The sequence below is a fragment of the Ursus maritimus genome, unplaced genomic scaffold (assembly GCF_017311325.1).
Source record: "Ursus maritimus isolate PB19 unplaced genomic scaffold, ASM1731132v1 scaffold_24, whole genome shotgun sequence".
Lineage (NCBI taxonomy): Eukaryota > Metazoa > Chordata > Mammalia > Carnivora > Ursidae > Ursus > Ursus maritimus.
The window spans coordinates 20552413-20617945 of NW_024424897.1; the positions used below are offsets into that span (position 1 = coordinate 20552413).

A 65533-nucleotide genomic window follows, 5' to 3' on the forward strand; every position below is an offset into this window, starting at 1 on the left:
GATAAATTGTCTATGGAAGCCCTTTATCTTGTTCTTATAAGCAGCTCTTACTGGGGCTTGCCCAGCAGGGTGGGCTGGTGTTGGTATCAAACAGTGTTTCTGCTTTTCTAATTCTCCAGTGGGTAACTCTTCATCTCTTTTAGGCAAATGTCAGTATCTTGGTCTGTGTGTGTCCAATGATAGCACTCCTGGCCTCTCCTTGCCATTCATCTACATTAAAATAGAATAAATCTGTAAGTGGCCCAATATGATACTTTGTATTTCCCAAAGAATGCAGTTTACATTTCTCATGATGAGAATTTTAAGTGCCAGTACCTGGCCATCAGAGAAGATGGTTTTGGGAAGGAGTGGGAGGCTTCCTAAGACCTTTAAAGTTCTGCCATGGGAGGATGGTCTCAGCAGATCTGCCCTGATTCCACTCTGAGGTTAAGTGCCCCTGGTGAGTTTGCATGTGATCTCTCCCACAGAAATAGCTTTGGCTTCCATAATAAATAGTATCTTTAAACCTCAACTGCAATTTTCTCACATCTGGTGACCAGAAGCCTTACCACGGCGTCTGGCACAATTACATGGGCAGGTATAAAACCTTCTTGTTAGGATTTGATTTGTTCATCATGTTTATTGAAGGGTCATTGACTAGAGACAATGGCATTGCTTCTGTAAAGGTAAGGATTCACAGCACACAGTAAGTGCAATAAACAAAAAACAACTGCCTTCCAGAATTCCTGGGAAATGACTTGAAACTTGGCTCTTTTCTCAATAAACCCAAACCCTCTCAGCTATTATAATCTAATGACCAAGCAGCTATGCAGCAATCATGGTTATTTCTACTCAAGTGGTGGGAGGAGTCCTGTTTTCTAAACTCTGCCCTCTACTTTTGAAGATACAGGGATACTTACCTCTGGGTCATTTGGCTTGGAGGTACCAGCTGCTGTAATGGTTTAGGGATCCCCATGGACATTTTTGCCAATCTACAGCACAGCATTCCTTTCTAATTCTTTAAAAAAGTGCCACTGTCTAGATTTTTCTCTTTTGAAGCCTGGGGCATCGAAGAAGGGGGGAGGGGAACAGAAAAGCTAATGAATCCAACTATTTGCTTTATGTTATTTGATCTGATCCAATAGGGCTTCAATCAGTTTGGTACTGATTTTAAAGCAGCACATCCATGCCATATCTCTCTAAAGGTAGAGATTCAGGCAGGAGGGGCAGAGAGTTGCGGATTGTGAATGTGGTTAAGGATGGCAGCGCCTTCAAAGCATTATGCTCTGGGAGGCCACACATTTACTCCAAATCTGCTGTCCTTTAGGAAAGCACATTTGAAGCTCCACATTGGAAATGACTTTCAGAATCACCCAAGAAAATGCACATTATTATTTTACACTCACAATGTGTTTCTGACCCATTAAAGAGGCTACTAAGTTTAGTTGTTTATCCCATTCACTAGGCTTGGTTCCAAATGATATCTGGCTGGTCTCAAAAATAAACACACCCTGAGAAGATGAAGATTTGCCTTCAGGAGGATAACCAATAGAAGGTGTCCCAGACTGTGAGGTCAGCTTTGTAGAAGGGGTGATCTGAGTGGTGCCTGTAGAGGAGGAGTTAGTACGTAGCTTCCAAAAGGAGCTGCTTTAAGGGGTATCTGCCCTGTTTTGAGCACTGATAGATTAAACATAAAATCCTCATAGTTTGTGTCTCCATCTGGAATAGCGTGAGGACAGAACATCTGAGGGCAGAACATCTGTTTGCCAAAATGTATTGATGGTCACGAGATGCTATTAAGCATGTCATGAGGTGGTGGCTTTTCATGATCACATCCTTTGGAGAACTGGGCTTAGATGTTTCTCCTTCAAATAAACCAAGGGTTTCCTTTTTTCAAGATTTTAGCAGGTATTACACTTACTTTGTAGACTTCCTTCTATTAGAATAGAAATGACCTTTGGTTTTTTGATAGAGAACAGGCTTTTGTTTCCTGGCCCAGTCTAATTTGGGAGGGGATACTGTCTAGTAGTGGTTGAGCTTCGTTGAACTCAATCCATTTGTGCATTATTTCATCTCAGGAGTGAGGAGATTGGAAGAGAGACAGTTGGTGTGATGGAGAGAGCATGGCTGTTGGAGTTAGAGAAGTTTGGGTTTGAATGCTGGCTTACCATGTAGGAGCTCTGGGACCGTAGGCAACCTCTCGGAGGCTTGGTGTCCTCATCTACAAACCCCACAGGGTTTTGTGAGGTCTGAAGGAGACAATGCATATGAGGTGCTTTGAACAGTGGATGCTCAGTAAGCAGGAGCCATTGCGATGACACTCATGTTGTGTGTAAGGGTAGGTACTCCCATGTTGTTCATTTCCTTAACGTTCTGTGAACATTGAGTAATAGTAGAAATGGGCCTGGGGGACTTCTTACAGCCCCCTAAGGAGAGGGGAGAATTGCCTCCATCTTGCCTGGATGGAAGGGCAAAGGGCTGTTTAACAGGATGGCCTTGTAGGTCCGCTCTGATCTCAGCTTCCAGGATTCCCTACCGAACAGTCTAGTCTCCAGGTGGGTTTCCTTAAGTAGCTGTTCTCACAGAGTCCTCAATGAATAGGAGCTGGATGAGCCACCGATGTTTCCTCCTTTAGGAGTAAGAGGCATAGATGTGCCCCTCTCTGGGGGACAGGGTATAGCTGTCACCCCAAATCAACGCCCTGTGAACAAGTGCTGTTGTTGGCAAGGAAATGGGTTGGTCACTTTGAAGGTCTTACTTAACCAACCAGCATAATCGGTGAGGAGTTCTGACTTAGCAGGAAGCCAGGGTAGAGCATTTTATGAGGTAAAGGACTCGCGTGAGGTGGCTAAATAACAAATGGAAAAATGGGTAAATAGGGTAAAAGGGGATAATGGTGCGTGTGGACACCACACCCATTGCTGACAGAATATAAAGCCCTGGAAAGGACCAGGGCTTACACCAGAGAGAGCAATCAGCCTTCGAAACTGACCTTCAGAGCTCCACTCCCTCCAGCACCATGTCTTACAACTGCTGCCTGCCCAACCTGACCTGCCGCTCCACCTGCTCCTCCCGGCCCTGCGTGCCCCCCAGCTGCCACACCTGCACCCTGCCCGGGGCCTGCAACATCCCCGCCAACGTGGGCAACTGCGGCTGGTTCTGCGAGGGCTCCTTCAATGGCAGCGAGAAGGAGACCATGCAGTTCCTGAACGACCGCCTGGCCAGCTACCTGGAGAAGGTGCGCCAGCTGGAGCGCGAGAACGCGGAGCTGGAGAGCCGCATCCGGGAGTGGTGCCAGCAGCAGGTGCCCTTCGTGTGTCCCAGCTACCAGTCCTACTTCCGGACCATCGAGGAGCTCCAGCAGAAGGTGAGGGGGTGGCCACCATGCTGCTGATTTAGTTAACTATTTATTTAAATTTAACGTACCAAGGTCTGAGTGGATCTAAGACTATTCAAAGCGACGATGATAAAGGCATTGACTTCATTGGCTTAGGTAGGACACATCAAATTATCTTAGAAGATCTATTTGGGAAGCCCCATGGGGGAGGATAGGGACTGGGATAGGGTAAGACATTAGACTACGATCAGTCCTAGCAAACTTACATTGCTTCTTACCTAAAACCAGAGTATCTGAGTTTTTAGTTCTATTATGATTTTTTTTTAGGCTTATAGCATTAAAAAAATGCACCTGAATTATTTCTTGGAGCTAGTGATTTCCTAAGTGGATCCTCAAATACTTAAAGCCTTTCAAAGCTGTAGCCAGAGGCTGTGCCAGTGGCAAAGTAAAAGAGCTGTTGGCCCCATAAGCCCCATTAATATACACAGACCCTGTACGATCTACTAGAGCAAGCATGCGGGTGAGAGTTCAGGGCCAGAAATGAAGGAGGAGAAGTGAAGATAAGTAAAGAATCAGCATAGAGGTGGGGCTTAATACATGGTATAGGTCAGGGAGGGCTTCCCAGGAGAGGAATATATGAGCAGGGTGGACGGATGAGAAGGAGTTTATATTCGATGGCACAAGCCTTTGATTCTCTGAGGAGATTAACTGTCCACTGCTCAGTACTGCTAGCAAAGTGAATGCCAGAAAGGGCCATGCAATTTGAAGAACATGCATTCATTTGCCCATATTTACTGAATACACAGCACGGTGCGTGAGCGAGGGAAAAAGTACAGAGTGAGACAGTGTCTTTCCTTCAGGAGCTCGTGGTCTAACAGGGGAGACAGACATGGCTGGAGTGAAGGGGAGAAGCATAACTGGCTAAGTGCTAAGTACTGTTCAGGGTGCATGGAGGAAGTGACCCCCTGCAAGAGCTGGGGGGCAGACGGGGAATGTGGGTCATGCAGGTGGTCTTGCTAGGTGGGTGAAGACATCCCAGGGCATTCCAGATGGAGGGAGAAGCTCTATGCAAAAGCATGGATAAGGACAATATGAAGGAGAGTAGAAAGAGGTCAGCAGGACTGGAATAAGGGGATGGGAGGGTAGGAAAATCAGCCTGTTCTGGTTTGGCTGGGATTTTTCTGGGTTTAGCATCCTAGGAGCCCCCTATTTCTAAGCAAACTGGGACAGAGGTCACTCTAAGGAAGGCCCAATATCCAGTATGCTCAATTCCTGCAGGAAGCCAGAAGCAGACCAAAGAGAGAATTCACGACAAAGGACACATTTCTCCTTGACTGTTTTAGTTTTGAAATGAACAGTGCTATTAATTAATCCTCCTTTTATCCCCAAACTGAAAATCTGGGAAGACTCAAAGCTATTTGGAAGGAACGTGTATTTGAAAAAAAAAACACCAGCTTGTCACTTTGAGCTATAAGGCATTCCTTCTTAGTATAACTCATTTCATAATGAATCCTGTCCCCAGATTCTGTGCAGCAAGTCTGAGAACGCCAGGCTGGTGGTGCAGATCGACAATGCCAAACTGGCTGCAGACGACTTCAGAACCAAGTAAGATTTTTCTAACCATCAGGGCAATCGAGTAATGGGGCGCTCAGTTGCAATGTGATGAACTCTGTCCCGGGTGTGTCTAAGCAGAAGTGGGCTGGCGTGGCATTGGGAGGATTCTGGCATCGGGTAGTTAGGTTAAAGGTCAGTTTCCTCACTGAATGCAAGAATGCTGCCTTTTAAGCTTATTTTTAAGGAGGCAAAGAAGTGACCCATTCTCTCTCTTTTTCAACTTAATACGCGGACCAAGTTTAAAAGTGAATTTCACACCTGTTTCTTAGTATATGTGCGTCACTATCAGCCCATCAGAAAAAAAGTTATTAAATCACCAAAATAGGAGGCAAAATCCATTTCGGAATATCATTTTTTCTAGGTGTGATCATTACAGTCATAGGAATCCTTTGCATTTTTTGTGGGACTTTATAGTTTACAAGTATTTGTGATTACTATGTCATTTCTTCATCTTCAGACCAACCCTGTGAAATGTTAGTTTGGTTTCCATTTTGTAGATGAAGAAGTCAAGGCCCAGAGACATGAAGGAATTTATCCATGGTCATAACTGCAAGGCTGAACCTAACTGATGTCTAATTCAGTGTGTTTTGTTTTTTTTTTAATCACAAGACCAGGTTGCTTTCAAGGTGGTTGGAAAGGATGGGGGGACAAGCTGTATAATAGGCATATGGAGTTCACCAACTCAAAGAGGCAAGACAGGGCTTAATCCATAGCAGCCTGTGCAAATCCTTAGAACAAATGCAGTTAATATTAGATTAAAACTGCACATAGGCCCCCCACCAATACCTTCTTTATGGATCTCAGGGATCTCAGGGAGAAAACAGGTCTTTTTACTCAGCATGGTGGTATTTTTTCCCCTTCCAAAGAGGGAATTTTTTAAAAAATTCAAAAAATGTCAAAATGTAATGAATTTGACTAGGTCAGCCAAGTAAAGCCCTAGGAAAAGTCTTCTTTTTTGACTCCCTTTGACCTTCCACTGTGTGTGCAGGTATGAGACGGAGCTGGGCTTGCGGCAGCTGGTGGAGTCAGACATCAATGCCCTGCGTAGGATCCTGGATGAGCTGACCCTGTGCAAGTCTGACCTGGAGGCCCAGGTGGAGTCCCTGAAGGAGGAGCTGCTGAGCCTCAAGCAGAACCACGAGCAGGTGAGGGAGTCCCAGCCCCCATCATCCTATATGGAGAGTCCCATACCTCCCTTGAGCAGGATAAGGTTGGTGTTTGCTAAGCACTCTAGAGCTAACACAACATTTTGCTCCTTGCTCAAAACACACTTGGTGGATTTTGGGGGAATGAGTCATAAGTTTACCTAAAAGAATGTGGTCAGCTGACTTATTTCTACTTGGGGCCAATATATGGCCAAAAGTCCACACGAAGATCTTTAGTGTACTTCCTACTGCTTGACAAGATCTATTACCTTTTGAAGGTGCCAAATTAAGAACCAAGACTATAAGGAGACAGCAGACTTCCTAGTATTATACATCATCTAGATACTGGAACCCAGTGGATGGATGGATGGATGGGAAAACTGAGAGAGATGAAGGAATTTAAATAATGGTTGGCTCGGACTTCACGGTTGAATGTAATAGTAGGATGTCAGATGCCTATATCAAAGATTAGATGTTTTGAAGAAAAGGAGACTACTCTAAGTAGACAGTATATAAAGGGAGAAGGCCATGAAATAAATGGGAGGAGTTATACCTCTGTATTTCTCTGTATTTAAGTAGCAATAATTACAAACCAGATACCATGCCAGACTTATCACTGAGCAAAGGGAAAATCAGAAAGAAATGATAGAATCTTGGATTGGAAAGAAACATTAGCAATCACCTATTCAAGCAGCCTCATCATGATGATGAGGAGACACTCAAACAGGAGGCCTGAATCACACAGAGGTAACTTCGCTGGGTTCTATGTCAACTGGGCTTCAACTCATATTTCCTAATTCCATTGCAATCTTCTCCCCACCATACTGGACTCCCTCAAAGAGAGTTTATTTATAGACTTTTTTCCTGTGGGTTCATTCCTCTCCCTTCCGCCCCCAGGAAGTCAACACCCTGCGCTGCCAGATCGGAGACCGCCTCAACGTGGAGGTGGACGCAGCTCCCACCGTGGACCTGAACCGCGTGCTCAACGAGACCAGGAGTCAGTATGAGGCCCTGGTGGAGACCAACCGCAGGGACGTGGAGGAATGGTTCACCACCCAGGTGGGCATCTCAGCACGTGGCCGCTCGAGACCCTTGGCCCCGCGGGGCCCCTGAGGCAGGGTCTGACCCTGTCTTCTCCCCTGTGCTGTTTCAGACCGAGGAGCTGAACAAGCAGGTGGTGTCCAGCTCGGAGCAGCTGCAGACCTGCCAGGCGGAGATCATCGAGCTGAGACGTACGGTCAACGCCCTGGAGATCGAGCTGCAGGCCCAGCACAACCTGGTGGGTGTTGTTCAGGGTACTGGCCACACTCTCCTGACCTCGGGGAGCCTGGGACTTCTCTGGAACCCCCTGGAGAAGCTCCCTGAGGAGCAGCTCTGTGACATTCCTTACCTTCTCCGCGCAGAGGGACTCCCTGGAGAACACGCTGACGGAGACCGAGGCGCGCTACAGCTCCCAGCTGGCCCAGGTGCAGTGCCTGATCAGCAACGTGGAGTCCCAGCTGGCCGAGATCAGGTGTGACCTGGAGCGGCAGAACCAGGAGTACCAGGTGCTGCTGGACGTCAAGGCCCGGCTGGAGTGCGAGATCAACACGTACCGGGGCCTGCTGGAGAGCGAGGACTGCAAGTGAGTGGCCAGCAGGACATACCCCTGCAAGGCACACACACAGCTTTACTCAAGAACAAAACAGAGACTTTGCAGGTCAAGCTTCAGAAGCCAATGTGTCTGCAGAGACCAGAGATTTCTGTTGCAGTAGTGTACCATGGAGGGTATTTTTTGCTATCATTACCTGGCGGGAAGGTATATTCTGTTCCAAAAGATACTCATGAGACTAGATTATTTTCTCCAACTGATGAGCCTTTGGAGGCTGATGCATAAATGAAGCTTTGTGCCTTCACGGTTGGCCTGTCTCAGCAGAAGGGAAAACAAAACTATAACAATCATCACATATATTTGAATAGCTTTTGGATTTAACCCGCATTTTCAAATCCACTGTCCCATTGGTCCTTGTTGGAATCATGTGAAGCAGGCAGAATGGGGACAGTATAACCGTCTTATAGATGAGCATTTGAATGCTGAAGGAGAACACAATTCGTTAGCTCACGGAGTACAGCTCTCGTCACCCGACAGTATTTTCATGAACACATTCTGTGTGCTATGTGTTACCAATCCCGTCTTACAGGCGAGGAGGCTGAGGCTCAGAGGGGAGAAGGGACTTCCCCATGTCTCCAGGGTTATAGAATGAGGGCTGGAATTCCACCTTCAGTCTTCTTTGCTCTTTTCTGCCACTGTCTCAGAGTTCTGTAAAAGGAGCAATCCAAACAAGGCTTTGGCTTCCTAAGATGCCAGAGAAAGGTTTCTGCTTTTTCTGTCTCCTTGGGTTGAGCTCTTTCTTTTTAAAAATTATCCCTCCCATGCTGACCAACTATCAATTCTGTGTCCCAGGCTGCCCTGCAACCCCTGTGCCACGACCAACGCATGTGACAAGCCCATCGGACCCTGCGTCACCAATCCCTGCACCCCATGTGGCCCACGCTCCCGCTGTGGGCCCTGCAGCACCTTTCGGTGCTAGATATCCTGGGGCCAGCAAGAGGACTGCATGAAGACAGAAGGACCATCAATGGACCAGCCCTGATTACCTGCCAAGTATCAGCCACAGAAGCCAGCCCCAGGCCTCCTCGTAAATCACGGTCTGGAAGGAGAGCAAATGCCCAGGTGTGGCCTGACTCTGAGCCGAGCCCACCAGATTCCCTTCATTCAACACTGCTCTCTTATAGTTGTTCTGTGACCTGATGATCTGATAGGTCTGGGCTGCGAAGGTGTCCTACCGGGTGTGTTGTGGTTCTTTCTGTTGCTTTGACCTTCCTCGCAGGTCCCTAAATCCCTTTGGAAATCTAATAAACTTTCCTCTTGCAAAGCAGTGACGGTTCTCATTTGTATTCATTCTTTCCAAAGTGTTCACTCTGTATGTGCTTCTTATAAAGCCACTTGAAAGCACAGGAGGACTGTGTCATTAATCCTCTCCCCAGAGTGCTTCATCACCATTAATTAACATTCATTAGGTGCAGTGAGTCTGGCGTCCACTCGGGCCAGCCAGGAACCAGTGGGGCCACTAAAGGCAAGAGGCCTCATCCAAATATGGTGAATATTCACTATGGGAGCTGACTCAGTACTGCACCACGGTTAACATTTCTAGAAAGTTCCACTTTTTCTTTCCGAGTGCCTGCAAGAAGAGGGACAGAAGCTAACATTTACCGAACACCAACCAAGTACCAAGAGCTGTATGACTGATTTTCTTTCTAATTCACACGGTGAGGAGCTCAGAGCTCATTGTCAATCGCACATGAGGTATGACTGTGAGGGAATGAAACCCACCCCTAAAAGCACCCGGATCTTATGCATCCTTCAACACTATCACAAGGGGGAGGGATGATTTTCTTGGTACCTCAGACATCTCTGAGACTCTCCTTTGGGAAATACTGAAGGATTTATAATAGTAAAAAGGGCATCTCTTCTATCTGATATTACCCAACAGATTTTTATAAAGTGTTTCTCTTCTTGCTTGGCTTTTGTAACCACGAGGACTACAACTGGATTTTGGGAACAGCTCCCTTCCCTACCCAAAAAGAAGTTCTTCAGAATCAAACTAGGATATTAAGTCTCTGGTCTCTGCCACTATTAAAGTGACAGTTATGCTGGTGCCCTGCCCCCACTGGTGTCTACTGATGTCTGGCCATGCTCGATGGCTCCCACAGCTGTGCACGCTGTGGCCCGCGCAGGGCCACTGTCCTGTCTTGGGCTAAACTGCTAGTTAAGTCTTCTCTCCTTGAGATGAAGCTGGCTGGCACTCTGTCCCCCTGCTATGACAATGGCCCTCCAACGCTGGTCATAAATCCTTGTCTTAACACAAGGTTAAGGTTCCCTTAGTGTCCGCTCTTCTGTCGTGGATATTTCTGGTGCTGCTGGACCTCCCTTACCCAGCCACGGCCCTGGAAGATGACAGAGTGACACTATAGGCTGTGCTCAGAATGTCCCAGGCCCAGCTGGCGTACTTTGGCCTCTCTCCCTTTCTTCCCAGGAGCCACCTGCATGTTTCCTATGAATACCTTATGTACTCTATGCCATCCATTCTCTGTACGTGCTGGACTGCTGTCCACCCCCAGGAACCAACAGCCGCCTTTACCAGGGCCATGTGCTTCCCAAACACCCAGTTCTCTGCCTTGTGAGTGAGAGCTCCAATCCATCAGCACAGTAAATACACCTTTCTTATTGTTCAACGTGTAAAGCATCAAACGAAACTTTGCCTCTATGTTAGACAAGACTATGTCAGTGGAACAACTGGGTCTGGGGGAGGCTGTCCTGAGGCTTGGTCTCTGCCATGGTGCTTTCTTTGGTGAAGAAGAGAGAGGAGTGCCAGGGAAATCACTTTGTCCCAGAACACAAACTGATTTCTGAGATGTCTGGGTGGGGTTCAGTGTTATGACTCACCTCACACATGGGGCAAGACACACGGCGCTGAAGCCCGCCGCCAAGGATCTGCGATTCGCCACTTGGTGTAACAAGGCGCTGCTGCTATTTCTCACTGTAAATCGCGAATTATGAAATATTTCAAACATCTGAAAGTACAAAAAAATAACAAGACACTTATAAACCCACAACGAAGATTTAAAGGATGCCAACCTTGTACTGTGTTTACGCCATTGCTGTGGGGTTTTTTGTTTGGTTGGTTTGGTTTCTGGAAATAAAATGTTACGAGTTGACACAAAACTCCACCTTTATCCATCCTTCTCCCCCTCCTTTCCCCTAGAGGTAATTGCTATTCTGAACTTGGTGGTGCGTCCTTCTCCAAAGAAAACATTTCTAAAAATTATACATGGTTACATCCATGCACAGTGCGTGAGTGTGTCACGTTAGCAGTTTCAGCTAGAAAATATAAGTGGTATAAATCTTACCATTAATTTTCTCCATTCAGCATTATGTTTCTGAGATTTATCTGTGTTAATACACATTATTCTTGTCATTTATTTTAACTCTTTTGTAGTATTTCAGAATGAAAACACATCACGTTTTTATTTACTTACTCCACTGCTGAGGGACAGTTAGGGTCTTCCTCCCTTCCTCCCTCCCTTTCTCCCTCCCTCCCATCCTCCCTCCCTCCCCTCCTTCTTTCCTTCCTTCCTATGTCCCTCCCTCCCTCTCTTTCTTTCCTCCCTCCCTCTTTTTCTTTCTTCCTTCCTTTCTCTTCCATTCTTCCTTTTTCTTTCTTTCTCCCCTTCCTCCCTTCCTCCCTTCCTTCCTTCCTTCCTCCCTTCCTTCCTTTCTCCCCTTCCTTCCTTTCTCCCTTCCTTCCTCCCTTCCTCCCTTCCTTCCTCCCTTCCTTCCTCCCTCCCTCCCTCCCTCCCTCCTTCCATCATTATAAACAGTGTTGCAAGAACATCCTTGCCCATGTCTCTTTATGTACCTGTGTGAGTGAGTCTCCAGAGCAGTGGTTCTCAAAGTGTGTCCTGGGAACCTGGGAAGCTGTTAGAAATGCAAATTCTTCAATCCTTCCCCCGACTTACTAATTCCAAAACTCTGGGGGTGGGGCCCAACAAATTTGTTTTTTGCTTTGTTTTATTTCGTTTTACAACTTTGTAAAAAAGTTCTGGGTATATAGCCAAAGGAAATGAAGTCACTGCCTCAAAGAGATTATCTGCACTTCCATGTTCAATACAGCATTATTCACAATGGCCATGATATGGAAACAGATGTCTGTAGATACGGATAACTGAACAAAGAAAAAAAAACATATACAACAGAAGGGCAAAAAAAGAAAGTGATCTTTTCTAACTTATTTCACGTAAATTCAATTAGTTAACATATAGTGTATCTTTAGTTTCAGAGGCAGAGTTCACTAATTCATCAGTTGCATGTAACGCCCAGTGCTCATTACATCACGTGCCCTCCTTAATGACCGTCACCCAGTCCCCGCATCCCTCATCCACCTCCCCTCCAGCAACCCTGTTTGTTTCCTATGATTAAGAGTCTCTTATGGTTTGTCTCCCTCTCTCATTTCGTCTTATTTTATTTTTCCCTCCCTTCCCCTATGATCCTCTGTTTCGTTTCTTAAATTTCACATATGAGCGAAACCATAATTGTTCTTTTCTGATTGACTTATTTCTTTCAGCATAGTATCCTCCAGGTTCCACCCACGTCAATATAAATGGTAAGATTTCACCAAAAAGAAGGCAATCTTGTCATTTGTGATAATGTGGACAAACTTGGAGGACATTGTGTTAAGTGAAATAAGCCAGACACAGAAAGACAAATATTGCATGGTCTTTCTATGTTTTAAACATTTTTTTAAAGATTTTATTTATTTATTTGACAGAGATAGACAGCCAGCGAGAGAGGGAACACAAGCAGGGGGAGTAGGAGAGGAAGAAGCAGGCTCCCAGCAGCGGAGCCTGATGCGGGGCTTGATACCACAATGCTGGGATCACCCCTGAGCCGAAGGCACATGCTTAACGACTGAGCCACCCAGGCGCCCCTAAACATTTTTTTAATTAAAAATATTTTTTTGAGTATAGTTGACACATGATGTTACATACAACTTCTGCATGATCTCTCTTACATGAGAAACCTAAAAAAGTTAAACTCATAAAAGCCAGAGAGGGACTGGGGGTGAGGAAGATGGAGCAATGTTGGTCAAAGGGTGAAGTTTCGGTTATAGAGGATGAATACGTTTTGGAGCGCTAATATATAGTGGGGTGATGACAATTAACAATACTGCATTGTATTTTTTGGAAATTTTCTAAGAAGATAAATCTTAAATCCAGCACACACACACACACACACACACACACACACACACACACGTAACCAAGTGGAGGTGATGAAGAAGTTATTTAGCTTGATCGTGGTGCTCCTTCCAGAATGTATGCACATGCATATGAAAGCATCAAGTTGTACACCCAGCAATCTGTTTTCACTTTCAAATTTGAGAAGCGCCCTCGGACTTAGCAAATACTGCCAATACATGCGGGCAGGATGCATCTTGTTTTAGTCTGCAGTTTTCTTGTTCCTAGTGAAATTAAGCATTTAAGAAACATTTTGATTGGTCATTCAGGCTTCTTTTCTATAAATTCAATAATCATGGAATGCCTACAATGTCCTAAAACTGTCCTAGGTGTTGGGTCAGGGTAGTGAAAGAAACGAAGACCTGCTCTCAAGGAGCTTGCTTTCAGGTGGGGAGACAGGCAGTAAAAAGAGTCAGACAAATATGATTGTGTCAAGGGGTAGGTGCTAAGAAGAAAAATAAAGCTGGGTGCTACAGACTGTGTCCCCCAGATTTTCCTGTTGAAATCCTTGTCCCCGGGGTGATGGTATTGGGAAATGGGCCTTTGGGAGCTGATTAGTTCTGAGGGTGGAGTCTTCATGAAAGGGTTAGAACCATTATAAACAGAGACTCCAAGAGCTCCCTCACCTGTTCTGCCATGAGAAGACTTAGTGAGAATACTGCTGCCTATGAACAAGGAAGTGGGCCCTCACTAAACACTGAATGCTGAATGTGCAGGAGCCCTGATCTTGGACTTCCCAGCCTCTAGATTATGGCTGATAGATTTCTATTGTTTATAACCATCCAGTCTATGGTATTTTGCCACAGTAGCCGGAATGGCCTAAGACACTGGGCAACAACGGGACAGAGAGGGATGGAGGATGAAGCCTTTTAGATAGGCTGGTCAAGGCACTGAATGTCTGATGAAGAAAAGTAGGGTGTAGTCTATTTCTATTTAATTTCACTACTGACACATATGGATTTATTTTTAAAATCTTATTTTGTGCTTTCTATTAATCATGATTTTTTTTTCTTTGCTTACTGCTTTCTCCTTTCCTGACAGCTATTGGAATGATCTTGTTTTCTTTGTGGATATTTATTCTTAACTTTTAAACGTGCAGACTTAACACTATCTAATTTTAACTAATCTCTCTTCCTGCATATAAAACAAGATGCAAAGAAGTTTTGATTTATCTTCTTTATTTTTTTAGGTTCTACCTTGTTTTTACACTCCAAAATCTGGTCATTGTTATTATTATTTTTAGAATTTCCTGCATGTTTATGGTTTGTTTGCTTACAAGGCTTCTCGTACTTTCTTGCTCCATTCTGGTTTTAATTTCTTGTTTTCTGACATACATTCTTCGGTAGTTCTTATGGAAACTGTAAGTGATAAGTTCTCTCAGTTATTGTATGAAATATGTCTCCTTAGTGGTTCCTCCTGCAGGATAGTTTAGTTCGGTGTGGAATTCCAATAGGTGGCTATTTTCCTTCAGCATTTTGAAGTTGTCATACCCCTGTTTTTTGGGTTTTGTTGTCGGCTCTGAAAAGCATATTGCCAATCTAAGTGTGGTTCCATTTTGGTAATTCTTTTATTTTTTTTTCTTCCTCTCTTTGTTTCCAAGATTGTCTCTTTGTCTTTAAGTGTTATGTGGCTTCACTATATTATGTCTAGAGGTGGTTTTGTTTTCCTAAGTAGGATCGATGTGCTTCTTGAATTGATTCATGCCTTTCAATACAAGTGGAAAATGCTCAGCCATCGTATTTTTTGATCATCATTTCTGTCCTAGTCTATTTTCCACTTCTGAATTCCTTTTTAAAACATAGCTTTATTGAAGTATAATTCATTTAACATAAATATAATTCATATACCACAAAAATATGAAGTTTATAATTCAATGGTTTTTGATGTACTCATAGAGCTGTATAACCACTACCACAATTTTAGAACATTCCACCACCTCAAATAGACATCTTGTACCCACTGTCCAGTAGTTGCTCCCTAGTACCACCCACCTCTGACCTGGGGAACCATGACGGTGTCTAGATTTGCCTATCTTGGGCATTGCCTATGAATGCAAACATACAATCTGTGTTATTTTTTGACTGGCTTCTTTTACATAGCATGATGTTTTAAATTTAAAGCCCAGTAAGAGACAGTTCAGCCTTAAAAAAAAAAATCTTGCTGTGACAATGAGCATGATTTTTTCTTTTTGTAGTTCACTTTTTCACTAAGGGTACAGTCTTTTGAGAGATATGGGTTTTTCCAGTAGTCTGAGCTCCAGCTCTGTCATATGGACTGAAGGTCTTTTCCCCTGTCCCTCATTTCTAATTTACTCTTTTCTAACCTAGACTCTTTTCACCAACTTCCCCTGTGACCTGGAGCAAGTCACTTCCTCTTCTGGGTCAATGTTTTCCCATTTGCAACATATTTGGGTGAAATGACCACTTGAGCCCTTGGTGGCTCCAACATTCTAAGATTCCAGGTTTCATCTGACTCAGACACAATTTCCAGAAGATAAATTCCATCATCCTTTATTTGTGTGGGAAGTCCATTCTTAGGATGTGGTTCAGTGTGAGGTGATCCTAATATGTGATCTTGGACTATGGGCTGGCAGTCAGTTGGCAGAACATTCTTCCAAGGGTTGCTCCTCTTGGCATTCTCTTTGCCTGAAGCTCCTACCCACACCTCAATCACTTTATGAACTACGGGTTGTTTGATCCCATAGGAAGCTTGGTGCCCCTTCATCACTTCCTAATAGCTCTGCTTCAGAGCTGGCAAGGTCAGCAGTTATCACAAGGGTGTGAATGCCAATCATGACAAAGCCTTTATTTCCAGAACAATAAGCTCAAGTGTAATTCAGTGATTATATAGGAATAGGAGCCTTACTTGGGTCCTATACTTCTTTAGAAGACTTGTAAGAATTTGCTTTTGGACTTCTTAATGTAAATTTTATTTCTTTTGCTTGTGTACAAGGAATAGATATGTTTTCAAAAGATCTGGAGAGAACAAAAAAGTACGGAGAAGGGGGAAAAGCATTCAAAACTCTGCCATTTAAAAGCATCCGGTGTTGGGGCCCCTGGGTGGCTCAGTCAGTTGAGTGTCTGACTCTTGGTTTCAGCTCAGGTCATGATCTCAAGGTCATGAGATCAAGCCCTGCATAGGGCTCCACACTCTGCACGGAGTCTGCCTGAGATTCTTTTCCCTCCCTCCCCTCCCCCTCTGTCCCTCCACCTGCTCTCTCTCTCTCTCTCAAATAAATAAATAAAATCTTTAAAAAAAAACATCCAGTGTCATCATTATAGTGTGATTCTTTTTCTCTCTCAATTGTTCTCATTGTTAAACTCATATAATTTTTAATTTAGTTATGACTATGTATACTTTATTTTGGGTAAAGATACTGTTCTTGAGTAATGTCACTATTGTTTGTGTTCTAAGTCACTCCAGCTGATGGGATATAATTGTATTTAAGTTGTTTTAAACTATTGGAACATAATTATATCATCAGTTAGAAATAGTGATTGAAAAAAATGATGATTGAAATCAGCATGGCAATAAGGAACCTTAGTATCACTGAATTCTAACATTTCCATAATCACCCTTTATTTTTCTTCAACATGACATATCTATGGGTAACAAGTACGCTTTTATGGGTTAACAAGGGAGTTTTTTTCTTTTTTTTCTCTTTTTTTTATTGTCTTTGATTTTTGCCCCTAGGTAGTTGACAGATCATACTGGTTGTGAAATTGTTCAATATTTCTGCACTGTGGTGATGGGAACTGGGAATGCAGTGGGGATTAGCAGATTTGGCTTCTAATTATATGATCCTAAGTAAGCCATTTCTCCATTCTGAGCCTCAGTTTCCTCATTTATAGAATGAAAGGCTTGGATAAGATGGTCATTAAGATCCCTGATATCACACCTGTTCCAAGATTTTCCCTCTCTCTGACAATTCTGGCATTTGGGATCTACATTAGGANGTGGAAGAGCGGAAAGGAAGAGCTGAATGCATGGCAGTCTGGTTTTGGATCTGCAGCTACATCTGAGTGTTGGACTCTTGCTGTGAGCATACTTCTCTGAGTTCTGCTCTGCTCTCTGCTAGAATGACAGTTCATTGTCCCCTCACCAGACAATGCATCAAGGCACACAACTGAATTCTTTCCTCATAGTTTCTCTTTGGGAAATCAAACAAATCTTATCTTATGCCTTGCAACAAAGCAGAAGTGGAGTTATATGCATGGGCATTTCTGATTGCTTATGCTTCTTGGGTAGATGTTCCTAAATCATGAACTATTATGAATCATCAAATCAAAACAAGCTTCACATCTTTAAACTACTTAAAGCACACTCTAATTATTGTAGAAAGTCTGTATTGGTAACACCAAAGCTCACAAGCTTTATAATCAGGTGTACAAACTGATTATGGCAGGACTTCTTTAAACAACAGAATCTCAACTCTGGGTGTTTAAAGTCTTGATGGCTTAAAGTTCAGTGTGGGAGTTACTTGAAGAGCATAGGTACAGTACACAATAAGCACATTGATATGAACCTGGAAAGGTCCTGACAACTTGTTGGTCAATGTATCCAAGAATCTCTCCATGGTTCTGATCTTACAGGGCCCCTTTGCCACACTTGACACTTTTGACCTTTACCTCTCCTTTGAAGCTCTCCTCCCTGGCCTCTCTGATGCCATGAGCTGTCTCTCCTCATTTTCTCTTGCCATTTCTCCATTTCTCTCTGACTCTTTTTCCTTCTCCTGCTCTCTGGTTGGGGGAATTCCCCAAAGTTTGGTCCTTAGGCCCTTGTTGCTCTTCTCCATGTACATTCTCCCTTGGCTCATTTCTCCAGTTCTCACATCTGCACTAGGATCATACCTGTCCTTATCATCGCTGTCAAGACTTCTAGGCTTGCTACTCCAAGGACCTGATGAACATTTCCCTGTATAGATTCCACCATTCCTTCAAACATAGCTGATCAAGAATAAAATTAGACTACTCCTCTCCTTAGAACCTTCAATGGCTCCACACTGACCTTCAGATAAGGCCTAAGCTCCTCAAGGAGGTGTACAAAGTCCTTCATATAAAAGCCCTTCCATGCTATCAGGGAACTCAAGTAGAAAGAGAGAGAGAAGCATGTAAGTCATGACAATGCCATGCTGAAGGTGAGATGAGAGCTCACAGAGGAGGAAGAAATGATCTGTCAGAAGTTAGGGAAGGAGCTAGGTCATTTATATCTAAGCAGCATGAGATGATGGAAAGAGTTTGCTTCTCCTTCACCCTCATCTCTCACTCCCTGGCTTACACGGTGCTTACTGAACTTTTCTTGGTTCCTCTATTGCAGAACTTTCCAACCTTACTGAGGTGAATGGATTAGAGGGGTCCATGGTACTGATGCTCTGAGTCCTTGGAGTGGTTGGCCAAGGCAGCCCAGTCACTTTGCCCCAATGAGCTATAAAGTATTATCATTTCCTATATAAGCTTTTGTGTGAAAAATGGGAAGCATGCTTGAATGCAATGTGTACTTCCTCCAGAAAGCCTTGCTAGACCTCTACTCACTCTGGTTAGGTCCCCTGGTGCATGTTCCCATAGAAGCTGGGGCTTGCCCCATCACAGATGTATCCTGCACCTGGTTGGTGTGCATTCTTCACTAGGTTGTAGGTTTGCCTCTCTTTCTCACCATTGCATCTCCAGTGTGTGGCTCTTTTCCTGGCACATGGGAAGGACTCAATTAAATCTCTGTTAAAGGAAGTGGGCTAGTTTATCCTTGATGAGCAAAACAGTCTATGTTTCTGTGAATGGCAAAGTTTTTCTCCTAAATATTTTGCTTGCCAAATTCTGGTTTCATTCTTGATTCTCTCCCACATCTCACCTTTCTAAATGATTGCTTGTTTTTAAAAAAATTGCTTCTTTGATGTGACGGGATGTGATGAGCACTGAGTGTTATACACAACTAATGAATCACTGAGCACTACATCAAAAACTAATGGTGTACAATATGTTTGCTAATTGAACTTAATAGAAAAATTTTAAAAATGTTCGGCAGAAAAAAATTGCTCCTTTGAAAATGGTTTTTACACCATTTCTTCTCTTATACTTCCTCTGCAGACAGTTAAACTTGGTCCCTCCTCACTGCTGGCCTGGACTACTGTGATCACCTGCTGGTCCCTCTGCCTCCAGCCTTACCCTCATTTTGCTAAAACAAATAAATGTTTGCTAAACATTTCCTAAAACTTCTCCCTCCAGGGCAGTCTAAGCTCCTTAGCTTTGCCATAGAGAACTTCTACCATATGGCCTTAACTCCCCATACAGCTTTCTCTTCTACCACCTCCCTTCACACCTCTCCCCTCCCCACCACTAGTCTCACCGACCAGAACTTGGACTCTCCTGCCTGATGTGTGTGCACACCACTCTTCCCCCTGCAGGACCCATGCTCCTCCTCTGTGACTTGCACCCCAGCACATATCTATACCTGTGAATTTCCCAACCTGGCAGTACCCTCTTGCCCCCATTACCTCAACCTTATACTTATCACTTACTATGTTCATTCCTTCATCCACTCAATACACACCACTGAGTGTCTACTGAGTACCATGCACTTAGAGCTGAGGATTCGGAGAATTAGCCCCCGTTCCTGCCTTCAGGGAATTCAGACACAGAGACAGGTGAGCACAGAAGCTGGGCACTTCCATGCTCAAGGTAAGATGAGAGCTCACAGAGGAGGAAGAAATGATCTGTCTGAAGAAGTTAGGAAAGGAGATGGTTCATTTGTACTTAAGCAGCATGGGGCGATGGAAAGAACAGAGATATATGTTGGAATCCTGGCTTCGCAATGTATTACTCCCTAGCTTCTACGTGTCCATTTACCCATCTGTAAAATGAGAATACTATCATGCACCTTGAAGGGTCCTGGTGAGGTGTGAATGAGATCATGCTTGTGAAAAGTGTCAAGTACCGAGAGAAGCCTGTGCAAGTGCTCAAGGGTGAGCTCCTTCTGACCATAGCCCTGGTCCCACCTTCTATTCCACACAGTGCCCTGTACATACTGTTATCCTGGTGCATACCTGTTATTTGGTTGATTTACATTATCATGAATATGATGTCTGCCACATCAAGAAACAGGGCCACTGGGAACCAAGCTGTTTTAACTATTCCAGAAGGGATCTATTCCTCTTCCTGAGAACCATGAATTTGGCATTTGGTAATTGGACCTAGCAAAGGATACATAGGCAAGAGCTGTGCTTTCCCGTCTTAGCAAGAAGAGCCAAGGAATTGCCAAGGAGTCAGGGCCATCCAGCCAGGAGACAAAGCAGCAACAGTGTCCCTGGACCTGCCACGCCCCGCTAATGAAGGCCAAGGCATTAATGAGTCCAGCTCTTTGAAGCCACTCCATGAAGCTCTTACTTCATTGATGCGCAGCATGGAAGAGGAGTCCTGACTTAGCGAGAAGCCCGAGTAAAGTCTTTTATGAGGGGAGCGACTCTTCTGAGGAAACATAACAAACCAAGGGGGAAGGGCTTTTGACAATCACTAAATGAGTAAGAAAAAAAGGGCTGCCTTCCATGTCCACACCCTCTGTGGAGGGGGTATAAATGCTCCCCAGGGAAGGAGACCCACAGATCTGTGGCTTGGAGAACCTGGACTCTGTGTTCAGCCAGGCGCCTTGCTCCCCCCAGCACCATGCCTTACAACTGCTGCCTGCCCAACCTGAGCTGCCGCTCCACCTGCTCCTCCCGGCCCTGCGTGCCCCCCAGCTGCCACACCTGCACCCTGCCCGGGGCCTGCAACATCCCCGCCAACGTGGGCAACTGTGGCTGGTTCTGCGAGGGCTCCTTCAATGGCAGCGAGAAGGAGACCATGCAGTTCCTGAACGACCGCCTGGCCAGCTACCTGGAGAAGGTGCGCCAGCTGGAGCGCGAGAACGCGGAGCTGGAGAGCCGCATCCGGGAGTGGTGCCAGCAGCAGGTGCCCTTCGTGTGTCCCAGCTACCAGTCCTACTTCCGGACCATCGAGGAGCTCCAGCAAAAGGTGAGGGGGTGGCCACCACGCTGCCTCCAGCTGGAAGTTGTAGGGAGGGAATCTGAGATCTGATTAAGAAACAGTACAAATTTTCAGTTAAAGTCTGGGCTTTTCCGTTTTTTTCTTGGGTGCCCATTTTGTGTGAGGCTCAGGACTGTTAGGCCTGAATATTTGCATAGTGCTAGTCTATGTGCAAGTAGCAGCACTTTGCATAAATAAGCTGTAATTAAAAGCCGCCTCCAAATGCTTCCATGCATTGCCAAGCTCCAGATTTATTACCCTGAGGTAAGAGAAAAGGCCCGAGCCCAAGAAGGAAGCTGGAGAAGCAGAACCTTTAGTAAGAATTGGACTATTTTCTCTCTCCTTCCTCTGGACTTTTGACTACTCTGACTTCTTATTGCTGTCTTCCTCTGGGTACCTAATTATCCTCATTATTTTCCTGACCTGGATGCCTCTGGACTTCTCCTGGTGTTCAGTGTCTAGCAAGGGCATAAAATGGCTAAAATCAGAAAGAGTAGAAACCACCTAGGAGGAAATGGGGCCAAGCCGTCCAGGACGGCTGGGAGGGCATGCATGGCTGCTTCCCTGACCTCGCCCCTCCAACAGCCAGTTACATATTTCCCACTGGAATGGAAGTTTCTTGAGGGCAGGATCGAGTGTTTACTCATTTTTGTATCTTCAGCTCCTAGAACTATACTAGATTTACGGTAGTTTTGTTTTGTTTTTAGGGAGAGAGAGTGAGCACATGTGAGCTGGGGCAGGTGGGGGGGGAAGCAGAGGGAGTGGGAGAGAGAGAATCTTCAGCAGGCTCCATGCTCAGTGTGGACCTATGGTAGGTTTTTAAAAATAAGTGTTAGTTATTATTCTCAGCCTCTTAGTATTGCCAATTATTAGGAAAGAAAAAGATTACTTACCTACTAATACTTTTGCTCACACATTTCTGTATTCTTTTTTCAAATTTGATTTTTTTATTATAATTTTTTTATTATATTAGGTTAGTCACCATACAATACATCCCTAGTTTTTGATGTAAAGTTCCATGATTCATTACTTGCGTATAACACCCAGTGCACCATGCAATCCATGCCCTCCTTAATTTGATTTTTCAAATATTTGTTGAGCACCTATGGTGCATGGACAGCATTTAATAATCTTATATAAGATCCACTGTGATTTCTCATTCCATTCCTTCCATGTAAGTGAATTAGTAGGAACTGCTGTTGGTTAAAAATAACCAAGCTCATTCCAGACTGTTTTGGGTCTTCTAGATCTTGTGCGGCAAGTCTGAGAACGCCAGGCTGGTGGTGCAGATTGACAATGCCAAGCTGGCCTCAGATGACTTCAGGACCAAGTGAGTGGGCAAGTAGGGTGTCCTCTCTTTTCTCTCCTTCCCTTTAGCCTGTCTTCAACACAAACATCGACAAAGCTTTTTCCTAGATGTTTTCCCCAGGATCCATGGAACCACTGCTCAGCAGAGCTCAGAGCTCTCTTCTCCAGATTCAGATCCCCTCTCTTGCTTCTCTGTATGGTGACATCCCCCCATCCAGTGCAGAAGTCATAGCTCCCCCCCCACCCGATGCCCTACTATGCACAGAACGCAATCAGGTGATGTGAGAAGTGTATTAATTTTGGAAATCTCACAGTTTATGGACTTTTGTTCCCTAAATCTACTGGCTCCTTATTTATCAAAAAATAATGGCCAGTGCATTTTCCTCTAGGAGCTACTGCTCGGTGTTAAACACCCAAATGAAAGAGAAGGCTGTAGAAAACACAAGCCCCAATTTCCAGTTGTGTGGCAAACTGAACCCCACGAGAGTCAGGGCCAGGCCCCTTCCCATCGGGTGGGTCCCTGATGCCCCTGTACCACAGGTACGAGACGGAGGTGGGCTTGCGGCAGCTGGTGGAGTCGGACATCAATGGCCTGCGCCGGATCCTGGACGAGCTGACCCTGTGCAAGGCCGACCTGGAGGCCCAGGTGGAGTCCCTGAAGGAGGAGCTGCTGAGCCTCAAGCAGAACCACGAGCAGGTGAGGTTCCCCAAAGAGCAACAGGCTCGAACTTGCCAAGGCCTGTTTCCAACTGCCACGGGGTGTGGGAGAGGCTCAACTAGCCGAGGAATCTGCCCGCCAAACAAAAAGGGATTTGTAGAGAATGAGCAATCTAAAGCCTGTGATAGGAGATTAGGATGTTTCTGCAGGAGGCAGGAGTAAGAGTAAAGAGGTAGGCAAGCCCCAGTAACGAGGAAAGGCCAGCAACGAGGCACCGCCCACAGCCTCTTCCACTCCTAGGTCAGACAGAGCACACTGGGCTGCAGAGATCTTGTATCCCAAATCCCCATTTAGCAACTGGAGAGGCCAGGACAGCCACCCAGCAGAAAGGGCTCAGCCGGAAACAAAACCAACTCTTCCCCCTTCTCCTCTAGAGCTTTCTCTGCTCTTCAGTGTGGCCTGGAGGAGATGTTGAGCAAAATACTCATTGTCACTGCTTGGTCAGTTGGTGAAGAAGAAGGACTTTTTGTGCACACCTTAAATGCCAGAACGATGTAAACAGTGATAGTTAATATTAATCAAGAGCTTACTGTGTGCGACACGTTGTGCTAAGTGCTTTAGAACTCCAGAGATAGTTTTCATTTTACAGATGAAGAACTTGAGGTTTCTAGAAGCTTCTAGAAGCCATATAGTGAGTGGCCCTCAATTCAAGCCTGATATCTACTGAAGCCCAAGTACCAAGCTATGCTGGCTCTGTGAAGAGAATAGCAGGGAAATGAAGAGATACTTCTTTGAGCAAAATCTAGGTTGACAGAACTGACAAATCACCAGTTAGGTCTATTCCATCTCAGACGGCAGATTTTGAAGTAAGCACTCTTTATTTCCTCTTTAGCAAGACTCTCACCTTTTTATTAGCCATGGTTAAGAATCAAACCTAATAGGCTCTGTGGTGTATGAGCAAAAACACTGAGCTGGGTGCTTGGGGCCCACAGGTTACATTGTGGTCTATCACAGCTCAGCGTGGAGGCAGAATCACTGCTCTCTAAATGAGGGGTAGCACCCCAAATATGGGGGCAGAAAGAGGTCATGGGTGTGACAGCACTTTGCAAAGTGGAATACACAGGTTAGTCATGGATTATAGAACCCAGTTATGAGAGGATCCGATGAAACAGAGCTGCTGAAGGCTTAAGAATGATCACAAGCAGACCCGGGCTCTCTTAGAGCATCTGAACCCTCTGTGATACTTTCCGTCTTCCCCCTCCTCCCCCAGGAAGTCAACACCCTGCGCTGCCAGATTGGAGACCGCCTCAACGTGGAGGTGGACGCAGCTCCCACCGTGGACCTGAACCGCGTGCTCAACGAGACCAGGAGTCAGTATGAGGCCCTGGTGGAGACCAACCGCAGGGACGTGGAGGAATGGTTCACCACCCAGGTGGGCATCTCAGCACGTGGCCGCTCGAGACCCTTGGCCCCGCGGGGCCCCTGAGGCAGGGTCTGACCCTGTCTTCTTCCCTGTGCTGTTTCAGACCGAGGAGCTGAACAAGCAGGTGGTGTCCAGCTCGGAGCAGCTGCAGACCTGCCAGGCGGAGATCATCGAGCTGAGACGCACGGTCAACGCCCTGGAGATCGAGCTGCAGGCCCAGCACAACCTGGTGGGTGTTGTTCAGGGTACTGGCCACACTCTCCTGACCTCGGGGAGCCTGGGACTTCTCTGGAACCCCCTGGAGAAGCTCCCTGAGGAGCAGCTCTGTGACATTCCTTACCTTCTCCGCACAGAGGGACTCCCTGGAGAACACGCTGACGGAGACCGAGGCGCGCTACAGCTCCCAGCTGGCCCAGGTGCAGTGCCTGATCAGCAACGTGGAGTCCCAGCTGGCCGAGATCAGGAGCGACCTGGAGCGGCAGAACCAGGAGTACCAGGTGCTGCTGGACGTCAAGGCCCGGCTGGAGTGCGAGATCAACACGTACCGGGGCCTGCTGGAGAGCGAGGACTGCAAGTGAGTGGGAAGCTAGTGCTATTTCCCTTGGGGGTGCATGAGGTTGCTGCAGGGATGAAAAATTGTCTTGGTGGGAACAAATGGATAATTTCAAGCTTTTGGTTGGAGGCAGTCTGAGGAAGTGTTATATTCTTATACAAAGTGCATTTAGTATTTTTCTATCCTTCAGTTCATTTCCCCCTAACTGGCCCTCCTGGTCTTCTGTCTGCAGGCTCCCCTGCAACCCATGTGCCACAACCAATGCATGTGACAAGGCCATTGGGCCTTGCGTCTCCAATCCTTGTGTCCAACGTGCTCGGTGCGGACCTTGCAACACCTTTGTGCGCTAGAGGGCCCGGTGCCAGGAGGAGGAGGAGGAGGGTTCCAAAGTCACATCTCAACTCTACTTCATACAAGCTACTCCTATGGCGACCACACTTGGGACAAAGGAAGAATTTCTAGCAGCACCAGCTTCTAAGTGTCAGCTCTGCCTTCCACTGCATTCCCTGGCTTGATCCTTTAGACGGCAGTCTCCTTACCAGCTCGTTCTGTCTTCTGAGCATATAGAGACATCCACAGCAGGATCGTGCAAGATCTGTTACCCCAACGACACGCCTGCGTAGCACGTTATGCTTGAACGGATACGCATCTAGATGTGATTGCAGAATAACCACATGAAAGTGTGGTGGAGCTGATAGGCAGGTGTGAAACTGCACATAACTGGGGAAAAAGTCTTCCTTGTCACTCTTTTGGTCTTTGGAGATGTAGTCAGGGTCCCTTGTCAACTTCCTAATAAAGTCTTATTCTGGCACAGACATGATCATTGTCCTTCTTCATTAATTCCCAAATTGGGTGTCTTGTATCAATAAAAAGTAAGTGGTGTTCTTTCATCAGATGAAGGGATCATGTGACTTCCCTCAAAGGAAAAGTCTCCACCAGACATCACCCACCTGTTAATGTGGATTTCTTGCGTGGAGAGAAGTTGGTAGCAGAACAAAGGGCAAATCCAGGCACAGCCCGGCCTAGAGTTCCAGCCCACGTCACAGGGCCCCCAGTCTACCATTGCTGAGGTCAGCAGTTCCAGAGCCAGACCTTCCCAGAAAACAGTGCTCCCGTTGCAAGGAAGCAAGGGCATCAGCACCCAGGGATTGCCACCTAACCCCACTCTGCCCTCTGTGTGAAGTAAGCAAAATGGGGCTGGGCAGCGGGTCTCACCTGCTAATGACAGTGTGACCTGCTGGATGACAGTTACAGTAGAATTATGAGTTGTTCTGGAGGCAGAATCTTTGGGTCCTTATTTTGGATAAGGTATCAACTTCTCCAACTTCCAGACTCTTCCTCCAAGAGAATGCCTGGGCCGCCAGCCTCATGGGGTTGTAATGGTCTCTGTATATGGAAGCACTTTGTGAATGCCACACGTATTATTGCCATTGACCCTTTGACCTTGAATACTGATTCCTGAGCTCTCAGAGTCTAATTCTGAGATTGTCTATTCCCAGTGGAACATCCCACTCAGCCTCCTATAAGGGTCTTTCGTTCCTGCCTTTGACGGATATAACCCGGGCTCCTGTCTTCCCAGCTTGGAGAGCTCCACCAAAAGCTTTCTTGGGTAGTACAGGACCTACTTTCTGTTCTGGGAAAGGGATTAATCTCTTCTGGGTACCCCTCTTCCTCACTGACCCATGGAATTCCAGGCCCAGAACAGCATGGGGTTGACATGAGAGAAGGAATCACGGGGAATGGAGTGTGATAGGAGATGCTGGGGACAGTGAAAGGGGTATGGGGAAAAGGGATGTGGGCCTGCATGGTTGTTCTGTCCGCTTCTCTTCCTGGATGCACGTGGCAACCCTCATCTCCTCCAGCCCCTGCACAAGCTCCTTTTAGAGGGTAGTTTATGTGGGTGGCTCTGAGGAGACAAAGGAGTGCGGAATCACTCACAGGAGGAGTTATCAAGAAGCCCAAGAAGCATCCTGAAAACACCCGGGAGCACTTTGGTGGCTGAGTGTGAAATAACATTTAAAGCTGGGGCTCGTGGGTGACAGTTACAGTCAAGTGCTTTGTTCTGTTCTGTTTTGCTTCAAAGAAGAGTCACTGATACCTAACTGCTCACATTCCTCATCAAAACAGGAAAATCAGGCAAGAAGTGCCAAGAGTTTCAAGAATTGCTAAAACTGTAAGAAGATACAATCATGATGTGGCCTATCCCTTGTTATTGCAAAACTTGTGCTGACACCCTTACATGGGCAGGTACCAGGCAGGTTGGCCGGGGCCTGGCCAGGCCCTTATCTGAGCCCAAGGCAGGTGTGCAGACTAGTGTTCTCTTTCTTTCTCACTTTTTCACGTACAGGGACAAGCACAGGTCAGGAATTTAAGGAAGACCAGGGAAAACTTAGAGCCTCTGGGTCAAAGACAGATTTATAAGAAATTAAAACATGTGCTCAGCACGGCAGGGAAATGTGGATGTCTACATGATGTGGCTTCCTGTGGCAGGACAGAAGAAGTTGGTGGTGGCCCTGACAAGCTTGGAGTGTGACACACTGGAGAGTGTGTGTTTAAAATTTTAAAAATGGTTGGGGCGCCTGGGTGGCACAGCGGTTAAGCGTCTGCCTTTGGCTCAGGGCGTGATTCTGGTGTTCTGGGATCGAGCCCCACATCAGGCTCCTCCGCTATGAGCCTGCTTCTTCCTCTCCCACTCCCCCTGCTTGTGTTCCCTCTCTCGCTGGCTGTCTCTCCCTCTGTCAAATAAATAAGTAAATAAAATCTTAAAAAAAATTTTTTTTAAATGGTTAAAAGACAAAAAGAGAAAGAATATAAAGCAAGCCCCAGAAAAATCTTGGGTTTGAAAAGGACTGCTTTAGTTTTCAATCTGAATTGTCACATCTACTTGAATCTTAGCCCTCAGTGTGGTTACGTGGCCTGTCTGAGCCTCAGTTTCTTAATCTGTAAAGTGGGGGGAATAATGACCACTTTGTCATTCAAATAAGGATGGAACGAGATTTTGTTGATAAAAGTGCTTAACTCAATGGTAAATGCTCAGTAAACATCGTTTCTAAACATCCTTGAGGACTCTGAGGAGTCATATCCGTGTGCTCTGACCCCTTTACTACTGATCAGGACAGGGGGTCCACAGCCTTGAGATTCAAAGGTTTTGCCGATTCAAGTCCTTTGGCACCCAAATTAGGTACCTGATTTCAAGTTCCCTCGAGTTGATGGACGCGGGCTGGAGGGCTCCCAAAATTGTCTGGATGAGGGCAAGAGGCTGAGGAATCTAAGCTTGAGGCCTGAGAATCAGAGTTAAATGAATTCGGACGTGTGCGTGTGCATATGTGTGTGTGTGGCGGGAGTCGCATTAGGAGGAAGGCAAATAGTTGAGGCTAGTGAGCAAGTGGCATTTTTGCGGGTTATAGCAATCTGAGTTTTCAAATAGGAAGATAAGTGTGCCGCTGGTGTATTAGAGAAAGGCCCTTCCTGGCTGCACACACCCCATAGGTGCCTGGTTTGGCAAGAGTCACAGATGCTGCTCTTTACCTTCTAGGGGACCCCACCACTCCACTGCACATGGCAGCCTTGGGACAACCATGCAGCCTGCTCAGGGCCTGGCCCCTGGACTCCATCTGGGTCACTGTCCCTACTCTATTGGTCCTCAAGTCAGAGAGTTTAAATAAGAGTTTTCACATTTTTTTTTAAAGATTTTATTTATTTATTTGACAGAGATAGAAACAGCCAGTGAGAGAGGGAACACAAGCAGGGGGAGTGGGAGAGGAAGAAGCAGGCTCATAGCAGAGGAGCCTGATGTGGGGCTCGATCCCAGAACGCCGGGATCACGCCCTGAGCCGAAGGCAGATGCTTAACCGCTGTGCCACCCAGGCGCCCCTGAGTTTTCACATTTCTTAACTGATAGTCAGGCACCTTTTATGGCAGACACCTAGGAAGCACGTAATCTATTATGTCCTCCTGGGTGTTTTCAGGATGTTTCTTGGGCCTCTTGGTAACTCCTGTGAGTGATTCCGCACTCCTTTGTCTCCTCAGCACCACCCACATAAAGCTACCCTCTAAAAGGAGCTTGTGCAGGGGCTGGAAGAGATAGGGGTTTATAACACGCAACAAACAATAACCTGTCTGCCTGAAATGAATAACCCCTTTAGGGCAGATGAAGGAATGAAGCACAGAGAGGTTGCTTGAGGAATGCCACACAGCAAAAAATGCTTCTCACTCATTGGGAGGAGAAGCCTTTGGGTGGCTATGAGAACGGGAAGCATGTAGACACATGACTGGCATTTTCTAATGGGAAGGGAGTAATTCCCCTTTCTCTTAACCCTAGCGTGGTGTGCTTTGAAGGCGTGTGTCGTCTCTACATTACAACCATGACACTCACAGGACTGGACATGATGTTCACCGTGAAAGAGTGTTGGTGACAAGAACAAGGGCATGGAGTGCAACTTTTGAATTAAGCCCAGCATGAAACAGAAATTAAGAGCTAAAGTGACTCAACCGCACAAAGGTGGAATTCATGCCAAGCGTTGACCAGTTCTGGTTTGGAAGTGCTCAAGTGGAGACTCCAAAGGTGACCGTCATGCCCATGTCACAGGACTGCCCAGTAACCAAGCCACGATTTGAAAGCTTTGATCTTACCTCTGGGGCTCTTCTCTCTACAGAGGGGCTGGGCATCTCTTGCTTAGATGTAAAGCTGGTCAGAGGTGACAAAATGAGGTATATATTCTAGAAAGTTTGGGATATTAATTGAGAATCAGGGTGTGTTTAAAGAATCTCCCTCCCTCCCTCCCTTCCTTCCTTCCTTCCTTCCTTCCTTCCTTCCTTCCTTCCTTCCTTCCTTCCTTCCTTCTTCTTCTTCTTCTTCCTCCTCCCTCCCTCCCTCCCTCCCTCCCTCCCTCCCTCCCTTCCTCCCTCCCTTCCTTCCTTCCTCAAGCTGTGACTAACAATAAATGAAGACCTGGTGAAAAAGTGAATCTCTTGGTCGAACCAACCAGTTCTTTTAGACTCATACCAATCACATATCCAATTAAATAAGCAGATTAGGGGCACCTGGGTGGCACAGTGGTTAAGCGTCTGCCTTCGGCTGGGGGCGTGATCCCGGCGTTATGGGATCAAGCCCCACATCAGGCTCCTCTGCTATGAGCCTGCTTCTTCCTCTCCCACTCCCCCTGCTTGTGTTCCCTCTCTCGCTGGCTGTCTCTATCTCTGTTGAATAAATAAAATCTTTTAAAAAAATAAGCAGATTAAAAAATACTAGTTAATGTTTACTCCTATATTTAAAAAAATCTTGGACTTGTATAGACATTTATAAAAGCACAAAATATTAACAAGATGTACTTATTAAATTCGTGATTGTGTTTGTGCCTGGGAAGAAGGGATTAGAACGTGCATGGTTATGAAAGTCAAAGTTCTCCATGTAATCTTTCATGTTATATTTACTTGCTTTTAAAAAAGATTTTATTTATTTGAGAGAGAGAAAGCATGTGCATGAGTGGGGGGAGGAGCAGAGGGAAAGGGAAAAGCAGACTCCTCGCTTCGCAGGGAGCCCAATGTGGGGCTCGATCCCAGGACCCTGGGATCATGACCTGAGACGAAGTCAAACACTTAACTGACAGAGCCACCCAGGTGCCCCAATATTTACTTGATTTTTAAACACAGAGCAAATATGAAAAAAATCTTTACTACTCATCCTGAGTAGAGAAGAATGGGTTTTATAATATAGTTTCTCTGTCGTTGTTGTTGTTTTAATGCTTAGATTTTTTTTAAAGGCTTTTTTGCTATCAAAATATAAAGCAAAACACAAAAAAACTGAGTGGAAAAGTGCGCTAATCTCTTCATTTCAGCCAATGATGGCTGTGGTAATCCTGGGTATTAGACCTTGGAGTCTTACTGATGGTGCTGCTTACCTGATGGAAACTTCTGGTGCTAAGGATAGGCTGAGTAGGATACTCATGGATATCCCAGGAGGATATTCATCCTTGTGTTTGGTCCTAGCCACCTGCAGCCACAAAATGATGGGATGACATTTGTCCAGCTCCTTGCAATAAGGTAGTTGTGTAAAGGTATTTGTGATTTTCATACTTCCTACAATAAGGAGAAAGGGGGACAAGTGAGTCAAAGGTCTTTTATAAAAGATCCAAATGCTTTAGCTTTGCCTGCAATATCTGAGGTGTTTAATTTAGTGCTCAGTGTTCACTGAAGTTGGGGAAGTATGAAGACCAGAAAAGACGGTCCATGTTGAATGTACACTCTTCTCCGTGGGGGTTCTCCTGGAAGCACTGCATGAGATTGATACATAATGAGTATTTCCCTCTCTATGATGGACTGGGAAGCACCATATGCAAACACAAATATGGAAATGCTCTCAACCAGAAAAGCATCAATAAGATAAGGGTATGGTTACCAAGAGGACCACCTGTGGGTATGCAAGTTTCTCTAAGGTATCTGATCTCATGGATTCGTTGTCTTAGGAAACTTTCCTGCTCAGAATGGAGTTTCCTTTTCTAATGAAAAATCCTTGATTTTAATTAAGAATATCTTCAGTGGCATCCTTTGCCAGAAATTTTACAATAAAAGTAGAAAGAAAAAGGGGAGTTGTGAAGTATGATGGTTAATTGTATGTGTCAACTTGACTGGGCTACAGGATGCCCAGATTGCTGGTAAAAATTATTTCTGGGTGTGTCTATGAGGATGTTTCTGGAAGAGATTAGCATTTGAATCAGTAGACTGAGTAAAGAAGATTACCCTCACCAATGTGAATAGGGATGATCCAATCAGTTGAGGGCCTGATGAGAACAAAAAGGCAGAGGAAGGGTGAATTTGCTTTTTCTGTTTGAGCTGGGACATCCATCCTCTCCTGCCCTTGGATACAGATGCTCATGGTTCTCAGACCTTTTGACTCAGACTGGATCATACTATCAGCTTTCTTGCTTCTCTGACTTGCAGATGGCAGATGGTGGGACTTCCCAGCCTCCCTAATCATGTGAGCCAATTTCTATAATGAACTTCTTCTTATAGTCTCTATCTATATTTATCTACATATATCCTATTGTTTCTGTTCCTCTGGAGAACCCTGATTATACATGGGGAAGAGTTCCGAGATGGCAGTAATGGAGTTTGTGGTGGCATGTATGCTCCAAACATAAAACACAGGCCTGGGAAGATTTTCCTGGAAATAGGAGACAAGTGTGCATTCAACATGGACCATCTTTTCTGGTCTTCACACTTCCCTGACTTCAGTGAAGCCAGAGGTATTGCATTAAATTCGCCTTCACGGCCAGCTGAAAGGACTTATCCTCCTTCCTTCAAATAATTCCCCTACGTTCTTGCTAATGGGTAATGAGAGAGAGAGAGAGAGAGAGAGAGAGAGAGAGAGAGAGAGAGAGAGACAAGGCAAGAAATACACCGAGTACGCAAGGTATGGTTCTGTTAAAGGGTTATTAGCAAACTTGAGGGAATGGCTGATGCCAGACACCTCTTGTTTTTTTTTATTGGGGGTAAAGGGGAGGAAAGAGGCAGAGGACAATGACTGTAGGCCATGAGCGTCTCATAGGCTGGGAAAGGACTACCCAGAAAAAGAGGAAGACTCTATGAAAAGAGGACACTGCAATAATATCTTATTCCTATGCTCTTTTTATAACGTGACTGTGTTAGCCTTTCCATTGACATAGACCCTCCCCTGGAACCTGGGTAAGTTTGTGACTGCAGAGGAAGTGACACTACGTGACTTCTGAGGATAGATCATGAAAGACAATGCAGCTTCCAGCTCATTCTCCTGGGCTGCCCCGAGGAAGCCCAAGCAGGCTTTGAGTCTTTCCAGATGATGCTCTGGACATCACGAGTAGAGACAAGCCATCCTACTGAGCCTTTTCAGATTTCCTGGCCCATAGAATCCACAAGCATAATAAAATGCTTTAATCACATGTAAAATGATTTGTATCATTATATTTGGGTTGTCTGTTATGCAGCCACAGCGACTGAAACAAAGACTTCCTCTGCTTTGTCTTCCCTTGGCGGTGGGAACCAAAAGAAAGCATCGGATGGCTGCATCTTGACTTTTCAGCATCCATGAAACTCTGGGGGGGGGGGTTAAACAGGGCTGACTTTCTTTTGTCAGCTAGATTTCCAAAGATCGCACCTGTAGATATTTTTCGGCTTGTTTTTTATTCCTTTAAAGATACTTATTACAACCTGTCTTTGATAATTCCAGTACCCGAACCGCGGTCTGTTGGTGCTCTCGTTTCTGCTGGTTCCGACCGTGCCTTGTTGCCCTGTGTGCTCAGTTGTGTGTGACTGCCAAGTGTCACTGTGTCATTCTAGGTAGGCCAACTACAGTTACTGCAGAAACAAACAACTCCCAAATGTCCCAAATCTTAGCACAACAAGAGTTTATTTCTTACTCGTGCTCTGTGTCCCACATGCCTAACCATCATACTTACTTAAGGATCCAGGCTGACGGTTGTTCCATCTCTAGACACACTTCTAGAAATCTGCTGGGGAGGGTGAAGCACAAGTGACACACTGTGCATCAGCTCACGTAGCCTTGCTCTGGAAATGACGTGTGATGTGCACCACTTCCGTTCATGAGCTGTTGGCCAAAGCCAGTCACTCGGTCGTGCTTAACTTTACAGGGCATACAGAAGTGCACTCCTGAGAGACAGAAATATCTGGTGGTGGCACATGACTGCTACACTAATTTTCCTCTGAATATTATCTGCGGGACTTTGTTGAGGTAGGATGGTGGTGTGTCCCTCCAGAAAGGACATTTGTTCTTGCCAGTGCGCTAGGGCACTACCAGTCGGAGGCCTCTTTCAATTCATGGCACAAAGTCAGTTGTGAAGGACGACTTTCCTTACAGTGCCCTGACGGTAGGAGTGGGTGTGCTGAGTTGATGTGTGGGTCGCCATTACACCGAGGGCGTGGCCCTTGAGGGTTCTAGCTTAATGGAGGGGAGCATCTCCCAGGGGAGTCTCTACCTTGGTTGGGTGCTGGACTTTATTTTCTGTTTTTGTCTCCCAGAAAGGCCATGAAAACTACAATTCAAGGTTGTCAAATGCAGCAAAAGCTCTTAAAGGAGAAGCGGTGTCAGTGCTCAGTTCACTTCTCTGTGTACCTACCTTTCTTAGTTCTTTGATAACTAGTGGGTCATTTGTACTATCTTGTCAGCTCTGGGATGCTCTTAAGAAGATTCAAACCTAGAAAATAATACATTTAGTTGTTTTCATAATGCAGGTTAGTCCAAATAACTGAGCCTACCATCCATGTAAAATAGAACGCCTGGAGCTATCCTGTCCAATACAGAAGCCACTGGCCAGATGTTGGCTATTTCTTTATAAAGATATTAACATGAAATAAAAGTTAAAAATCAGTTTCTCCATCACCTTCGCCATATTTCACGTGCTTCATGGCCATATACGTCTAGTGGATTCCATATTGCACAGAGCAGATATAGAATATTTCTATTATTACAGAAAGTTCTATTGGTCAGTGCTGCTTGCAGACCTGAGATTGAGTGAAGCAGTGATTGATAACAATGAAAGAGGAATAAGGAATGGCAGCAGAGTCCCTACTCTCTTCTAGTTGACACTTTTCACTGTACTGAATTACAGGGGGTCATTTCTCATTTATGATTTTATTAATTCATTTATGATTTTATTTTTTAAAAAGATTTTATTTATTTATTTGACAGAGAGAGAGGGAACATAAGCAGGGGGAGTGGGAAAGGAAGAAGCAGGCTCCCAGCAGAGGAGCCGATGTGGGGCTTGATTCCAGGACTCTGGGATCACGCCCTGAGCCGAAGGCAGACGCTTAACAACTGAGCCACCCAGGCGCCCCTATTAATTCATTTATTTAACCAATATTTACTGAATGTCCACCTTACAGCATTTAACTGAATGTAAACTGGCAAATAAAACAGTTATGATCTCTGTGGTTGTGAAACATACAATCACAGAAGATATTCTTACTATAAGGCTTACCTTAAGACAAAGAAGCAATTTTCTGTGGTTCCTTCCAGAAAGCCTGACGTAGAGGAAAGGCAATAGGCTCTAGAAGCTGGTACAGATCTGGGTTTAAATCCAAGCTCTGCATCTTCTAGTTAATGTAATTGATCTTCAGTAGCCTCAGTTTTCTCATGTACAAAATAAAAGAATCATGATATTTATTGTAATAGTATCTCGAGCATTAACCAAGAAAACACATACAAAGTACCTAGTGCAGTGCCTGGCACAATGGGAGGGGCTGCTAATGTGCCTCCTTTGCCAAGAGGTGGCTAATCGAACACATGATTTAAAATCAATGCCATATAAATATTATAAGCTTCTCACATCAAATCCAGGTGAGTTGCTTCTGGTGAAGCCAGAATCGGCCTGTCTTGTCTGCGCAAGAAACACCAGAAGCTGCATGTGTAATGTCACCCAATGAACGCTAGAGGCCGCCAAAACAGAAACCAAGCCAAAGTTCTTAAAAGACTCCTGCCCGCTGCACCTCCCCACCCTGTTCTTTCTTGCTCACTAAGCATGCATTTGAGTGCCCCAATTAGGAAAACCAGGTCATTTTTATAAGCAGCATCTGCCACACACCAAAATAAATTCCTGATGGATAACAGCAGTAAGTGTAAAAAAATGCACCTATAAAAACTAAAAAAAAAAAAAAAAAGTTAATAGGTGTCACATTTGGGAATGGTGAAGACCTTCCGAAGCACAAAAGCAGCAGAAAGGAAAATGCAGGTAGATGTGCCTGTATAAGAAGAAAATTATGTGCATAAAAAAACCCAAAGACACGATCAAAAGGAGATGATCCCCTGGAACAAATTTTGCAGCGAGTGTGAGAAAGGAAAGTTAATATGCTAATATAATTTAGCATAAAATAAACTCTTTTACGTAAGCTAGGAAAGATGAGTAATTTCATAAAAAAATAGGCATGACGTATAATTCCCGAAAGAGGAAAAAGAGGCCTACAGAACAAACGCGCCAATAATGAAGTCAATACGAACAAAAATGACGATGAGATTCCATGACTGGCCTACCGATCACACCACATTTCTTGACGAAGAGATTTAAAAAAGAATACTCGTTGGTCTTGGTGAAGGCACCCGTGAAATGGGTGCAAACGGGAACAATTTTTTTGGAGAATGATTTTTCAATATTTATTTATAGCCTTAAAATTATTAACATGCTGAAGATTCCGTAATTATATTTCTAGAGATTTACTTGAGGGAGATAATTAGAAAGATGCATAAAGATTCACATCAAAGAAGTTCGGCTCAGTGTTTTGCTTTTAATATGGGAAAACTGGAAACACTTAGATATCCAGCAATATGGAAGGTTTACAACAACTTGAAAATATAATTTCTCTCAGATTTTCATTATATTTAATAATCACATCTTCCTGAGCGTTTTCTCAGGTGAAGCGCAATATTTGGTGTATGAATCAATTTATGCAGTAGGATTTCAATTTTGCAAAAACAGGTGTCAGGACAAAACCTTAGAGAATCCGGTGGTCTTATCTTTATTCTGAAATTTCTTTCACTGCTGTTCTTTTCTCACGACTTGGGCATCAGGGGGTGTTTCTACAGTCACTGCCCCCAGGGTAGGGTTATTATTGTGCAGTGCAGAGGGAATGAGCCAAGTCAATGCTTCGTATATGCAAATCAAAATAGACTTCTATGCCAGAGGACAGTGGGTGGTCAGACAGTGGGGGCCTTGGACCTTCTGGAGGGAGGATGGAAGGATGCAGAATTTGTGGAGAAGAGGGAGAAAAATAAGAAGGAGGTTGGTGGCCGAGAATAAGAGAGAACCATGTGCTTTTCAGGGGATTCCCACTGGGAACCAACTGCCACTCTCCTTAATGCTGCGATATTGTCCAAGCCCCACAAAACTCAGATGCCATTTCCAGATGAAGGATGGGGAGGGAGAGCTTCTGAGCGATTTCTGAGTTTATACAGAACTGACTTTTCTTCCCCCACAAGCTAGAAGGAAGGTTGGAAATAGGCATAAGCAGTCTCAGTGAAAAATAGTTACTGTATTTTTAACATGCCTCGGAACATAGACTTAGAAATTTGTATCTGATACATATATACTTATATGTGTATGTAGAGCTACCTACAGTCATATCAATATTTATATGCAAATCTTGAGAAAAAGTGCTAAAAAGGGAAATGAGAATATTAGCAGAATATCTTTGTTGGGGGGTTATAGATGATTTTTATTTTCTTGCTTTTAATTTTTTGTATTTTCCAGAAATTCCACAATAAGCAGGTACGAAATTCATAATGTAAACATTATTATTATTATTATTATTATTTCATTACAGCATCAAAAGCTAATGATGATCTGCAAAAAATATTTATAAATCATAATACAGACCAAGCTTTCATTTTCTATTTCACAAAGCATTCCTATCAACTAAAGTAAAAAGACCAACAATCCAACAGAAAAATGGACAATGGATATAAAAAGACAATTTAGAGAAGAAGGAACATAAATAGAAATTTAAGCATATGAAACATTGCTTAATTTCACTCACAATAATAGAAATGCAATTTAAAATGATGGTCAGATCCTATCTTTCTTCTATCAGATTGGCAAGATCACAAACTTTGATTACATGTTGTATTGGTGAAGTTTGAGGAGACAGGGCCTCTCACACATTGCTGATGGGAGTGTAAGTTTTACAACCTTTGTAAAGAGTGACTTGGCAATATCCATCAAAATTACAAATGAAAAAGCTCAATGACCCTGCGATTTCTTTTCCGACAGTTTATGGGAGGGATGTAGAAAGAGACGTGTAACTGCACAGATACATAATAGCACAATATTTAAAATTAAAAGTTCATAATAGCAAGATATTAGAAATATTAGAAACGAATGTCTTTTAATAGAGAATTGGTTAAATTATCAATACAATACACCACTATGACGAACTTTTTAATATACTGATATGGAATGAGCTCTGAGATACTGCGTTAAAAGGAATAAAAGAGTTAAAACCAGTGTGCATATTATGTGACTATTACACCTGCTATCATATGTTATGAACAAAAATATATCTATACATGTATGTTTTTCTTGTATATAAACAATAGCGAATGTTTATCAAATAACGTGACCAATACACTGTTCTAAGTGCTTTATAGAAGTCATTTAATCTTGAGAACAGCCTATGAGATTGGCACTATTATTATCATAATTAGCACTTCATAGATGAGGAAATTCAGGTGCAGAGGGGTGAAGTGAGACTGGGAGCAGAGGGGAGGGTGGGTGAGAGGTGAGAGAATTGACTGTGGACACAGAAAGAGGAGAGACTTTTCACTGCACACCTTTTGGTGCCTTTCTCATGTGAATGCATCACCTATCATGACAAAGAATGAGGGGCGCCTGGGGGGCTCAGTCCGTTAAGTGTCTGACTCTTGATTTTAGCTCAGGTCATGATCTCAGGGTTGTGAGATCGAGCCCGTATGGGGCTCCAGGCTCAGCGGGGAGGGAGTCTGCTTGAGATTCTCCCTCTCCCTGCACTTTCACTTTCTTTCTCTCTAAAATAAATAAATAAATCTTAAAAAAAAGGAAAGAAAGAAAGAAAGAAAAGGATGTGTCTGTCATAGACATCACTGGATTACACTTACCCAGAGGTGTCCATCCGTGGATGTGGAGTGATGAGAGCAACATGGGACCAGGTAACAGAACATCTGGGCTATGAATCTATCATTAATGTGTCCTCTCTGGGCCTTGGTATTAACTTCTGCAGAAAAAAAAAAAAAAAGGCAAGGGGGTGGCATTAAATTATATCACTGTGTCCTAATCTGAATTTGAATCACCTGGGAGACTTTAAAATATATGGTTTCTCAGCTCCCATGAATACATATTCTGATTTAACAGGACTGGGGTACAGGTAGGGTTTCTGCATTTTTTCAAAGGCCCCTGCCTTAGGCAATTCTGATGCAAAATCAGGTTAGAGACCCTGGACCACACGATCTCTTCCTCCCAGTTCTAAATTTCCACATCCTGGGAATTACTGAGCATCCTCTCAGAGCCAAGCAACCCATCATCTGCCCTCAGCCCATCCAGCCCATCTCAGAGGCTGCCCTACCTCCAGGGTCATCTAAAAAGAAAATGCAAATTAAAACAGAAGGGCGGTGTCTCTTGATCCAGATCTCCACTCTTACTGCCATCTTCCATCCCCACCTCCCACTCCACCCCTTCTCCGGGTGCTGCCTTCCAAAGGCAGAGCCCTAGTCTCCAGGGCTGCCATTACCATTCCAAGAGTATGACAAGGTACCAAACCCAACACGGAGATAGGAATTTTGACCCGTCTCAGAATTTATGCACGGACCTGAATCCTCTGTGGATTCTCGCCTCTTTCCAAAGGCATTTTGTTCCCTTCGGTGGTACTCTGGGTGTCTCCTACCCGAATCCCTCCTTCTCCCAGATGGGTCTATAAAGTAGGAGCTCTTAAAAAAAAAAGTGTCCTGGGGCGCCTGGGTGGCACAGCGGTTAAGCGTCTGCCTTCGGCTCAGGGCGTGATCCCGGCGTTGTCGGATCGAGCCCCATGTCAGGCTCTTCCGCCATGAGCCTGCTTCTTCCTCTCCCGCTCCCCCTGCTTGTGTTTCCTCTCTCGCTGGCTGTCTCTATCTCTGTTGAATAAATAAATAAAATCTTTAAAAAAAAAAAAAAAAAAGTGTCCAACATTCCCATTATCATGTGATATTTTGAATATTCAATGATCTTTCTTCCTCCCTTTCTTTCCCCTTCCTCCCCCTCCCTCCCCTCATCTCCTTCCGTCAAGGAAAGGGTTCCAACCACTGCTCTTTCTGCCCACTTAGAGAGGAGTGTGAGTATTCAGTTCACCAGGAGGTCCAGGGAGAACGTGGCTCCCACCTCTTGCAGTTTTATGATGAGTCTCTTTCCTTTTCACAAGGCAGTTATTAATCATGACTGATGCTCACTGACCAAGCCCAAACAATTGTGCGGCACACTCCACATACCACACACAGTCACAAGTGTTTGCCTTGCTCACACGGGCTGGCATGAGGACGCCACTCCCGCCTGGGAGGAGCCACAGGACCAGACCTTGTACAGCAGCCTCTGCCTCCGGCAGGAGGCACGGGTCGTCCAGCCTTTAGCCTTCTGATTTTCCAGGATGAGCACTCATGATGAAAGGGGTCGGCTGCCAACGTGCCACCAGGGAGATGCGGAAGGGGAGCACCCATTCCAGAGCCAGAGGCCCTGGCTCTCTCCAACCTGGGTTAATGATGGCTGGCCTGAGTTTGGCCATGATGACAGGTCTTTTCGGAGATGTATTTTTACCCTCTGGACAAATAGCAGTTGGGCCGAGTGGGGCTTTTTTATGAGTTGAGGTACTCAGAGCTGGAAAATAAACAGGCAGCTAATGAAACGTTCTTATGGAAACTGGCATAAATAACAAAGGAAACATCCTGTCCTCTGTGCCAACACCCTCAGGTGAGGGGCTATAAAAGCTGCTGGCCACTGGCCACCGTCAGACGTGGGGAACTCTGGCCGCGCTCCTGACCTGCCACCTGACCCGCCGGGACCATGGGGTGCTGCCCAGGGGACTGCTTCACCTGCTGCCCTCAAGACCAAGACTGCTGTGAAGTGTGCTGCTGCCAGCCCGCCTGCTGCGGCTGCTGCGGCCCCTGCTGTGCGTCCTGCTGCGGCTCCTGCTGTGGCTGCGGGGGCTCTGGCTGTGGAGGCTGCGGGAGCGGCTGCTGCGGGAGTGGCTGTTGTGGCTCTGGCTGCGGCTCTGGCTGCGGGGGCTGCGGGAGCGGCTGCTGCGGGTCCAGCTGCTGCGGCTCGTCGGGGTGCTGCGGCCCGGTCTGCTGCCAGCCTACGCCTGTTTGCGAGACCAAGTGAAGCCCTCTGCCCGCTCCGCGGAGGTGACCCAAGCAAAGCCTCCACCTGCTGCAAGTGGAGAGACTCCTTGTCTCCAGGACATTCCTGGCTCCCAAGACAGCGTCCTGCCTCTGTGTTATTTGTAGACGAGGGCTTGTTCTCCATCGCCCGCCCTGGTGTTTCAAGGCCCTGAGAATAAGAGCCATATGCTGGTGAGAAATGGAAACTGGGTCCCATCCAAAGTGATCCCCGAAGCTCGCAGGGTGAATCCCCATGGCTTTATTTTCATGGACTTAAGTGTCTTGTCACTGTAAGGTATCCTCTTACTCAAGGTGGCTTTGGGACTGACCTTCCTCCTCAGCTTTCTGCTGCTTTTGAGTGCAAAAATTTCTCTTTGTTAACTTCTTAATAAATTCGAGCTTGCTGGCATAACCAAATTAGTTCTCCTGCCTCTTCCTTGGCTCCCTCTTGGGCACTGGGCCAGGAAAATTTACTCTGGCACCCACCATTGGGTTTTCGAAATGTGGTTTGTGGACCAGAATCCCCTTGTATCAGAATCACCTGGGGGCTAGTTAAAATAGAGATTCTGGAGCCTTCCCGGAGACAGGCAGAGTTAGAATCCACAGGGGTGTGGCCTGGCAATCCGTATATTTTAAACGAGAACCCCAGATGCAGATTAAAGCTTCCATGTGCTCCCTGAGATTCACTTGGGGAGGTTTTAAAAATACAGTCTTAAGCATCACCATTAGAGATCTTATCCATTAGCTCCAGGGGGGCGGCCTTGGGACCTGCATTTTTAGAATGCAGTAAATGGTAAACGCTGAGGCTGGCCAAGGTTGAATCTTGAGCAAGGGGCATGGCTTCCTTCAGCTGTAGAGCTCTCCTAGAACGGGTCTGCAGGAGGGCTGCAGATCTGGTCAGAACTTTCTGGCAAAGTTGAGAAGAGGCTTTGGTAAAACAAGCTTGATTTGGAATGGAAGAGATTCCTGTGGCAGAACTTGGTGAACACAGTGCTTACGGATGTTCTGGGAATTCCTCTTTCTTCTAGCCAGATGCTTTGGCAGAGTCTCCCTCTTCTGGGTTAGGTTTTCTTGTCCTGAAACCAGCTGTATTTCTTCTGCTTCAGTCCCAGGGATGAGAGGGGTGAATGCCCATCTGCTGGGGGGGGGGGGGGCTAAGCCAGGTGTGTGTGAGTCCGGCTGGAAGGTTAAAATTCAGAAGACAGTTGATTCAACTTCTTGTCAAGCATGATCTTAAGCTACATGTGGAATAAAATTTATTTTGCTCTTGCCTTGGGAGAACAATATTTTTTTTATTCCTGCAAAGCAATGTTTCATTCAACAAACCAGCGAAAATATATTTTTTGATTATAAGCATGGCAATGATCTCTAAAAATATGAAAAAATACAGAAAAATATGAAGAAGGACTAACGGCCACCTGGATTCTCCACTTCGACTTCAGCATTTATTACTGACGTAGATGTTTCCAGACTCCTTTCTAAGCATATTTACGAATAATACCGGGATTATACTATCTTTATATTTTTGCCTTTGAAAACTTTGTTTTTTGTAAACCAACTTTATTAAGGCATACTTCATATATATAAGAAAGTACACACGATTGTAATGTACAGTTTGATGAGATTTGACAATCGTATATACTTAAGTAACCATCACAGCACTCAAGATATGGAACCTGCCATCATCCCTCAAATTCTCCAGTGCCACATTTGCAGGCAATCCTCCCCACCCCTGATCCCAGCCTCGGGCAACCATCAATCTTTCTGCCACTGTAAATTTTGCCATTTCTAGAATCTCCTGTAAATGAAATCTTACAGTGTGAACTCTTTTCCACTTAGAATAACAGTATTTATATTCATCCATGTTTCAGATACCAATAGTTCATTCCTTGTTGTTAAATAATATTACATTGTATGAATAAAGTATATGAAAAAATATTCAACAACCGATGGGAATTTGGGTTGTCTCCAGTTTTTGGCTATTATGAAGAAAGCTGCTATGAATATTCATGTATAAATTTTTGGGTGGACATATGTTTTCATTTATTTTGGATAAATACCTAGGTTTTGGATTGCTGGATAAATAGTATGGGAATGTATAACTTTATAAAAAACTACTCAACTGTTTTGCAACTGTTTTGCCATACCATTTTGTATTCCCACCAGCAATGTCTGAAAGTTCCAGTTTCTCCACATCCTTGCTAACACTTTATGTTGTCAGTCTTTTTATTTTTAACTTTTCTAGCAGCTGTACAGTGGTAGCTCATTATGTTTTCATTTCTTGGTTTCATTTAAAAGCCCAGCAGCATTAGCAGTGTCTTACTTGGGAAAGAATTCAAAATCTGAGTCTGCCCTGATTCAGTTTCAGACTCTACTACTTATGTCATTTTTGCTCTTGTTGGAATTGGCCTCTTAAGAACTAGCCCTTTAATTCCCAGGACAAAACCACAGCCAGAGCATGAGCACGCCAGTAGGACAAAATTGCCAAGAGACCAACAGGTCTGCATTGAGTAGTTGTGATTCAGAGTAGCTGATTTTTGCATTGCTCATGGTCATGGTCTCCAGATGGGTGAGAGCAGGGTAGTGATTTTTTTGAATTACTGACAAAGAGATAATCTTCTTAGTTGTCCACAGAGGTCTTCATTCATTCATCAATAAATGTTAATTGTGAACTGCCTATGTATCAAACATTGCTCTGGGTACTGGGTATATATCAGTGAATACACAAAATCCTTGCCCTCGTGGTGCTTATATAATGTTAAGGGAAATGAGAGCTATAAGAATAAAGTAGGAATAGGCTTGATTGTTAAAAGATCTGCTCATCCATATAGCAGGGAAGGATTCTTTGAGATGACATTCCATCATAACAGATGATGCCATCTTGAATTTCTCTGCTGAGAGAGTTTATAAGGGACTTTGTGCGAGGAAGGCCATCTCCATGTGCATTGCATTGCTGGCTTAGCTGCAGAAGAGAAAGGGCATGGAGAGGAACTGGAAAGGTGGAGATCAGGATATTGGGGGCTCCTTCTCTGCTTTGCCCTCTGCAAAGTTGTCCAAAAGTCTTCTTTTCCAACTGTCTGAGAGCTACACCTCAAGGATGACACTTCTTGTTCCTAATCTTCCATTTTCAACCAAGTCTATTGATTCTGCCTCTTTACAACCACTCATATTGCTGCAGGCCCAAGGCACTGCCCAGTTTAGGTTGTCACTATGAAGCTTTTGAGGAATTGCCCCAGACTCCTAATGGTCTCCCTGGTTCCAGACTTGCCCTCCTTCTCCCATCCCTTCACCACAGCCAGAGAGGTCTTTCCAAAGGGCAAACATGGTCAAGTTACTCCCCTGTTTAAAACAACCAGGTGTCACTGTAAAATCTAACTACTTATCATGGTCCACAAAGCCTTTCATGATTGAGTGCCTAGTACCCTTCTAGTCCCATCGCTGTTCTTTCCTGTCCCCTTGTACCTTTCATCCTGGCTATGGAACCATTTACTGCTCCCCAAATGTATCATGCTTTTGAGAAGGCTTCCTTAATTTCCTAGAAAGCATGTTGGTGTTTCTCCTGAGTGCCTCCATAGAACCCAGGGCATCGTCTGTCATAGCACTTGTTTGTGTACTGTACCATAACTGCTTCTGGGTGTATCGGTTTCTCTCCTAAACTTGGACTCCTTGAGACAGGAATTGCAGCTCTTTTTTTTTTTTTTTGTATCCCTTACACAGAACCCAGTGATGGCTGAATTGAATGGATGAATAGAAGAGAAATTGAGTGAGTGATTGCATAAATTAATGAATGAAGGGAGAGATGATGAATGGATGGCACAATGGCTCAGCTTTTCTAAAGGAGAGCCTGCATTTACATTGATGTTGAAAGCACATAGTGGAGGCAGGTCTTTACTGAGCAAGGATGTCAAGCCTTGGTGTTTAGAAACCTAGGGTACATTTCTCATCTCATGTCTGTCTCAAATAGTAGCATTGACAAGCTTTGAGAAAGCATTTGTATTCTTTGCTTTTTAAACAATGTCTTTGCAAGAGATCTCTTATCTTTCCCCTTGGTCCTTTGGGTTTTGGAGGTGTCTTTAGGAGCTATTAAAACCACCAAAATCAAGAGGGATTCTTGAGGGCCACTGAATGCTAGAGGTGTGGGTGGGTGGAAGGAAAATAGGGAGGAAAAGCAGAGAAGCTAGGTCAAGTGTTTCCTAGGGACAGGTAGAGCCAGTGGTCTGGGGGCAGGGGTGTTCATAGAACAGGATGGAGGACAACACAGTGGGCTGAACCTATGACATGTGGCTTTGACAAAGTCTCCTAAGAAAGATCAGAGTAGACAGAATGGTGAGGAGAAAGGAGGGCAGCCCTAGATTAGGGCGCAAGCTGGGTGGGATCTTTAGCAAGTGACTTAAACTTTCTGATTCCAACCTTTTCTTTCCTCCTCTTTACCTATAACGGGGGGAGATGAATTCCTATTTCAGGGGAAGGCCGATGGTTTTAAATAAGACCATTGCTGTAAAGTGCAGTCATTTAAAATCCAGCCCAGATAGCCTATCTCCCACAGAGCTCACCACTGCTCCCCTCTACTAATCCCTATATGTCTATTATTGACTTTACAATAGCATTGCAATGGGTTTAACTGAATATGTGTCTGCCCACCAGACAGTGAGATCTGTGGGATGGGTCAGTGGGTCCTATTCATGTAGGCACACCTGTGTTCCCCCCCAGGACCTGGTACAGAGGACTAGAAGATGGATAAATTATAAGTTCCTTTCTTCTTCCCCTGCTCGTGACGCTCAGAAACACAGATCATTCAGTTTGAAGGCAATGATGCTTATTCCAAGATGACCTGTTGCTCCAAGGATTCCAAATTTAGCAAGTCAATAAACAAACAGCTTCTTTATGGGTAGATAAACAACTTCCAGATCAACAAACCTTGGCATAATAAGATGTTCCTCTGAAAACTGGCTCAAACAGCAATGAGGAAAAGATGCAGGGGCTCCAAACAGCACATGTCAGTGAGGGGGTATAAAAGTGAGGGCCTCAGAGAGCTGTCCCAGTCAGGCAGCACCCCTCTTAGCACTCGCAAGGGAGCAGAGGCACCTCCACCATGTCTGGAAACTGCTGTTCAAGGAAATGCCCGTCCGTGCCAGGCATCTCTCTCTGCTCCACTGAGGTGAGCTGTGGAGGGCCTGTCTGCTTGCCCAGTTCCTGCCGGAGCCAGACATGGCAACTAGTGACTTGCGAAGGGAGCTGTGGATCATCTAACTGTGGCCCGCAGTGCTGTGAGCCCTCCTGTGCCGTGAGCAGCTGTGCCCAACCTGTGTGCTGTGAAGCCACCATCTGTGAGCCCTCCTGTGCCGTGAGCAGCTGTGCCCAACCTCTGTGCTGTGAGGCCACCATCTGTGAGCCCTCCTGTGCTGTGAGCACCTGCGCCCAACCTCTATGCTGTGAGGCCACCATCTGTGAGCCCTCCTGTGCTGTGAGCACCTGCGCCCAACCTGTGTGCTGTGAAGCCACCATCTGCGAGCCCTCCTGTGCTGTGAGCAGCTGTGCCCAACCTCTGTGCTGTGAGGCCACCATCTGTGAGCCCTCCTGTGCCGTGAGCAGCTGTGCCCAACCTGTGTGCTGTGAAGCCACCATCTGTGAGCCTTCTTGCTCAGTGAGCAGTTGCTGCCGACCTGTGTGCTGTGAGGCCCCTTCCTGCCAGTCAGTTCTCTGTGTACCCACTGCCTGCCAGTCCATCACGTGCAAACCCAGCTGCTGCCAGCCAGTCATCTGTGAGCCCAGCTGCTGTTCCGCTGTCTGCACTGTGCCTACTTCCTGTCAACCAGTGGTCTGTGAGCCCACTTGCGGTCAGCCGGTCTGCCCCACACCTAGCTGCTGTCCATCTGTCTGCTCTGTGGCTAATAGCTGCCAGGCTGTCTGCTGTGACCCCAGTCCTTGTGAGCCGTCTTGCTCAGAGTCCAGCAACTGCCAGCCAGCTTCCTGTGTGGCTCTGGTCTGTGAGCCTGTCTGTCTTCGCCCTGTTTGCTGTATTCCAAGCCCCTGTGAGCCACCTTGTGTCTCCAGCACTTGCCAAGAGCCGTCTTGTTGCATCTCCAGCATCTGCCAACCCATCTGCTCTGAGCGCAGTCCCTGTTCCGCAAGTATCTGTGTGCCTAGTCCATGTCAACCTACCTGCTATGTAGTCAAGCGCTGCCGGTCCAGCTGCCGTGAGCCTGTTTCCTGCCCATCTACCTCCTGCCAGCCACTCTGCTGTCGCCCGGGGTCTTCTGCATCTGCCATCTGCCAACCAACTTGCTCTCGGACTTTCTATATACCCAGCTCCTGCAAACAGCCTTGCACCCCTTCGGTTTCTTACCGCCCAATCTATCGTCCAATCTTCTCTGGACCCATCACTTACAGGCAGCCATATGTGACATCCATCTCTTACCGCCCTGCCTGCTACCGCCCATGCTACTCCATCCTGCGCCGCCCAGCCTGTGTCACTTCCCTCTCTTACCGTCCGATCTGCTCCCGTCTGCCTTGCGTTGACCCCTGTAGACGGGATTGCAAAAAATCTACTTCTAGCCAACCGGATTGCACTGACTCAACATCCTGCAAGGCTGAGGTCTCAAATGCCAGTCCCTGCCAGACCAGTGAGGCCAAACCCACCAGCCCAACCACCCGTGAGGCCGCAGCCAGCCCACCGACTGCCACCAAGCCTGCTGACCACTGATCTGGCCTCAGCCCACTGATTCCTGCAAAGCAAACCTCCTGCTAGAGGGAATTCTCAACTACCTTCCCCAAAGCTCACAATGACTTAGTTAGAATCTTTCAGCATCATCACTCCCATCTTCTTACACTTCAAAGAACTCACCAGAAATGTCAGGCTCCTAATGGTCCAAATGAAGGTGCCCTGGGCACCTAGATGGGGGTCATTCTGGGTTCCTGCCTGCTGCCGCCATTAATCTGAGAAGAGCTCCTTCACCACATAATCTTGAGTCTCTTTCCCAGCATTAAGTTTTTTCTGTCCTCGTGCATGTGCTTCCTTACTGGGTGTGCTCACATTCCTTGGGGACTTCATCCATGAGAAAAAGATACTTAATTGTCCAATAATAAAGTGGCTAAGTTGAAGTGACATGCTCTTCTCATTGTTAATATCATATTCTCATCAGCTAACTTGGTTTGTCTTTGAAAGCAGCTTCGTCCATTCATCTACCCAACAAGCTTTATTAGACAACTGTTAGCCAGGGACTGTGTTAGGCTGTAGGAATGAGAAGACTAATGTCTCAGTCTTTGTTCTCAGGGAGCTCACTACAGGGACGGGGTGGGGATGACAGATAGGCAGAGAGATAGTTACTTCATTGCACTGTGCTAAGTACTGGGAGAGAGGCATGTATAAGGCAGCTTGAACTCAGCAGGGCATGGGGGGAAGTAGGGAAGAATTTTTAGGGAATGTGATACTGAAGCTGAGTCTTTCAGCACAAATAAGAATTAACCAGTTCAAAACCAGAAAGGAAGCGCTTTCCAGGCAGAGGAAACATACCAATGAATGAGGCTTGTGAGCACACCATTCATTAGTGAGGCTTGGGCAGAGGTGTGCTTAGAGGCAGGTGAGCTCTGAGGTCAGCTAAGTAGACGGTGACCTGCCCTTGTCGGGCCTTGTAAGTTAGATAGAGACATTTTATTTTGGTGCAGGGATGACATGAAGTCATCGAGGGGCCATATTACAGGGCAGTGACATGAAGAACACTGGGTTTTAGAATGGCCTTTGTGTGGAGAACCAAATGAAGGAGCATGGACTTGGATATAGGGAGACTGGAGAGCTAGCCAATGGCTTTGGGGTCCACAGGGGGATAAAAACAAGTGGGAAGTTACACTTACAATAAGGAAGATAACCTGGATTTCTTGTGCTGTGAGCTCATTTCCTGCCCCTCTACCTCCTGCCAAACTCTCTGCTGCCACCTAGGGTCTTCTGCCTCTGTCATCTGCCAGCCAACGTGCTCTTGGACTTTCTACATGCCCAGCCCCTGCAAACAGCCTTGTACTTTAGGTTCTCCTAGTCTCTGCAAGGCACACTCCTGTGTAAACTCCATACATACTCCCTTGCAATCCTAAGGACAGAGTCTCTTCGAAGTAGTCACTTAGTGCACAGCATAAAGGGCTATCCCTAGTCCTCAAGGTGCAGCTTGGGCTATCCTAAGGACAAGAGGGGGTGGACCAGGGCTTCTCAAATTTAGTGTTATTGACATTTTCAGCTGAATAATTCTTTGTTTTGGGGACCACCCTTCACATTGCAGGATATTAAGCGGAATCCCTAGCCTTTACCAACTAAGTGCTGGGAGCAACCCCCGAGTGTGATGATCAATGTCTCCAGCCATTAGCAAACATCCCTGGGAATGGAGGGCAAAAATCCCCCCTGTTTGAGAACGACTGGTTATACAGTGGCAGAGGGAGAAACTCAAAGGTGGAACTTAACCAGGACATTGGCGTCAGGGTTACTGTCTCATTAGGCCATTGAGATTTATCTTTATATCCTCACAGAGCCAAGAGGAATTCGCCAGGGTTTTAAATCTCTGTCCCAAGCACAGTCCCAGTGATTCATTTAATCATAGCAATTCTGTGAGGTAAGAGTTCTTTCCCTCTATTTTATAAGGTAGATATGAGTGACAAACAATCCAAGGGCCCATAAACAAAGAAAATTGTGGTACATTCACACAATAAATACTATGCTGCAGTGAAAACAACTGGACAGGTACGCCTGGGTGGTTCAGTCAGTTAAGCATCTGCCTTCGGCTCAGGTCATGATCCCAGGGTCCTGGGATCAAGTCCTGCGTTGGGCTCCTTGCTCAGTGGGGAGCCAGCTTCTCCCACTGCCTGCCACTCCCCCTGCTTGTGCTCTCTCTACCTCTGACAAATAAATAAATAAAATCTTAAAAAAAAGCATCCCCCCCAAATCCCACAACTGGACAATGGTCATATGCTAAACAGGGGTGAACCTATCAAGAGTAGAGCTGATATAAATAATCCTCAAGACCACATATATGTTTAAAGCTCAAAAACAATACCCATACATACATGCATACATGTATGTATGAGTATACACACATGTATACATATGTACATACATACATACAAATATATACCTTATATATATTCACAAGGGAATGCGAAACACAGAATTCAGGATAGCCACAGGGAATAAGAAACATACAAGAGCAACATACCATGCTGGGGCACTTGGGTGGCTCAGTGGTTAAGCGTCTGCCTCAAGCTCAGGTCATGGGATTGAGCCCCGCGTCAGGCTCCCTGCTCAGTGGTAAGCCTGCTTCTCCCGCTCCCTCTGCGTGTGTTCCCTCTTGCTGTGTCTCTCTGTCAAATAAATAAAATCTTAAAAAAAAACCATACCATGTAAATACATGTAACATACAGAACATAGAGTTCTGTGCAAAGTTTGTGTTTTTTATGCATCATCATGTTTCTTGATGTGATCACAACAGCCCTTGGTGATATACCAAATGTCTTTAGTGCCTTGAACCACAGCAAAATGAAAGGTGTCCCTATTGAGAGATTTCTTTTCCTCATCTTTATTGAGGTATAATTGACAAAATTGTGAGATATCTGAAGTGTACACTGTGATGATCTGATATACGTATGTTATCATGAAAAGATTCCTCCCGTCTAATTAATTAACACATCCATCACCTCATATTTCTGGGAGGGAGGAGTGTAAGAACATTTAAGCTCTCTTAGCAAATTTCAGTTTTGCAATATGGTGTTATTAACTAGAGTGACTATGTTATATATTAGATCCTCAGACCATACTCATCTTATAGCTGAAAGTTTGTACCCTTACCAATCACCTGAGAAGTTTCTTTAGGAGGAAGAAAGGCAAGAACAGAATCAGAGGAAAATGGATACAAAAATGGATTGTTTTAAGACAATAAAAGTGGTATGTATGAGTATAGGACATTGACACCTTCTTCAGGTTGAAGTTAACACGGTTTCTCAAAAATATTCATGTTCCCATTATGACTGACCTATTTGGTAAGACCGAAAGTACTTCTTCCGGAAGGTGAGAGCTTTGGGATGTAGACAGGAATAAAACAGAGTGCAGTGATCCCTATAGTTTGCAAGGTGCCAAAATGATTAGCGATGAGTTGGATGGCAAAAGGAGTGATTGGTGCTGTATCACAAAAAGCAATGATAGAGAAAAGGTATTTTAATGACAAGGGTGAGGATTTCCCAGGCATCATTTTGATCAGAAAAATTTCTCTTCCTTTTAAAATGAGGGTGAGGAGGAGGGTGCCAAGGAGAAGATATTCTTTAGTTGGTACTTTGAAAAGTACCTTCCAGAATTTCTAGCATTTTCAGAAATTATGAGGCAGCTAATAAAAATAAAAATAACCTGAGCAACAGCAAAGTGGCTAATTAATAAACTCTCAGTACTTTGAATACTTGGGTAATGAGCTAACACGTCTGACAGATGAGTTAGTAGCAGAGCCAGAAAATGACACTAGCCCCATTGGGATCCCAAGGCCATGCTCTTTCTATCAATCTCTGGTGTCAATCTCTGGTGTGAACCAGGTCAGGCATGGACCAGTGTGGGATGCTGATGTTGGCTGGTGATACAGAGCCAGGATGAGCCCAGAGAAAGAGGGGAAGAATGAGGACAACCAACGCCTCATAAGTCCCTCTTGGAAGAGGTGATTTAACACTAAAATTCCTTTGCAGTGATGTCCCTCTATCACTTTTGGTTGTTGTAGTTTCATATATATAGAATTTATATGTTGTGAACTCCATGATATGATTTAATCCTTGGCAAAATACTTTGCAGTTATTAAAATTTCCAAATTAAAAGATTGTCTTTGGGTGTATGGATAAGTAGAGTTAAGTACTCATACCAGTTTAATCTAGTCACTGGAGTGGATGAATGGTCCCCAGCCTGGGCCCTGGGTCACCTTCCCATGAGTCAGTGCACTGCTAACCAAACGTCAGTCTTCAATCACTATATTACAGTCTTTCCCTTCCATTCCAAAGTCAGGAGGTCTAACAGATGATTAAGATCAGAGGTTTTGGGGTCAGCCCAAACTAGGTTTGCACCTTATTTCAATCTTTTATTACTTGCATAATTTTGGGAACAGGATTTAAACTCTCTGAGTTAGTTTTGCTATACCTCTAACATAGTAGCGAGAATTACACCTACTACCTAGGGTCATTGCAAGATTCAATGAAAAATGAAATCAAGGACTTGGTATATAGTAAGTATGCTCTAAATGGAATGGAAGCCATTCCTACTACTACTGCTGCTATTATTATTAGTGGTACTAATAAAATTGAGTTTCAGGAAAACCAAATGGGAAGGTTCTAGAAAGAGGTGGAGACATTGAAGTGCCCTTGGGATGCACTGTCTGATTTTCTGTTTGCCATCTTGGACATCACCCTCTTTCAACTGGGTCAAGGCTTCATTTCCCGATTGTCTAAATGGTGCAGAACTGCATTCCTGGAGGAAGAGCAGGCTGCTTTGGCTGGGCTGAGGCCTCCTGATGAAAGGTTAGTTCAGGGAAAGGCCTGCTTCAGGGAGGCTGGAGAACAACCTGTAAAAGAGACAGCTCATCCCAGAGCAGGAACATCATCAAGGAATCCAAACTCAGCAAAGAAAACTCTCAACTCAACAGACAAGTTTTGAAAGTGGGGGCAATATCTGTCCAGGCTCCTGAAGCCTGCTAATCAGATGTTTGTATGCAAAGGAGTAGAAACAATAACAAGGAAAGATGCTCTAAGTTGTACCAACACCCGTAGTGAAGGACTATAAAAGCCCCCATGTATTAGATGTCTTTTGCACTCAGGTATACTGAGTTTGCAACTTCCTAGCAAGGTTAACACCAGCGCCATGGGGGACAGCTGTTGTCCCGGAACCACCATGGCCATTCCAGCTGTGCCCACTTTCATGTGTTCAAATGGTGGTGGCTTCCGAAATGGTATCTGTTTGCCTAGTTCCTGTCAGAGCAGAACGTGGCAACTGGTCACATGCCAAGAAAACTGTCAGCCATCTAGCAGTGCCCCAAGTGGCTGTGAGCCTGCTTCTTGCCAACCTACCTGCCTTCCAGCAACTTCTTGCATTGGTTTTGTCTGCCAACCCATTTGCTCCTGCACAGCCTGCTCTGAGTCTGGCACTGGTCAGTCTCCTTGTCTGGTTAGCTCATGCCAACCCTCCTGCTCGGAATCTATGAGTTGCCAGGCAAATTGCTGTGAAGCCAGCCTTGACCATCAAAGCTCCTGCCAAGAACCTATCTTTGCGTCCGGATCACGTCAGGCAGCTTGTGGCCAGTCGGTCTGCTGTGACACCAGGTCCTGCCAGCCATCCTGCTCTAAGGTAACTTCCTGTACTGAAAATTCTTGCCCACCAACCATCTGTGTAGCTAGTCCATGCCAGCCAACTTGCTACCAACCAGGTTCATGTCAACCCATTAATGGTGAAGATCAGCTCTGCAAATCAACTTATTACCAACCCATCTGCTACATTTTCAAGACTTGCCAATTGGTTCCCTGCATGCCTGTTCCCTGCCAGCCATCAACTTGTGTGTTCAGTTCTTGCAATCCTACATGCTATGTGTCCTCCCCTTGCCAGCCACTTCACTGCCAACCAGCGCCTTCCATATCCTTCATCTGCCAGCCAGTGGCTAACTGCCAGCTCCCATGTTCTGTAAAGAACACTTGCAAACGAGTTTCCTGTGGCACCATGCTTTCTGGCCAACCAACTTGTGATGGATCCACTTCCTGCAACCAAGGTGGCTGCAAATCCCCTTGCTGCCAACCAGCTTGCTGTGTGACAGGTTTAGGCAAATCATCCAGCAGTGGCTGCAGTGGCTTTTGACCAACTGCCCCAAGTCTCTGCAAAGCCAGCACCTGCTTGCCAACTTCCTGACAACCCCAGTCACGAGTCCAGCTTCTGTAAGGCAACACTTCTCTGATGCAGCACCCTTCACACCTCTTCTGAGGCCTGCCACTATCTGCAAGTGCATTGCCACCCCATGGTGTCCTCTTCTGGCTGAGCGCAAATGCTATCTGTGTGCTAACTCATTCTGAGTCCAGCCACACATTCCAGGTGCTGATGAGGGAATTTGTCCAGCCACTAAGAGATCTTTCTTCACCAAGGAGAACCTTTCTGCAATCATGGTCCACACTACAGCTTGCATTTCCTCATGTTGTCAATTCATTTCACCTCAGCCAAGCTTTCTCTCCAGTTTTTCTTTCTTTTGATGTTGCCCAGTCTTTAAAAAAACTCCTTTGATGCCAACTGCTAATAAAAATGTGAGTGGTTAAGCATAATGAACAAAACTCTCAGAATGTTTTCATTCCTTTCAACACACCCCTACATAGATTTCCTTCAGGTCACATTTGAACACGATGACCTTGGGCCCTCTAAGTCTGCCTTGGTCTGCAAGGGTGGTTGGGGTCTGCAATTATAAATGCTCCAGATGGAAGGTGGAAAGGACATACAATCCCCTGGCTTCCAATCTTTATATCACCAAAAGCTCTTCTGAGTTGAGTGGGTTCCATTTCCCCACAGTGAACAGACTTGGGAAACCAAAGACAGAAGTGGTCTAGGGAAGCCACAGACTAAAATAAACTAAGGTTTTTGGCCATTGAGAATAGGTAAGGGTTGATTAACTTCACACCGTTGTTTTTCTTTCCCTTTTTAAAAAAAGATTTATTTATTTATTCCAGAGAGAAAGAGAGAGAGAGAGAGAGCTAGCAGGGGCAAGGGCAGAGGGAGAGGGAGTCCTAAGCAGACTCTGCGCTGAGTGCAGAGCCTGATCCGACAACCCTGAGATCACAGTCTGAGCTGAAACCAAGAGTTGGACATACAACCTAGGCGCCCCTTAACACTGGTTTTAACGATCAGTTCACTTCATGGACAATTTAAATAAAATGTAAAATTAGAAATTTGGGGCTGTTGTTTGTTTGCTTATGTTTTTGGCATTTTAAGAGGCAGTTTTATTTTTTTATTTTTATTTTTTTAAAAGATTTTATTTTTATTTATTTGACACAGAGAGAGAGAGACAGCCAGCGGGAGAGGGAACACGAGCAGGGGGAGTGGGAGAGGAAGAAGCAGGCTCCTAGCAGAGAAGCCTGACGTGGGGCTCAATTCCAGAACGCTGGGATCACGCCCTGAGCCAAAGGTAGACGCTTAACGACTGTGCCACCCAGGTGCCCCTAAGAGGCAGTTTTAAAAATAATTAATCTAAGGCAACATCTGACTGAATATTCCTACTATGTAATGATCAAATCTAAACATTTAGGAAATGGTTGGACTGGTTTTCATTTGGGGAAAGATTAGAGGGAGGTTTGCAGAGTGTATTTGTAGCAATTTTGCAGAGTCCTTCCTCAAGGGGGTCTGGCCTCCCCTGTAACCAAAGGCTCTGGGTCTGTGAAATGATTATGTCTGAAACTCAGAACATTCTTACACGGGTCCATAAGGGGACACATTTGAGGATGCTCACTGTGACATTTCTGTGATAATACAGATTTTAAAGGAAATCTGTGTCCACCACTAGGACAGTGGGTAGGCAGCAAGAGGTGATTCTTTCCATGAGGTACGGTCTTGGTCTCGTTCTCCAGAGAGAACCAATAGGATATGTATAAAGAGATGTAATAAAAGGAATTTTCTCATGTGATTTTGGAGGCTGGTATGTCCAAATCTGTAGTGTGGGCCGGCAGGCTAGACATCAAGGAGAGCTGGCAGTGAAGATGAAGTCTGAAGGCTGTTTGCTGGAGAATATACTTTAAAGAGAATAAAATAGCTCCCTATAGGAAGATGATGGGGCACAAGGAGAACAGGAATTAAATTAATTGGTATATAAGTACATAAAGAAAAAAATAGGACAGAGATCTTACAAGGACAAAAAATGGTAATGTGCCATAAGGAATATAATTAACTCAGTTATTTGCAACTGAAGTCCAAAAAGAAAATTAAAAACAGGAAGAAGAGAGGGACCTTGATATTGCAAAAGAATGACCATAGGTAGAATGTCTTCTAGAAATGACATGTTGATAGATACCCCATTTAAATTCTCTCTCCACATCTTCCATCAAGATGTCAGTCATGCCAGAGGAAGAATGAGGCTCTGGAAGGTGTGATGCATCTCACCTCAGTCCTGGACAGAACTGTCAACACTTTCTACATTGTAAATTTAAGGAATTGTATCTCTTCAAATAATTTGCTTATTAACCAGAATTCTTGACATAGCTGGAGTTTCAAATTTCATTTTGTAATAGTTTTTGACCCATCTCTATGTATGTTATTTATTTTTTTTACCTTTCCAATTGTGGATTTCTCTGTTGTAGTGACAAGTGTTTTACACTGGCTACCTGCCAACATGCAAACTGCACATTTTATTTATTATTTATTTTTTATTATTTTTATTATTATTTTTATTATATTATGTTAGTCACCATACAGTACATCCCTGGTTTTTGATGTAAAGTTCAATGATTCATTAGTTGCGTATAACACCCAGTGCACCATGCAATACGTGCCCTCCTTACTACCCATCACCAGTCTATCCCATTCCCCCACCCCCTCCCCTCTGAAGCCCTCAGTTTGTTTCTCAGAGTCCACAGTCTCTCATGCTTCATTCCTCCGTCTGATTACCCCCCCTTTCTTCCCCTACCGATCTTCCTAGTTCTTATGTTCCATAGATGAGAGAAATCATATGATAATTGTCTTTCTCTGCTTGACCTATTTCACTTAGCATTATCTCCTCCAGTGCCGTCCATGTTGCAGCAAATGTTGAGAACTTGTTCTCCTGCACAGCCAAGGAAACAGTCAAAAAAACTAAGAGGCAGCCCACAGAATGGGAGAAGATATTTGCAAATGACACTACAGATAAAAGACTGGTATCCAAGATCTATAAAGAACTTCTCAAACTCAATACGCGAGAAACAAATAAACAAACTGCACATTTTAAACATGGCAAGTGTAAAAGGTGTACTAGGAAACTGTATATCTCTTCCATACTTGGCAACAGTTTAAATAACAGAGCATTTATTAGCTCCTTTAGGTTTGCCAGGACTTGTCCATAAAACATCCAAACCTCCTATTATAAACAATGTTCTGCCAAGCCTGTACATGCTTATAAGTAAATCTTTATTTACACTTATGACCCAAATGGGGGAGCAAAATACAGGGAAGTTTTGAGAAAAATATTACAAAGACACCCACCACTCAGAATGGATGTATTCTTATATCTACTTTGGATCTTTAAAAAACATAATTGAAGTAACCATTATTGATAAAGTTGAAGTCCCTTTTGCATATGTCTCCAGCTCCGAAACATTTACCTTCTTTCCTTCTCAGATACAACCTTATGTAACTTTCCAGTTACTCTTTATATAAAAACATAAACAATGACTAGTATTTATAAAGTATTTAATATATAGCAGTATGGGGGGGCGCCTGCATGGCTCAGTCATTAAGCGTCTGCCTTTGGCTCAGGGCGTGATCCCGGAGTTCTGGGATCGAGCCCCACATCAGGCTCTTCCACTGGGAGCCTGCTTCTTCCTCTCCCACTCCCCCTGCTTGTGTTCCCTCTCTCGCTGGCTGTCTCTCTCTCTGTCAAATAAATAAATAAAATCTTAAAAAATATATATATAGCAGTATGGTTTGGAAATGTAATAATTTACATATACAATGTAAAATTACGCAATTTTCTTTTTTCCTTCACTATTGCTTTTAAGAATGACATTTTTAAAATCAAGAATTAAGATTTTTATCAATAATTGTTTATTATTAAGAATTAAGAATAAACATGTTTTATTGCATTTTGATACACGATCTGTTTCATGATAGTAGTTAATTTTTTAAAGATTTTTTAAATTATGTTAGTCACCATACAGTACATCATTAGTTTTTGATGTGTTCCATGATTCATTGTTTGCTTATATCACCCAGTGTTCCATGCAATACGTGCCCTCCTTAATAGCCATCACCAGGCTAGCCCATCCCTCCACCCCCCTCCCCTCTAAAACCCTCAGTTTGTTTCCCAGAGTCCATAGTCTTTCATAGTTCATTTCCCCTTCTGTTTACCCCCCCTTCATTATTCCCTTCCTACTCCTACCGATCTCCCTGCTATTCTTTATGTTCCACAAATGAGTGAAACCATATGATAATTGTCTTTCTCTGCTTGACTTCACTTAGCGCAATCTTCTCCAGTCCCATCCATGTTGATGCAAATGTTGGGTAATCATTCTTTCTGATGGCTGAGTAATATTCCACTGTATAAATGGACCACATCTTCTTTATCCATTCATCTGTTGAAGGGCATCTTGGCTCCTTCCACGATTTGGCTATCATGGACATTGCTGCTATGAACCAACGTTGGGGTCCACGTGCCTCTTTTTTCACTACATCTATATCTTTGGGGTAAATACCCAGTAGTGCAATTGCTGGTCATAGGGTAGCTCTATTTTTAATTTCTTGAGGAACCTCCGCACTGTTTTCCAAAGTGGCTGTACAAACTTGCATTCGCACCAACTGTGTAAGAGGGTTCCCCTTTCTCCACACTTCTCCAACATTTGTTGTTTCTTGCCTTGTCATTTTTTGCCATTCTAACAGGTGTAAGGTGGTATCTCAAAGTGGTTTTGATTTGAATTTCCCTGATGGCTAATGTTGTTGAACACTTTTTCATTTGTCTGTTAGCTATTTGTATCTCCTCTTTGGAAAATTGTCTGTTCATGTCTTCTGCCCATTTTTTGACTTGATTATTTCTTTTTTGGATGTTGGTTTGAGAAGTTCTTTATAGATCTTGGATACCAGCCCTTTATCTGTACTGTCATTTGCAAATATCTTCTTCCATTCCGTGGGTTGCCTCTTAGTTTTGTTGACTGTTTCCTTTGCTGTGCAGAAGCTTTTTATCTTAAAGTCCCAAAAATTCATTTTTGCTTTTGTTGCCCTTGTCTTTGGAGACGTGTCTTGAAAGAAGTTGCTGTGGCCGATGTCAAAGAGGTTAGTTACTGCCTATGTTCTCCTCCAGGATTTTGATGGATTCCTGTCTCACGTTGAGGTCTTTCATCCATTTAGAGTTTATCTTTGTGTATGGTATAAGAGAATGGTCGAGTTTCATTCTTCTGTACATAACTGTCCAATTTCCCCAGCACCATTTATTGAAGAGACTTTTTTCCATTGGATGTTTTTTCCTGCTTTGTTGAAGATTAGTTGACCACAGAGTTGAGGGTCCATATCTGGACTCTCTATTCTGTTCCATTGATCTATGTGTCTGTTTTTGTTCCAGTACCATGCCGTCTTCGTGATCATAGCTTTGTAATACAGCTTGAAGTCAGAATTGTGATGCTTCCAGCTTTTGTTTTCTTTTTCAACATTCCTTTGGCTATTCGGGGTCTTTTTTGGTTCCATACAAATTTTAGGATCATTTATTCCAGCTCTGAAAAATGTTGATGGTATTTTGAGAAGGACTGTATTGAATGTGTAGATTGCTCTGGGTAGCACAGACATTTTAACAATATTTGTTCTTCCAATCCATGAGCATTTTGTGACCCAGGATTCTGGAGAATGTTCCATGTGCACTCGGGAAAAATGCGTATTTTATTGCTTTAGGATAAAACACTCTGAATATATCTGTGAAGTCCGTCTGGTCCAGTGTGTAATTCAAAGTTCTTTTTTCCTTGTTGATCTTCTGCTTAGATGATCTGTCCATTACTGTGAGTGGGGTATTATAGTCCCTACTATTATTGTATTATTATCAATGTGTTTATTTAATTTTGTTATTAACTGGTTTATATAATTGGCTGCTCTCAAGTTGGGGACATAAATATTTACAATTGTTAGATCTTATTGGATAGACCCTTTTATTATGATATAAAGTTCTTCTTCATTTCTTATTAAAGTCTTTGGTTTAAAATCTTATTTGTCTGATATAAGGATTGCTACTCCAGCTTTCTTTTGATGTCCATTAGCAGGATAAATTGTTCTCCACCCCCTCACTTTCAATCTGGAGGTGGCTTTGGGTCTAAAGTGAGTCTCTTTTAGACAGCATTTTATGTTGTTTTTTTTTTTAATCCCAACTGATATCCTGTGTCTTTTTTTTTTAATGGTTTTTTATTATATTATGTTAGTCACCATACAGTACATCCCCGGTTTCCGATGTAAGGCTCGATGATTCATTAGTTGCGTATAACACCCAGTGCACCATGCAATACGTGCCCTCCTTACTACCCATCACCAGTCTATCCCATTCCCCACCCTCCTCCTCTGAGGCCTTCAGTTTTGTTCTCATAGTCCATAGTCTCTCATGTTTCATTCCCCCCCCTTTCTTTATCCCTTTCTTCCCCTACTGATCATCCTAGTTCTTATGTTCCATAGATGAGAGAAATCATATGATAGTTGTCTTTCTCTGCTTGACTTATTTCACTTAGCATTATCTCCTCCAGTGCTGTCCATGTTGCAGCAAATGTTGAGAACTCGTTTTTTCTGATAGCTGAGTAATATTCCATTGTATATATGGACCACAACTTCTTAATCCAGTCATCTGTTGAAGGGCATCTCGGCTCCTTCCACGATTTAGCTATTGTGGACATTGCTGCTATGAACATTGGGGTGCATATGGCCCTTCTCTTCACTACGTCTGTATCTTTGGGGTAAACACCCAGTAGTGCAATGGCTGGATCATAGGGTAGCTCAATTTTTAACTTTTTAAGGGACCTCCACACTGTTTTCCAGAGTGGCTGTACCAACTTGCATTCCCACCAACAATGTAGGAGGGATCCCCTTTCTCCACATCCTCTCCAACAATTGTTGTTTCTTGCCTTGTCTATTTTTGCCATTCTAACTGGCGTAAGGTGGTATCTCAGTGTGGTTTTGATTTGAATTTCCTTGATGGCTAATGATTTTGAACATTTTTTCATGTGTCTGTTAGCCATTTGTATGTCTTCATTGGAAAAGTGTCTGTTCATATCTTCTGCCCATTTTTTGATTTGTTTATTTGTTTCTCGTGTATTGAGTTTGAGAAGTTCTTTGTAGATCTTGGATACCAGTCCTTTATCTGTAGTGTCATTTGCAAATATATTCTCCCATTCCGTGGGCTGCCTCTTAGTTTTTCTGACTGTTTCCTTGGCTGTGCAGAAACTTTTAATCTTGATGAAGTCCCATAAATTCATTTTATCTTTTGTTTCTCTTGCCTTTGGGGATGTGTCATGAAAAAGGTTGCTTTGGCCGATGTCGTAGAGGTTGCTGCCTATGTTCTCCTCTAGAATTTTGATGGATTCCTGTCTCACATCGAGGTCTTTCATCCATTTGGAGTTTATTTTTGTGTATGGTGTGAGAGAGTGGTCAAGTTTCATTCTTTTGCATGTAGCTGTCCAATTTTCCCAGCACCATTTATTGAAGAGACTGTCTTTTTCCCACCGGATGTTTTTTCCTGCTTTATCAAATATTAGTTGCCCAAAGAGCCGAGGGTCCATTTCTGGGCTCTCTATTCTGTTCCATTGGTCTATGTGTCTGTTTTTGTGCCAGTACCATGCTGTCTTTGTGATCACAGCTTTGTAGTACAGCTCGAAATCCGGCATTGTGATGCCCCCAGCTTTGTTTTTCCTTTTCAACAGTTCCTTGGAGATTCGGGGCCTTTTCTGTTTCCATACAAATTTAAGGACTATTTGTTCCAGTTCTTTGAAAAATGTCCTCGGTATTTTGATCGGGATAGCATTGAAAGTGTAGATTGCTCTGGGTAGCATGGACATTTTAACTATGTTAATTCTTCCAATCCATGAGCATGGAATATCTTTCCATCTTTTTATGTCTTCCTCAATGTCTTTCAAGAGTGATTTATAGTTTCTAGAATATAGGTCCTTTACGTCTCTGGTTAAGTTAATTCCAAGGTAACGTATGGTTTTTGGTGCTATTGTAAATGGGATGGATTCCCTAATTTCTCTTTCTTCGGTCTCGTTATTCGTGTATAGAAATGCAACTGATTTCTGAGCATTGATTTTGTATCCCGCCACGTTACTGAATTGCTCTATAACTTCTAATAGTTTGGGAGTGGCTTCTTTTGGGTTTTCCATATAGAGTATCATGTCATCTGCAAAGAGAGACATTTTGACTTCTTCTTTGCCAATTTGAATACCTTTGATCCCTTTTTGTCGTCTGATTGCTGTTGCAAGGACTTCTAGTACTATGTTGAATAATAGTGGCGAGAGTGGGCATCCTTGTCGAGTTCCTGATCTTAAGGGAAAGGCTTCCAGCTTTTCCCCATTGAGAATAATATTTGCAGTAGGCTTTTCATAGATGGCTTTTATGAGATTGAGAAATGTACCTTCTATTCCTACACTCTGAAGGGTTTTAATCAGGAAAGGATGCTGTATTTTGTCAAATGCTTTTTCGGCATCGATTGAGAGGATCATATGGTTCCTGAGTCTTTTCTTGTTGATATGATGTATCACGCTGATTGATTTGCGAATATTGAACCACGCTTGCATCCCAGGTATGAATCCCACTTGATCGTGATGGATAATCCTTTTAATGTACTGTTGGATTCTATTAGCAAGTATCTTGTTGAGGATTTTGGCGTCCATATTCATTAGGGAAATCGGTCTGTAATTCTCCTTTTTGAGGGGGTCTTTGCCTGGTTTGGGGATCAAGGTAATATTGGCCTCATAGAATGAGTTTGGTAGCTTTCCTTCTGTTTCTATTTTTTGAAATAGCTTTAGGAGAATAGGTATTATTTCTTCTTTGAATGTTTGGTAGAATTCCCCAGGAAAACCGTCCGGGCCTGGAGTTTTGTTATTTGGAAGGTTGTTTATCACTGACTCAATTTCTTCATAATTAATTGGCCTGTTTAAGGAATCAATTTCTTCCGGTTTCAATCTTGGTAGTTTATAGGTTTCCAGGAAGGATTCCATCTCTTCCAGATTGCTTAGTTTATTGGCATATAGCTGTTGATAAAAATTTCTAATAATCCTTCCAATTTCAATGGTGTTCGTCGTGACCTCTCCTTTTTCATTCATAATTTTAATAATCTGGGTCCTTTCTCTTTTCTTTTGGATAAGTCTTGCCAGTGGTCTGTCAATTTTATTGATTCTCTCAAAGAACCAGCTTCTAGTCCTGTTGATCTGCTCTACTGTACTTCTGGTTTCTGCTTGATTGATTTCAGCTCTAATTTTGGTCAACTGCTTCCTCGTGCGTGGATTAGGCCTGTCCCTCTGTTGCTGTTCCAGCTTCTTGAGGTGAGAATATAAAAACTGCATTTTAGATTTTTCTATTCTTTTGAGTGAGGCTTGGATGGCTATGTATTTCCCCCTTAGGACTGCCTTTGCAGTATCCCATAGGTTTTGGACTGTTGTATTTTCATTCTCATTGGTCTCCATAAATTGTTTAATTTGATTTTTGATTTCCTGGTTTATCGAGTCATTCCTGAGCAGGATGGTTCTTAGTCTCCAAGTGTTTGAGTTTCTTCCAAATTTTTCCTTGTGGTTGAGTTCCAATTTCAGAGCGTTGTGGTCTGAGAATATGCAGGGGATAATTTCAATCTTTTGGTATCGGTTGAGACCTGTTTTGTGTCCCAGAACATGGTCTATTCTTGAGAATGTTCCATGGGCATTAGAATAGAATGAGTATTCTTTGGTTCTGGGGTGTAGTGTTCTATATATATCTATGAGGTCCAACTCGTCGAGTATGGCATTCAAAGCCTTTGATTCTTTGCTTAGTTTTTGCCAGGGTGTTCTGTCTATTTCTGAGAGTGGAGTGTTGAGGTCCCCTACTATTAATGTATTTTTATTTATATGTCTCTTTATTCTGGTTAAGAGTTGGCTTGTGTATCTTGCTGCTCCCCTGTTGGGGGCATATATATTTATAATTGTCATATCCACTTGTTGAATACTTCCCTTAAGAATAATATAGTGCCCTTCTGCATCTCTAACTATAGTCTGTAGTTTAAAATCCAATTTATCTGATATGAGAATTGCTACCCCAGCTTTCTTTTGAGGTCCATTTGCGTGAAAGATGGTACTCCATCCCCTTACTCTCAGTCTGAATGCATCTTTGGGTTCGAAATGAGTCTCTTGTAGACAGCAAATGGATGGGTCATTTCTTTTTATCCAATCTGCAACCCTGTGGCGTTTTATGGGATGGTTCAAACCATTTACATTAAGACTGATTACTGAGAGATATGATTTTAATGTTGCCATGTTGCCAGTAAAGTCTTTGTTTGTATTGGCTGTGACTTTCTGTTCTGTATCACTCTTGGGGCCTTTTTACTTTTATAGAACCCCCCGTAATATCTCCTGTAGGGCTGGTTTCGTGGTTACAAAATTGGTTAGTGACTGGCGATTCTGAAATGTCTTTATTTCTCCATCAATTCTGAATGACAGCCTTGCTGGATAAAGGATCCTTGGCTGCATGTTTTTCTCTGAAAGAGCTTTAAATATGCTCCCCCAACCCTTTCTCTCATTCCAGGTCTGTGTAGACAGGTCTGACGTAATTCTGATGCTTTTGCCTTGGTACGTGAGAAATTTCTTTGCCCTGGCCGCTTTCAATACTGTATCCTTGCATCTAATATTTGCGAATTGCACTATGACGTGACGTGGCGTAGGTTTGTCGTGGTTGAGCTTGGGAGGGGTCCTCTCTGCCTCTTGGACACGAATGTTTGTTTCCCTTGCTAGATTAGGGAAGTTTTCAGCTACAATTTGTTCAAATATCTCTTCTAGACCTCTGTTTTTCTCCACCCCCTCGGGGATGCCGATGATTCTAACATTGGATCGTTTCATTGAGTCAGTAATCTCCCGTAACCTACATTCGTGGGCGTGGATTTTTTTAAGACCATCTTCTATTTTCATTTTTTCCTCTATTAACCCATCCGCGGGTGCCAACCGCGAGTCCGCCCGCTCCCCCGTGCAGGTGGCCCGCCAGCCGCCAGCCGCCCGCACGCGCTCCGGGAGCTCCCGGTCTCAGTCTGGATCCCGTGAGCACACCGGGATTCCGGTGTTCAGCGAGATGCCTGGTGGTGCGCGCTCCCGGCTCACCAGTCTCAGTCCGCTCTCTCACGGGTGCCGTCTGTGAGTCCACCCGCTCCCCCGTGCAGGTGGCTGCCGCTTCCCGGCGCCCGAATGCGGCGGCTCCCTCCCCCTTCCGTTTATCTTCCAATATCTGTGCGCGGTTTCATGGCTCCCCGCTTCATACCTCAATACTCAGTGCTGGAGATGTTCATTTGTAGAGATCCAGATGTATCTTCCTGCGTCTCAGGCTGATTCCGTAGTTGTTTAGGCTGGTCTGGTACCTATCCAGCTCGACTCAGGGGACCGGCTGAAAAAGGGGTCCCCTACTCCTCCGCCATCTTAACTACTCCCATCCTGTGTCTTTTGATTGGAGCATTTAGCCCATTTACATTCAGAGAATTATTGAAAGATATAAATTTAGTGCCATTGTATTACCTGTAAAGTCACTATTTCTGTATATTGTCTCTGTTCCTTTCTAGTCTTTGTTACTTTTGGGCTCTCTCTTTGCTTAAAGGATTCCCTTTAATATTTCTTGCAGGGTTGGTTAGTGATCACAAATTCTTTTAGTTCCTGTTTGTCCTGGAAGCTCTTTATCTCTCCTTCTATTCTGAATGACAGCCTTGCTGGATAAAGTATTCTTGGCTGCATATTTTTCTCATCAGCATCTTGAATATAACATGCCAGTCCTTTCTGGACTGCCAGGTCTCTGTGGACAGGTCTGTTATCAGCCTTATGTTTCTACCCTTGCAGATTAAGGACCTCTTGTTCTGAGCCTTTTACAGGATTTTCTCTTTATCTCTGAAATTTGCAAGCTTCACTATTATATGTTGAGGTG

At 44.4% G+C, this 65533-nt stretch overlaps 5 protein-coding genes across 5 annotated transcripts; all 5 read left to right on the forward strand.

Moving 5' to 3' along the window:
* Positions 1-2930: 2930 nt before the first annotated feature.
* On the forward strand, positions 2931-8993 carry LOC103672545 (keratin, type I cuticular Ha1-like). The gene is made up of 7 exons (XM_008701257.2): positions 2931-3346; positions 4839-4921; positions 5919-6075; positions 6973-7134; positions 7229-7354; positions 7479-7699; positions 8519-8993. Exons 1-7 carry the CDS (start codon positions 2999-3001, stop codon positions 8643-8645), a joined length of 1224 nt encoding a protein of 407 aa, XP_008699479.2. The 5' UTR covers positions 2931-2998; the 3' UTR covers positions 8646-8993.
* Positions 8994-20527: 11534 nt separating this feature from the next.
* On the forward strand, positions 20528-25681 carry KRT33A (keratin 33A). Its single transcript, XM_008701253.2, has 7 exons — positions 20528-20912; positions 22172-22254; positions 22773-22929; positions 24161-24322; positions 24417-24542; positions 24667-24887; positions 25099-25681. The coding sequence occupies exons 1-7, from the start codon at positions 20565-20567 to the stop codon at positions 25214-25216; spliced, it is 1215 nt and encodes a 404-aa protein (XP_008699475.1). The 5' UTR covers positions 20528-20564; the 3' UTR covers positions 25217-25681.
* Positions 25682-40223: 14542 nt separating this feature from the next.
* LOC121104930 (keratin-associated protein 17-1) lies at positions 40224-41086 on the forward strand. The gene has a single exon (XM_040639882.1). The coding sequence runs from the start codon at positions 40409-40411 to the stop codon at positions 40724-40726; it is 318 nt and encodes a 105-aa protein (XP_040495816.1). The 5' UTR covers positions 40224-40408; the 3' UTR covers positions 40727-41086.
* Positions 41087-45732: 4646 nt separating this feature from the next.
* Positions 45733-47820, forward strand: LOC103672541 (keratin-associated protein 16-1). The gene has a single exon (XM_008701252.1). The coding sequence runs from the start codon at positions 45818-45820 to the stop codon at positions 47426-47428; it is 1611 nt and encodes a 536-aa protein (XP_008699474.1). The 5' UTR covers positions 45733-45817; the 3' UTR covers positions 47429-47820.
* Positions 47821-52585: 4765 nt separating this feature from the next.
* On the forward strand, positions 52586-53822 carry KRTAP29-1 (keratin associated like protein 29-1). The gene has a single exon (XM_040639884.1). It carries the CDS (start codon positions 52586-52588, stop codon positions 53567-53569), a length of 984 nt encoding a protein of 327 aa, XP_040495818.1. The 3' UTR covers positions 53570-53822.
* Positions 53823-65533: the final 11711 nt, after the last annotated feature.

What these genes read in the sequence shown, in the direction of transcription:
- LOC103672545 (XM_008701257.2), top strand. Translation starts at nt 2,999, where the DNA reads ATGTCTTACAACTGCTGCCTGCCCAACCTGACCTGCCGCTCCACCTGC. An exon ending in TGCAGGCCCAGCACAACCTG is followed by an intron (nt 7,355 to 7,478) that starts GTGGGTGTTGTT and finishes TTCTCCGCGCAG; the next exon opens with AGGGACTCCCTGGAGAACAC. An exon ending in CTGGAGAGCGAGGACTGCAA is followed by an intron (nt 7,700 to 8,518) that starts GTGAGTGGCCAG and finishes TCTGTGTCCCAG; the next exon opens with GCTGCCCTGCAACCCCTGTG.
- KRT33A (XM_008701253.2), top strand. Translation starts at nt 20,565, where the DNA reads ATGCCTTACAACTGCTGCCTGCCCAACCTGAGCTGCCGCTCCACCTGC. An exon ending in TCGAGGAGCTCCAGCAAAAG is followed by an intron (nt 20,913 to 22,171) that starts GTGAGGGGGTGG and finishes TGGGTCTTCTAG; the next exon opens with ATCTTGTGCGGCAAGTCTGA. An exon ending in TGCAGGCCCAGCACAACCTG is followed by an intron (nt 24,543 to 24,666) that starts GTGGGTGTTGTT and finishes TTCTCCGCACAG; the next exon opens with AGGGACTCCCTGGAGAACAC.
- LOC121104930 (XM_040639882.1), top strand. Translation starts at nt 40,409, where the DNA reads ATGGGGTGCTGCCCAGGGGACTGCTTCACCTGCTGCCCTCAAGACCAA.
- LOC103672541 (XM_008701252.1), top strand. Translation starts at nt 45,818, where the DNA reads ATGTCTGGAAACTGCTGTTCAAGGAAATGCCCGTCCGTGCCAGGCATC.
- KRTAP29-1 (XM_040639884.1), top strand. Translation starts at nt 52,586, where the DNA reads ATGGGGGACAGCTGTTGTCCCGGAACCACCATGGCCATTCCAGCTGTG.